We start from the raw sequence: 62,810 nt of genomic DNA, 5'->3' as shown, positions 1-62,810 counted from the left end.
AACTGAAAGATGGAGCCCTAATTTTTACGGTTCTTAGACTACACATTGAACATACTCTAATATAGGGAACTGTAATGTATAACATCATACATGAAAATGAGAGATTTGAATATGACGCAGCATCGAAGCTAAATGACATTTACTATGGCGTAGCGAAGTGGCGCCGCGGTTATAGCTGTGTAATTAGTCTCCCCCTAGACTATCAATTTGTGTCATTGACTTTTAACTATTTTATCGTGTGGGATATCATTATGGTAATCAAATTATTGTAATAGTTACTACAAAATTTTGATTTAGTTATTGCAGATTATTGCAGTGTAAATTTGAGACAGGTTACTATATGCTTTTAAATATTTCAATAGTCTTTGATCCTTTCTCATTTTAGCGAATAGAACTCATACAACTTTAATTAAAATAATCGATTTAAAATCTAAAAGCCTAAATAGGTAGATACAGATTTTTTCAAAAACCTATATGACTCAAACCGAATAACATTTTGTTTAACAAAAAAAGAATTTAAATTCAACTATACATTATTTGCACAGCAGGAAATTTCCTACTCAAAATATGGAGCAGAACGACTGGGGTAGGACCTTGACCTTACAGAAGATCACAGCAAAATAATGCTGCTTTTAAGCAGTGTTGTGTTCCTGTGGTACGTAAGGTGACCAGAGCTCCTGGGGGGGGGGGGGGGGGGGGGGGGTGGGAGGGGTTGGGTCGGCAACGCACCTACGATATTTGTAGTGTTGCAGGTATCTATAGGTTACGATAGTTGCTTACCATCAGGTGAGCCTTGCCTTACGTTTGCTTGCCGAACTAGATGTATAAAAAAAAAACTGTTGGGCATAGGCCTCTTTCTCCATGTAGGAGAAGGATTGAAGCTTAATCCACCACGCCGCTCCACTGCGGGTTGGCGGATAGTTAAAACTTCTTAAGTAATGTACTCGCAAGTTTGTGCCTTATTTATTTTATAATCACAATATATGTCCATATGTTTGTTGCTGTAATTTTATTAGTTTCGATCATTTCTTATCAGAAACAGAATCTCTTTCATAAAAGTTGATTAATTATATTCGTTTACTAAGCTATGTAGTAAGAGTTAACGTTCTCATTCCTTACTCCTAGTATATGCCGAGCGGAGCACTTTTGGTCACCTGCTGATTTACTCGATCTAAGCTTTCTAGATACCATAGCTAGCAATCATGTCTTAGTACAATGAAAAGAATAAAATATTATGGCTATTAATTTTTGTGTCGAGAACTCGAGATCTATTAATAAATATTAACGTATTTAAACAGATTAGTCTATGTCCAGTTTTGGGCAACCATTGGCAACTGAAGAAGTTTATAATCAAAGTAGTAAAAAAAACTTAGCTGACAGAAAGTTTGATGAGGAACATTTTCGTAACACATTGTGTCTTCCTATAGGAAAATAAAGTTAAAAAATAGTGTCTATCGATAAATAAGCAATTTATATTCCGGGCACGTCTCGTTCTTGTCGGGTAAAAGTTCACAAGCGAGTGGGTAGACAATAAAGTAGTATCCATTTGATCAGCTACGCTTCTTTTTGTTACCCATTAAAGATTTTGCTGAAAATACCAGAAGGTTATGTTTTTTTTATATATTCGCGTATATCTATGTCGTTACATTTTTTTTTTTAATTTAAATAGGTATTGCTAACATTTCACTAACGATAATTATGGAATTACAAATTGCGATCGTTGTTTAGCTTTGTGGCTTTTTATAGAACGAAAACAAAAAAAAACAAAAAAACGTGTCAAACACTAGTCTCAATAAACAGTTAGTTTTTACCGAAGGCTGTGAAGGTTAGAATGTGAATGTTAAGACATTCCGTAGCCGGTCATCAACGCGTCCAGACCCAGTACGTTTAACCTCGCTCTATGGATGAAATGTTTTATAAATAAGTGTAGATTGACCAAGGTATTTACATGGGTGTACCCAGACTTTTGTAAGGGTGGGGCAAAAACAAATAGGTATATGTAAAAATCGATAAGTAGTAGAAAATTATATTCATTTTATTTACTGCAACTTTTTATTTAGTTACACTATTTGCACTACTACAATATATGAAAATATTAATCTCTATCTTAATATTGATTTCTAAAAAAATATATATTATTATCTATCGATTTCCTACAATATATTGATTATGTACACACGTAGGACAGGTACATATGTTAATGGCTCACATCTTAAAAACTTACGAAAGAAATAGAATGCCTTATATATGGAGGTAGAACAAAAAAATAGTCCAGCACTTCTTTCAGTTTTAAATTATCTTTCTTTATTTAGTAAAGTTTAATATTAAATTGTTTTTTTAAAATATATGTAATTGTACATCACTACTAATAAAATAAAAACAGAAAAATTATGATCTCTTTGTGCTGTTTAAGCTTAAATCAGTTTGCGACTATGTTGTTTACTCATTTACTTCCTGCTATAGGTACCTATGCAATATCAAAGATAATTTCATAAGACAAATAAATTGTATTTACTAGTTGCTCCCAGCTTCGGTCACGTAAAAATTGATAATATTACTAAAGAGGGGCAAAAGAAGTGTGTAATAATTACATTTATGGTTCACTTTTCGTGCGTTACCAGACTGCTCGCAAAGCTACGAGCTCGGTCACGCTTTATGAAACAGTCGTGCGAAAAACAGTTCCCTTAGGTCTTCACAAGCCATTTTTAGGTAGCAGACTAAACTCCTACTTTAACATACAGAATTTTCATAAGCTCTGGAATACTTTTTTATAGTATACGCAACTAAAAGCCTAAAAATAAAATTTCTTGCTTCTAAAAATTCTACTTTCAGTATGATAGGTAGCCGTATAAGATATATTTGCGATTTTTAGTTATTTTTAGCGGTTTTTTGGAAGTTACTCAAAGTTATGGTGTGGGATCATGGGTGTATCAAACGGAACCCAAATTCGGATTAAGTGCATCGAACTACATAATTCTAAATGGGTCTGGTCAGATACAGAAAACTTTTTTGTTGCGGGTCAGTGTTATTTATCAAAGTTTAATCATATAAAACATATTTCGTATTATATTTAACCCCATTCAGATAAACATTCAAATCACATTGCCAGTTTTTTTTTTGCATTTACTAATTTGTTTTTTAAATTATTGAAGCGCGAAAAAATTTAGCATGTTTTATTTTGCTAAAATGTAGAATCCTGCTTATTAGAAGATTATTTAACTTTTATTTAATTATGCTTTATACTTTTATTTTTAAGTCACAATTATTTTGAAAAAATATCACAATCAACAAATAATATTTATATCTAACGGAGTTTGATGTTTTAAATAAAAGTTAATTATATCTTACATTGTAATGATCAAATTCAAATTATTAAACTGAAACGATTCAATCGATGAACTATTGTTATTTCGCCGACATATCGTACATATATTATGTATGTAGGTACTCGTATAAGCGGAGATATCCCCCTTCTATTGTTTTCAATAAAAAGTAAGTAGGTTCAGAATAAAAAGAATTTAAGTAGACAAATAAAGAATGTTTTCGATTACCATATACACAAGGCGATGTGTACAGTAATATTGTGTTAAACGAGTCACGCAAAAATGTAGTAGCCGTTATTCAATTCGATTTTAGTTTTCATGATGAAAAAATACTAAGAAATATTTCAATATGTTAAATATGTTTTTATATATTATTTACTAGCCTTTCTCGAATGTAAATAATTTAAAAAATCGTGAGATTTATACATGTTTATCGATACACAAGTCTTACAGTTAACTACGAAATTGACTGTATAGTATTTTATTTTTATGCTAGTCACAAGGGAAACAGGCCACATTAGTTAATTTAGAGCCTTAATAATTTTGTTTATAATTACTAAAGTAAATATTAAGTAAGTAGATATATTTCCACAATGCGCCATATAGAAATAGCATTTTAAGTGAATATCTGATTTTCTCTAATAGTGTACAATAAAGAGTATAGTGTACAATAAAGAGTATTATCTATTGTATTGTATTGTATCTGTTGATTTTTGAATAGTACAGAAGTTTGTATTGCTATCAAATAAATAAAGGAAACCAGTCCAGTTACTAGTTAAAGTGAATCAGTAAAACGCGGTCACCTTGGAGAACCATTCTGCATTACATTCAACAACCTGCTCTTCCTGTCTCCGTAAACAAGCCTTATAACTTCTACATTTTTCAAGATGAACTATTTTTTGTTATAAAAATAAACATGAATGAAAGAATGAATGTATTTTAAAATTTAATATTGTAGGTATTATATATCTATTATATTTTTTAACGAAGTTTCCCTTCTTTTTTATCTCAAATTGGATTTCTAGGAAATAATTTAAGTTCTTATCTAAACTATCTCATTAGGTACGTTATGTATTTGTAATGTAAACGTAATGTATGTAACATGTACCTACTTGCATACAGACTAATACGTTATTTTTCCTATTAGCGAAGCAGTCGGTACCATAAATGTTAATCTAGATTACGTGTTTAATTTACGAAGCCATGCGATACCGCGCTCTATACTTTATTTAAAGTAAGATGTAAAAGATATGACAAAAAATGTGTCACCTGTCTTAAATGAAGCAGCATTCTTCTTGATATAACTGCGTATTAAATTAAAATAAAAAAAGTCGCAATGCAATTCCATTTTATGCCGAAAATAGCTTACATCATTTGGAAAAGAACTGATACTTATCAAACTGTTGATTTTTTTGCCAAACATATGTAGGGAACACCGTAAGGCAACTCCTTTTCGTGTAAAAATAGTACATTAAAATCGGTACACCCGTTCGAGAGCTATGATGACATCAACAGACATTGGCAACAATCTTTAACTTTTTAACAGATTTCAAAAAAGGAGGTTCTCATTTCGTTTGTATTTTTTTAGGGCTCCGTACCACAAAAAGAAAAACGGAACCCTTATAGGATCACTTTGTTGTCCGTCTGTCTGTCAAAACCCCTTTTCTCAGGAACAGGTATCAAGCTAAAATTCATATCAAATACCCCTCTCTATATCTACTGTCCCTTGGTGCTGTGAAAAAAATCAAACTTCTAAGTTGCATTTGCAATCAAAAGATACAGCTGTTTATGCTGCAAATTTTTGACACTTGCAAGGGAATCTAAACCTACAGAGTACTTTATATGAAGTAACGTCTTTTAACACAGATAAAGGAAAAATTGCGAAAATCATAAATTTTTATTTACATCATATAATGAAAATATTTTTAATAATTTTGTTCGTACGGAACCCTCGGTGCGCTAGCCCGAGTCGCACTTGGCCGGTTTTTTATGTATCTCAGAACTTTTGACTGAGTGGACCGATTCCGATGATTTTCTTTAAATCGAGAGGTGGTGCCTGTCATGTGGTCCCATTTAAATTTAATTGAGATCTGACAAGTACTTTTCGAGTTATATCTAATATAATGCGTATTTACTTTAGGTACTATTTTTTTTTAATTTCGCACACCTATAGTGCCTCGGAGAGCACGTTAAGCCGTCGGTCCCGGTTGTTATCATGTACACCTGATAGCGATCGTTACTCGTAGTAGGGAATATATCCGGCAACCTGCATTGGAGCAGCGTGGTGGATTAAGCTCTGATCTTTCTCCTTAGGGAATCCATGGGGAAAGATGCCTATGCCCAGTAGTGGGATATTACAGGCTGAAGCGTACACCTATAGTTTATATAGAGAGAAGTAGTGCAGGATGCTAATATCTTTTTTCAATTATGCATAAAAATACACCAAATCAGTAAAAAAATATTACACACACCACCATTTTGTTTATAATTATAGAAGCAGTCTTTGACAACAGAACCTTAACAATGTTCAAACTTATAATTTATATTAGTTATGGTCGAATTTCGACCACTGGGCGACCATTGGGCGTTATTTACGAGAGTAAATATTATTAAATTATGTATTAATATATAAGTAAATAGCATTATTTTTTATTTTTTAAGTTACTAATTCTGTTCATACCTTGATCATATTATTATTTATTATAGTTAGAAGTAGTTGTACATGTATAGATATTAAATAGAATATTTTCTCTACTTGTATGGACCATGTCAAATATTCCAAATAATTATGTAATTAATATTAAGAATGTATTTAAATTTAAAAGGCAATTAAAGCAAAACTTTTGTATAATTATGGTAAACATGTTTATATACTCGTACACAGTAAAAAGAAATAGATTATCTATAGAAATAAATAAAATTGAAGTGTCTGCGTGTAATAATAAAATAACAGCTCTTTTATAAATGCACATTTTCTGTCTGTCTGTCTGTTTGTTCCGGCTAATCTCAGAAACGACTGGACCAATTTTGACGGGACTTTCACTGGCAGATAGCTAATGTACTCGTTATAAGGAGTAACTTAGGCTACATTTATTGTAGAAATTTATTTATTTTATAAATCTGCGAATTGAACAATAACTTTTTGTTAAATTCCACGCGCATGAAGTCGCGGGCACAGGCAGTATATTAATATATAAATATTAAATTTTTGATTCTTATTAATAACTAAACAAAAAACAATTAAATCATTTTATTATAATATTTTAAGATAACAAAAAAATATTCAAATTCAATTATAAGATTAGTATATGATGAATTTAAAAGATATGAAATATAATCTATACAACTAAATAAAATTGGAGTCTCTGTTTGTAATATTAAAATAACCGTTTTTTACTAAATGCACACGGTACATATACCAAAATAACATTTTCTACAATTTTTGTCTGTGTGTCTGTCTGTTTGTTCCGGCTAATCTCCGAAACGTCTGGACCCATTTTGACGGGACTTTCACTGGCAGATAGCTGATGTAATAAGGAGTAACTTGGGCTAGTTTTATTTTCCAAATTTATTTATTTTATAATACTGCGAACTAAACAATAACTTTTTTGCTTAATTCCATGCGGATGAAGTCGCGGGCACAGCTAGTAATAAATAATTTAACTTTTCCTGAATAAAAAAGTCTATATCTATTTATACAAATTATATATCGAATGTTATTGGCATTAGATAAATCATCTCGGGGACTAGCAATTAGACTAACGAAAAATTATTGGAAATACAATAAAAAAATATATATATAATTTGAGCGATATCAAAGTAACAAAATAAGAAAAAAATGCTTTATAAAAAGAATGTATATGTTTATATTTATTATTCTTATTTTATATAGACGTATGAAAATATTTACATACCTATCCGTTTATCAGTTGACGGGGATGAAATCAACACACGCAGCCTAGCCACGGCGGAGGTCCCCGCACACTGAGGACGTCATTCCCGAGCCGCCAGAGGGCGTCCCTCTCCAGCCACCTCAGACCATCGATCCACCCTTCATCAACTCATCCCCAGACAACCCGCCAATCTTATTACTACGAACATAAGAGTCATTTTACACAGACCACATCTCAACGTTTCCCTAAGCGAACACTTGCTGACGTAAAAAGCGTAGCACCGGGCTTAGTGATGCTGATTGCTGAACTTTTTGTTTTTATACAACGCAATACAGTAATGAGTTGAAGTTCCATTACATTATTACATGCTACTAACTGACCTGACTTACGTTGTTCTGTCTTGCAAGCTGTCGATCACATCAAGTTTGCGGACATTTTCTAATTTTCTTTTGTCATTCCTTTTTCCTTACTAACATTCTACAAAGTATTAGAAAATTTAAATAAATAATTCGGCTAAGATTGATCCAGCCATTACCTACCGAGATTCGCGCTTAGTAACAATTCAGTGTTTAATTTTTATTTTTATGAATATTGTTAAATATATACAACGGTCACAGAACTGGTTTGTGGCTGTTCCGGTGGCAGTTGCATGTTTGCGTACATGACAAACATTTGTATTGGCCATACAGATTTCTGCCGTGGTCTGGGTGTTTGTGCAGTCCTTGTGGGCCTCACCACCGTGCCTCGGAGAGCACGATAAGCCGTCGCTCCCGGTTGTTATTGTGTACACCTGATAGCGATTGTTACTCATAGTAGGGAATATATCCAACAACCCGCATTGGAGCAGCGTGGTAGATTAGGCTCTGATCCTTCTCCTACATGGGGAAAGATGCCTATGCTCAGCAGCGGGTTATTACAGGCTGAAGCGATATAATATCATACAAAAAGGTTTTATCGTATGAGGGCAAATAAAAAGAATATTAAACAAACAACATAACTTTATTTTGTATAATACATAATTGATAATTTAATCACAACATGTCTAACGTTCGTTTCCTTATACATTATTTCATTACATTATCGTGTTTCTAAATAATTGACCGAAACGTCAATTTTACGCTGGAAAATCAGAAAATAACATGAGGTCGGGGAAAAACTCTTTTTGTATTTTTTTTAGTAAAAACATGCAATAAAATCTTTTTAGTTGTATTGTAACTGGCTGGTTTAGGTATTATAAAAAAATTTAAAAATTAAATTAAAAAGTAAAAAACTACTTACGTACTTTTTAAATTTTTACTTTAAAAAAGGAAAAAAAAAAGTTTATGGACCTAATGCAGTGTCAGCAAGAGTAGCATGAAATTGGTTTAAGCGTTTTCAGTCAGGAAATTTTGATGTCAAAGTTACGGATAAACGTGACATTTTTGAAAAAGTTGAGTTAGATCGACATTTGAGTAGCTACCATAGAGCTGAAGATCTGAGAATTGACCAAAAGCTTGATTATATGGGTGCCACATGAACTCACTGAAAGAAGCATTAGCCCTTAGCCTTAAGACGTAATGATATCGAAAAAATTTTTAAGACATTGATCACTGCTGACGAAAAGTGGATCACAAACGATAAGAATGTACAAAATTGGTCGTGATCAAAGGTCGGTTAAGCTGCACAGGCAATCGCGCTCCCGGGTGGGTTGACACGCAGTAAAGATGTTGATGTCGAGTGTATGGTGGGATTGGAAGGGCATCATTAATCATGAGCTTTTACTGTCGGGATAAAACCATCGATTCAAATTTCTACTGTCAACAGCTGATGAAACTTAAGCAAGAAATTGAGAATAAGCGGCCAGAATTGATCAACTGAAAAGGCATGGTTTTTCATCACGACAACGCCCGACCGCATACATCTTTAGCCACTCAACAAAAATTGAGAGAGTTTGACTGGGAAGTCTTCGGTGGCTGAAGGGATGATGGAGTGGTGACTGGGAAGTTTTAATGCATCCACCACATAGCCCTGATCTTGCACCATCAGATTTCAGTCTGTTTCGGTCTCTTCAAAATTCTTTAAGTATTGTAGAGTTAACATCAAGAGAGACTGTCAAAACGACTTGTCGTGATATTTTAATGAGAAGTCCCAAATTTTTTACAGCAACGGAAACCTGTCACTACGTACGAGATGACGGCAAATTATTGAAAAAAATGGTACATATATAATTAATGTAAATAAATTTTCAACTTACCTCGAATTTCTATATAAATTACGAAAAACCTTTTTCCCTGACCTAATATTTATAATATCGAAAATCAAAAATTCTATCAACAGTTTGTGAACGTTTTTGACAATATAAAATTTCGAGTACATTTTGGTAATACCTCATTTCATTTTATAGTAATTATTTACTATAAAAAATGTATATATATATAATATTAATATTAATTTTAGCACACACATTTTTGGTTATAAAGAACAAGGTCAAAATTATTATGTCAAGACCCAATTCATTGACCTATACAGTTCATGATAATGGTATACTAGTATAGGTCGGTCCCCAAATTTACAGCATCTAAATTCACTTTTGTGAAATAAACGTGATATGTTTAATCGCATATCGAATTCATTCTATTTTGATTTTCATTAACGTTTCATATTTTTGAAATTTATGATTTATACACAATACACATACAATTGTAAACCATTGATAACGGAAGACATTAAAATTTCTTTACATTTATAAAAAAAAAAAAAACATAACTGGAAACGAATAAGAATTAAAAAATCTAGTTTATCAGTTCATATTAACCAACATTAAAGAAAGTATCGTATACATAAAATAATGATATATAAAAAACAAAAAAACATATCAAAATTAGCAACTACTGAGTCTACGTTCTTGTCGAGATGATCAATATATTTATGTATTCAATAAGTAATATACATCGGTGTCCAGCTTATCAAGGGAATATGTACTATTATTTAAAGTAATAAAGATTTTTAAAAATCAAAGTACTACTGACTGAACATATACACAATAGAATGAACATTTCATATCCAATCTATAATATTTGATCAATAAATATTTAGTAACAAAGTGTGCTCTACATATTTTTGTCACTTTTATAATTTGTATAATATTATCATTAAAATTATAAATACAACAACATCACGTTAACATCTGTCAAGCATTACAATTTTACATCAATAATAAATAAAAATAAATTATCTATTAACTTGGAATCATTTAAAAAATTACGTATTTATAAAAAATAAAAAGTTGTACTTATTTACAGTAATATATATATTTCTTCATATAGCGTACTGTTAAATTATTATCAGAATTAGAACAATTCCTATAAAAAATTCAGGTAAACTATAGTCGTCACAAAATAAGAGGCTCGTTTGGACATTTGACAAATACCCTAGAACGTCCTTACGTTAGGGTATTTGTCAAATGTCCAAACGTCTAGGCGTCCACAAATTACGTGTTTTTTTTTTAAATTTCGCCCCTTTCCCCATTCCACAATCTCACGTGAGATTTTTAAAATGTGGGTTTTTTACGTAAACACGTTTGATTGTTATTGTAAAAAGAAAAAAAAATGCTTCGTGTTTTTATTTACGACTAGTTAAGACTAGTAATCAGAAACAATCAACAAATCAGACAGTCAGTAGATAAATAACGTCGAAGTATGAATGAAATTATTTTCTTTCGAACGAATTAGCGAATGATCTTAATCGTATTACGATTACGCTTAAAATGAAATCTTAAGCATGTACAATCTGGATTAAATGGACCCAAATAGTATAATTTTTTTTTGTTTCAATCAGAAAAAAATTGCGTGATATTTGCCCTGTCTCCAACGTAAGATTAGATGAGATTTGACTCGACCCCTTCCCCCCTTAAACATCTCACGTATTTTATGAACGCACCCTAACTTGGTACGAAACTGTAAGGAACAATAAAATAATAATTAATAACATAAGGTGTTTTTAAAACATACGTACATTTTTGGCGCGTTAAATAATATGATAGAATATATTGGGAGTATTCTTTTCGCGCTTACTTTATAGTAAGCATGCAATTTCTAATTATTAGGAAAAGTCTCAAAAACATTTACGTTCTAAGTCTTTTTTTTAAACAATAGTACTGTAGCTAATTATTTACTGAATTTCGCCAGCTTCATTCGATTTGAATGATAATTAAATGTTGTATCGTGATCTTTACTGAAAAAAAAAAGAGGTTGGCGCTCAGTCGTAAATAAAATTTTGATTTGGCTAATAAGCAATGCATTTTACATTAAATAATCAAATCGATCAATTACTCATGCAAACTTGAAATGATTTATCGTGAGTATCGAATACCGAGTTGTATGGTTACTTCGCTATTTACGTCCCGATGACATATTATGTCCAAACGGGTCTATTATTTTGTGACGAATATAGATATAATACACATTACGTATTTTATAATTAAAATTGAATATATTAATCATCATTAAAGTCATCATCTACGCAATAAAAAGATTCTCTCTTCATTAATTGATTACAATTAATTTAAAGTTTACATTTAAAAAAAGTATGATATCCAATTTCATAACCAAAAAGTTTTTAAATTGGTAAAATAAATTAATTTTGTAAAACACAATTACTAATGATTTAAGATTTTACACTAATAGTGCATGACTGTGAGATCAGCACCAATATGTAGCTACATTTTAATATAAACTATATATACTGTTGTTGGTAAATTAAAAGTTTGGTGCCGACACAATGAAGTATTCATACTAAATAATTTGTACATACTGGTGACAAACTATAAATAATTATCACAAATAATACTTAAAAAAAACTAAACATATACTAAAGTATTATAAATTATTTATACAAATTATAGCCTCATGGAAAACAAATTATACATACTAAAAACACCTAAGGAAAAATTATAAAAAAATCATTATCTATAATGTTTATATTATTTGACAAGGCAACATGTATATATTTATTTTTAATTACTTTATGTAGAATTATAGTCTAAAAAGTCACTATTTAAAAAATGCATCTATATTATGTTAACAAGAATGTTATTGTTATACAATACTGAATTTAGATTACTTGGGTGATTCTAGTATGAATAATTAAACAGGTCAACTATAAAAAATATACACTGCTAAAAAAATGATATCTGTTAGTACTCACATTTTTTTAAATATTTTATTGCAAAAAATAAAAATAAAAATACAATTCCACACGAGACGCATCATGCAAATTATAAACTCATGTACTTTATTTTAGTTCAAATATTTTTATCACATGTTTTATGTATAATGCATTTCACAGCTTCTTCGATCCTTAAAAACTAGTACAACAGCAAGATTTAAAGATAAAGCAAGATTTTCTTTCTAATAATCGGATTCAAAGTGCGGTCCATCTAATATTTTAGTGCATTAAAAAATCGACTGTTTCTTTTAAAACTATAGTTCCAAATGTACGTTATATAGTCTTAGACAGTCTGAAGATAATTCTTGTTAATATATTTTTAACCGGAAACTGTCAGCACCTTTGATGACCGAAGCAGTCGTTTATTAATTTCTCTTAATATAATAAGGAATAGTCGAAAGCACAAAATTCCGAACTGATATCGGGCTATAAGTTCAGAACGTACACAAGTATTTCGCCAGAGCGTTCGTCATAAGGTGCGTGTGGAGCGGGGAAGTGCCGTGAGAGCGCGAAGGGCGCTGAGTGAGCGCTATAAGTCAGTCTCCGTCCACTGCTAGTCGCCGCGCCGTAGCCGCCTCGCCGCTGCAGTATTGTGCCGGTATATCCACACCTGATAAAAGTCACACTTTATATATCGTAATTTACTCATATATTTCTTGTCAATTTTTGTCTACATGTAAATGAAAATCATTTTATAATTTTAATATACGCCTTCTTACGTCATATTTGGGGTCTGTGGAAAAGCTTCTATCCAGCACCCTCCATGTTTCCTGGATCTGATCAAGATACGAGTTATCGAAAACCCTCATACAAATATATTCAAAATAACCGCCATCAGTATTAATATATTTAGACCGAAAGACTCATTATAGACAAAATTAGTTGTTACATGTGTACCTACACGTCAATTTACCAAAGCTGCCACATGCTAGACATTCGAAAATTGGGCGTCTGTGTGGTGTCTGTACATAAGCACGACGAGTCACGAACAATCAATTTCCCGAGCCCTCCTAAATCCTCCACTTCTTTTCACGGCTAGGTCTCAGTACCCGGCCACCCCACCCGGTGACGTTGTCAACGCCGATAGGGCCAACAGCAATTGACAATCCGAAGTAAAAAAGAAAAGAACAATCAGTCTGTCTTTTAAGCGGAATTTTATGAGAGTGATGATATGATAATACAGTGATATATTTTAAATGTCGTCTGTAGTGTATGAAAAAAATTGTATGAAATTGGACTTGCGTTGCGTATACGTGCCAGCTTTCGAAAATCGAATCGATGTTTCGTACCCAAATAAAGTAAAAATAACGATCCAGATCGTGATAGTTAATTTAACCGCTAAAATAGTTTTATTTACTAAGCCATATTTTTTATTATTGTGTATTAAGTATTAAGTTGTAAAATATAAATTGAAATGATTATACACAGGTATTGTCTTGGAAGGTTAAAAAAAAATTGATAAATTATGATTCGAATGTAAGCACTAAATAAATGTAAAATTAAGAATTCAATTAAAAAGGGATTATAAACAATATTACAAAAGCAATAATTTAGTATTTTTTTTTCAATTACCTAATATCACTAGATTATTTTATAATCTATTATCATATTTTTGTGTGAGACAGCTTTCTTATTGATAAGAAGCCATGTTAAGTACTACATGTTAATCTATAAGATAAGCCTCCCTTAAAATTACGTTTAAATCCGTCGAATCATGCGAAAAGTATGTACAGCGCTCTGGTGTAGTGGTGCGTGAAGTTGATTAAACACCGGTGGTTGCGGGTTCGATTCCCGTTTGAAGAGGTATATTTGTTGCCAGTCTACAGACACCCGTCTATCCTTGAAGGTTTTCTCACTATACCTCGATGTGCACGTAAGAATATCTATCAGTCTTACGCCGAGTTGCACGAAACAAAATTAAAATTTAAGTAGAGATTAAACTAATTTAATCACAAGAATTTCATACAATTCTTGCGATTAAATTATTTTAATTTTAATTTCTTTTCGTGCAACTCGGCGTTAGTCGTTATCATAGATGTGTCTACCAACCCGTAGTGGTGCGGCATCGGCAGGTGGATTAAGATTTGACCCTTTTTTATACACGGAGAAAAAAGGTTATGCCAGTATGCCATGTTACGGATTGAATGAATCATTCAAATACTAATAAGTATCGCTTTAGTGGGATGTTATACGAGTAGAACATTTATATTGTATTATAATCGTAATACCTAACCAAAACATGTTACATTACAAAGTACATGTTTGATTTCAACTAATCATATATATCTAATCTTTTCAACATGTATGTGATAATTCGAGTAAAAATATTTTAAAACCACAATGACAGTACTATAAATATACCACATGCTATTAGTAAAAATACTGGCTTGTTTTATTTAGGGTTATAGCTTTGGTCACGGCAAAAAATATCTTTACTTTTATTTACTCGTTTACGCAGCGGTCACAGAACTGACTGTTGCGCTGCCGGTCGCGGGTTCGATCCCGCTCACGACAGATATTTGTATTGGCCATATAGATGTTTGTCGTTATCTGGGCGTTTGTGCATGTGTATTGTGTGTGTTTCCGGACCCCCAACACAGGAGAAAGTCCTACTGGGGGCCGTTGAGTGCGAAACGTTAATTTATTATTTAATTAATTGAAATTAGATATTATAGAAGTTATTCTAAGTTTACTAGACGAGATGTCAGAATATAATTTTGGCTGATTTGCTTTAACTCCTTGTAAAGTAAAAAAGAATTGAGAGATTACGATTCAGCCTGCAATATCCCACAGCTGGGCATAGGCCCCTTTCTCCACGTAGGACAAGGATCAGAGCCAAATTTATAATTTTTTGACTTCAAAAAAAAAAGGAGGAGGTTCTAAATTCGCCTGTATTTTGAGTTACCCTAATAATGCGTATTTAATTGACTGTTTGACCGACTATCTACGTCGTATTATTTATCGATGTAATCGAAGTTTTTTTTTTTTTTTTTTTGCTTGCGAGTAAACAATTATTTTAACCTATAACCTGAATCAATAAGTAGGAAATATTTTTACAACGATCTTTAGTTTTAATATAGGTACGTAATATTTTATGTAAACAGCGTTATCATCAATAAAAAAAAAATATCGTTTTGAAATGAGGTCAAAATCATATAATAATATGAAAAGCGTTTGTAATCTGAGTGATAAAGTTCCTACTACTGCAGTAATTTATTAACCTACAAAGGTCAATGACATATTTATCCTCTTATAGTAAATTATTGTAATGTTTCAATACTCATTAAGTTAAATACTTTTGCTTTACTATATTAGGCACAATAGTAAACTAATATTTATTTGTAATTTTAAAGAAATATAATACATAGCACAGTTATGATCATATTATTATTTCATATATTTTACAATTCAATATTAAAATTGTTATGATGATCAAATAAGTTTTTTTTTTTAAATTACAACCTATGTATGTATAAAATAATGTATATAATGAATATATGTGTACTTTTAGCAGGTAAATATGCTTTTAGATTTTATATGATTTTTTACTTACTTGGAAGAGTATTACTATGTCTAATAAAACTTGTAAGCTTCCGCACACCCAAAACTGTGAGGGAGCCTCTCTAATTACGAAATAGGCAGTCTTGAAGAGGTCACCACACGTCCACATTATGACCATACTCACGCTGAAACGAAAACAGATTTTTTTTGAACTACACTGAAATTTAAACTGCGTTCATTATAAATAATATTTCATGTGTATAATATTAATTATTGTAGACTACTTTTTTATGAACAATAGTAATTAGACGAAAAAATAAAACAACATTAAAGTCATCAATATTCAAACACAGGAACATAGGAAGCACTGTTAACTGAATACATAATGTATTTATTATTAAACATGATTCTTGTTTACAATTAGATTAGAACAATTTATTTTATGAATACAATTTGAATAATACATTAGTTTTAATTTTACATTCTTTATTGGAAATTATATAGTACCTCATTCCTTCTGTACTCTTATTTTGATGATTTTTAGCGATCTGTGGCGCTCCTAGCATAGCTTCGGTAAAAACAGCTAGGAAACCAATCATCTCGACAAATGGTGAGAATTCAATAAGGAGATATGTTATAGCCGCCCCTAGCACCGAGAACACTAACATACAGTCAACATAGCTTTGGAAATCTGTCCACGCCCAGAAATATTTTCTGTCCATATCTGCAAGAATAACGTAAAATGTATGTCAAATTTCCGTTAAAAAAAATTTTTTTTTTTTTTAATTAGAATGTCATCATATAATTTATTTATTATAACTAAAAATTAGTTATGTTATTGAGTAAATACAATGTATAAATTTTGCAATAGTTGGTACTGGAAGTATCATGCAAATTGACATTTGTGGATAAGATATCAAAAACACAAATACCAGTGATTCGGTCATTGCTCCTTGAGATGTGATAATTACTAGAACAATATCCTATATTAATTATAAGATAGCATGCACAGTTAGTAAAAAATTGCAGAATGATAAAAAAATAAACAATGTCAGTTAACACATAAATAAAAATGTTATTTAACAAAATGCATACAAAGTTTGGCAACATTCACATAACAATATATAAAAAAAAGTAAGTTAACCGACACGAAACAAAAAACTGCATTGCTTTTATTTCATGATGATAATGCACCACAACAACCAAAAATGCTATAAAAATAAGCCCAAAGTAGATAGCATGACTGACGTAGCTGCAACAAAAAATAATGACAAATGAAACAGTATAATAAGTAAATATGATAAAACAGTATGCACACATTAAGTATAATATATCACTCACCATAAAAGCGATGCGGTTTCTCTCCACCTACAATGCCGCTACGCTGTCCCAACCAGTGCGCTGTTTCGTCTGGCTGAGCTGAGCCATTTACACAACATAATAGTATATATAACATGAATATTGCACCTAATGTCACCATTCACACCAACCACCAAATAAAACATAAAATAATATTAAAAAATAACAAAGAAATGTAACGTGCGATTAAACGGAAAATAAAATATTTTTGATAAAAGTAAAGCATTAATATATTTGCAGTTAAATAATAAGTAAATAAATATAATATAATGTTTAAATAAAAAATAAAGTAACTGAAATACAGAAATTAATTAGCACTGTCAACTACAAATTAGAATGGTTAACTACTTTCTACACACTCTTCAAAAACACAAATTTCATGGCGTTTAAGAAGTGTAAAAGTTAAAAGTAAATTACTTCTAACAACAATATTTTAGTTCGTGAAAAGAACACACATAGAGTATGACACTCATGCATTACCAGAGTTAAGCTTGTATTTTAACTTACCTGTAAAAATTCTTTCTCTTGCTCTTATTATTTGGTTCTTTTTTCTCACTGTTACACACAGGTGGATCATTGCAAACATTGTTGCATTCATTACAATACTTTGTATTAATAGTGGCAACTCATAGCGTTTGCCAAACCTAAAATTTATATCACTCATTTTAAATATAACACAAATGTCTTTGTTATAATTTACTTCAGTTAAAATGGGAAATGCTCTAGTATATGCAAAAAATAAAAACTGTAAGGAACTTCTAACAAGAATAATAAAAGATTAAAATAATAGTACTAAATGATTTCGTCTTTATTATTACAGTAGTTACCTTTTGTCATTATTTTCCAATGTGATTAAATATTTACACATGCTGTTAAGAGAACAAATATCTTACATAGTTAAATCCTTTTGTTTCTTATTAATAAATACGTTATTAAAAAGATATGTGATGTAATAGTTTAGTATAAGGTAAAATACTATATTAACTTTTTAACGCAATTTTAATATAAAATATCTGTTACTATTGAATAAAAGACTTACCAAAATAAAATACGTAACGTATTGGCTATTAATAGTGTTAGACAAACATAAAGAGAAAATCCCTCAGCATCTTGCGTCTTTTTTATTTGTCTATATTGAGGAATATATGGTGCTACACCGCCCACAATCATCGCAGAAGCTGCACCCCAACCCACCAAGTGTCCCACAGTCAGCCCCAACTCATCAGATATTATCCAATCCATTATGATAAAAGTATTTTCTCATATATATTAAGTATAAATTTGTTTACCTATTTTACGTAATAGACTCAATAGAAAAATTTCCTACATTCATATCTAATTTTAATTCGAAGCACTCCTTTATTTATAATGAATTGATTTCGTACAAGACTACTTGGTGAAACACTATTGAAGAGTGACATATAACTGACAAGTCGTCAAGTGACATAAATGAGTTCATCAATTGACAAGCTTACTTTGCTGTATTAGTGTATTCCCATGGCTGTATTCCTATTGCCATGATAAAGAAGTGAGTTCTATCTATACTTACTTCTTTACTATACTTCTATACCATCTGCTACTCATTATACTAAACCTGTTCAAACCAATTTGGTTCAACAGAAATTTAGATTTATATTATTTATTTATTTTTTGCCTATAGTATAACAATACTTATAGTTATATTATAATAAATAATAGATAAAAAAAATATCAGTAAAATTTTCATAATCGGTCTCGTATAAACATAGACATGATTTTCTTAAACCACAAAACAAGTTTTAAATTAAAACTGTAACTTGTTGTTATAAACGTTCTTCGTAAGCACGGTCCGTAAGTAATCAGCTGATTGGTAATGTCATTTTTATTGACAAAGCGTTTGGAAAATTTTGACAATTGTGGAAAATAATACCCGGTTACAGTTTACGTTTACGAGCATTATTTTTTCTTTAATTAAAACTATGAGTTTTATATCGAAATTAGGACCAGTTATACGAGCTAATAAAACTAAAGATTTAATACCGGTGACTATAGGAATATCTAAATTTAGATTAGTTCGATTTCAGTCGAGCGAAAGAGAAAAAGGGTTAACTCAAAGTCAAGGAAGAGGTGAAAGAACCGATGTATCTACCGACGTACGGCCTCTTGGGGAGAAAATAAAAGAAACAACTAAAACAGTTTCTTACACTGGAATTATCGTAGTCGGAGTCGGAGTAACTGGAATCATATTTTATTATGTCTTCCGTGAATTATTCTCCAGCAATAGTCCGAATAGTATTTACTCAGTGGCTCTAGAAAAATGTAAAAATGTTAGTATACGAAATGTATAATATTTATATATCAAAATCAAAATCAAAAATTATCCAAATAGGCTTCAAAAGCACTTTCGAATAGTCATTTAACAAATTAATATTTTAAACTGATTATTAATTTTAAAAGTGAAGCTACCACCGATTCTTCGATAGTATACATATATAGTTATAAGGGATATTTTCCCCCGTAACTAAATTCGATGATACTTAGTATTTATAATCAATGTTAATATTTTTAAATTAAGAAAAACGATATAGATCATATCTATATATTAATACGTGAAGCAAAAACTGTATGAGGAGTATGAAATTTCGCACATGCTGTGTGGTTACGGCAGTAAAGAATATAGCCAGCCCCTCTCTTCACATGGGTATTGTAAGAGGCGTTAAAGGGATAACATAGATCCACTACCACTTGGAACTTAAAAAGCCAACCGATGGCGGGATAACCCTCCGAAGATACAAAGGCCAAAAACGGGCTGCAGTGACTTTGGTGCGACAAAGATAGCCTTGCGGTCACCAACCCGCCTGCCCAGGGTGGTAACTATGGGCAATACACATGAGTTGGCGCCATTTTTGGCGCGAACTTGTGAAGGCCTATGTCCAGCAGTGGACAGCATAGGCTGAAGTGATAGTTTATATATAGAGGAGTCCAGAATGCTAGTATTTTTTTTAAATTATGCATAAGAAATACATTAAATTTATAAAAAAACCTTACAACACTACCATGTATTTGACACACACACGCATATATACTCTTGTTTATTATTACAGAATTTCTTTGTCAACAGAACCTTAATAATGTTCAAACTTATAATTGAAATTAATTTTGGTCAAATTTCGACCACTGGGCGACCGACCACTAGTAGTAAATATATGGCGTATGCAAAAATATTTTACTAAAACCTGTGTTCCTATTTTATGAGTAGGAATCATCAATGTTAAAACTATGAAAAAATATGTATTATTTCATTTCAGGATCCTAGAGTAGAAGATGCTCTTGGCTCTCCAATAAAGGGCTATGGAGAGGAAACTACAAGGAGAAGAAGGACGCATGTTAGTCATGCTGTGTATGAAAAAGACGGTGTCAAGCATATGAGAATGAGGTTCTACATAAAAGGTGTTAGAAACAAGGGAGTTGTTGAATTGGATATGAAACAGGTACAGATGTTATTATATTGTATTTAATATGATAATGTACATATTTTAGGGTAATTTATGAATAGACTTTAACAGCAGAAAGTAGAATAGGCGATTAGGACCTGTTTCACCAAATGGTCATGAGGAAGGATCAAACCCGTGACAGCCAGCACAACAGCCAGTGTTTTTACTGCTGCGCCAAGCATCGTCAATGTTGAATATGTATAAGCTTTAACCCTTAATTACTCGCATGGGGTCAAAGCATTTTCGGATTAAAAAATGAAGCACTTGGCTCGGCCCGATTTCCCCCGCGCCCTCGCTAGCTTCATAACGCGGGTCTAAGTTTGTATTTTACTAGCGACTAAGACACAGGAGTGAAAGGATGTATCGCTGCACTCTTTAGCGGTGACCCCATGCGAGTAATTACGTTACTTTTTTGGAAGAGGAAAGTTTTTTATTTTAAGTATTTTTTTTGTTTATTATGAATTATATTTGTGTTATTGTATGTTCAGTGAATAAATATTTGTTATAAATATGTTTTTTACATTTTTATACAGTGAAATTATCAAAAAATTCCGTTTTACTACGAGTTTTGTCTTTTTGTCAGAGTTAGTCATGGATAGGAGAGAACAGCGAATTGCGCAATGGTTGGTAGAGGATGAAGAATTCTGATGAAGAAGAAGTTGGAGGGTCAGGTTTCTTATGTGCAAAAACCAAATAAAGCTGTTATGTTGTCGACCCAGCCTCAACTGACAAGCAGAAACCTGAAATAATAACATTTAACACAGCACTAATGGAGGAGTGGACACCAATGATCACTTGTGTGGTACATTCAACGTAGGGAGGTGAACCAAACGATGGCCGTTAGCCATTTCCTTCCACCTGATAAATGTTTCAGGCATAAATGCACTCATTGCACATCGAGTAAATACCGAAAAATCACGTACTCACATGAGGCGTAATTTCTTGCGGCAATTGTCTGTTTAACTTATTCATAATAAACAAAAACGACGACTTGAAGTCAGCAACTCCTAAGAAGGTAAAAAAACGTCTGTTGGAAGTGCATGAGTTGGGAAATCGCGTCCTGCCAACCACTGCAAAACGTGGACGTTGCAACAGCTGCCCGAGGATATGCGATCGCAAAGTACCAACAAAATGCAAGAAATGTACAAGATTTGTGTGCTATGATCATTCTGACATATACTGTCAACAGTGTAACGAGAGTGATTTGAGAGTTCCTAAAAAATACGAGTATTTACTATGATCTCAGTATACCTAAGTACAAATTGTTGATTATTGATAATAATTTTAGATTAACTTGTTTTTGTATAATTAATTAGTAATTCATGTTATAACTTATAGATATTATAAAATAAACAAAGCACTTTAATAATAAAATAGTTTTATTTACTTATATATTTCAAAATATATTAAAAACTACTCATAATATTTGGGGTCATCTGTGACCCCATGCGAGCAGTAATGTAATATTCTTTGTGCGAGTAATTAAGGGTTAAATGTATATTGGTTTTGGATATAGAGCATATTCAATAAAATATTACACAAATATCTTTCGTCAAGTTATTAATTTTTTATTTATAAATTTTCAGAATGAATATGGAAACTATCAATGTAGATATTTGCTGGTTCAACTAGATGACTATAGTGGTAAGACATTTATTATTGAGGACAATCGTGCGGAGCTAGATCACAGCAAATCAGATTTTGGAAGTGCTCTACCAACATTAACACTAACACAATAATCTTAAGGTTTGTTTGATTGCTATAATGTACATTATTTAGATAAGTATGATTGATGTAAATAAAAATAAACTGACCGTTTATTAAAGTTTTATTATTACACTTGAATTTTATTTTGGGTTTTTAAATTTATATCACAAATTGCGTAAAGTAATCGAATTGAAACATATACTGTCTCTAGGCTCTTATTGCTGAAAATGAAAATTATTTCGATGATCTATCTTCTGTCTGACAATTTGAATTCCGAAAAATTTTGCTTATTAGAGCAATTTTAGGATGTTCACACTTCACAACACAATTATCTTTATCAATATAACAATCTCAACCTTGTCAAGTAGATGCCAAGCTTAAAAACAATTTTTTTTTTTTGTTCTTAGGTGTACACACTCTTTACTCCCTTTTCTGCCCCGGTATTATTTTCCATGCCATAAACAAACGCTTGCTAAAGACAAATCGTTTTATCTTTTCTAATAAATAGTAAAAAATAAAAAGAAGTGAGAGGTATTGAGGCCATGCCCATTTCAATTCTTGCAAAAGGCTTGGCAAGTATCTTACTGGTATTTCAGTTATCTTTAAAACAATATTCAAATCCATTGTACCAGTGTGACCAATTTGATTTCTTGAAAAAATTGGTGTAACTATTGTGAAATCTGGTAAAGAAAAATAACATTGATATGACTTTAGACAAATTTAATTTATTACGAATTAGTTGTGTCCGCGACTTTGTCCGCGTGGAATTTAACAAAAAAGTTAAGAAAAAGTTAAGTTTTCAGTTAGCAGAGTTATAAAAATAAATAAATTTCTGAAATAAAAGTAGCCTTAGTTACTTCTTAAGTCCCGTCAAAATCGGTGCAATCGTTTCAGAGATTACCCGAAACAAACAGACAAAAAATTGAAAAAATGTTATTTTGGTATATGTACCGTGTAAACATCCATAATTATGCATTTAGTAAAAAGCGGTTATTTTAATATTACAAAGAGATATTCCAATTTTATTTGTATAGATGTAATATTATGGCTATATATTTTATAGATCTTTTTATCCGACTTCCAAAAAAGGGGGAGTTTCAATTCGATTGTATTTTTTTAATGTCTGTTTCTTACTATAGAACTTTTGACTGGTTGGAGCGATTTCGATGAATTTTGTGTAATCGAAAAGTGTTGCGTGTCATTTGGTCCCATTTCAAATTAATTGAAATCTGACAAGTACTTTTCGAGTTATACCTAATAATGCGTATTTACTTGACTATTTTTTCGTCGACCTACGTCATATTAAACCGTATAAATTTTTACTGGGATTACCGATTCTGATGATTCTTATTTTAATCGAAAGCAGATGATTGTCTTGTGGTTCCATTTAAATTTGATCGCGATCTGATGATTACTTTTTGAGTAATTTCTGATAGCGCGTATTTACTTGACAATTTTTCATCTTGACGGTTTTTTTCGTTTGCGAGCAAACACAATTGCTTATTTATATAGTTACTTAGGGCCGGTTTCAGCAATTGTAGATAAAATTTATACTGCAAATCATTTACGACAAGACTTTTACAACAGTTGTAGGTAGGTTGGTACTAATGGGCATTAGTAATTGTTTCGCCTCAATTACAAGTTTAATAAATTAAATTTATATTTGCGAATAAAAATATCTCATAAATACAGCGAAATTCGATGATTTAAAAGATTAATACGTCAATAACTTATCTGTTGGATACCGTCATTCGTCAAATAGCGTTATCCACAAGTGGTGAAACAGGGCCTTAACATAACGAAAAATAAATTAGGCTAGGTATAAAATACTTATTTTAACATTATTTTATGATACCAGGGAATAAATTACAATAAAAATTATTAGTAGAATTTACCTTCTCTACTAAAATATTCATCCAAAATAAAATCAATTGCGTTTTTATTTTCGGTACTCAGAGCAAAACTGGAATGATTATATTTGGTATCGACCGTGTTTTGCAAACAAGGAAGATGAATACTTTGATACATTTGTATATCTCCATAAAACTTGAGTCCATGTGGCGGAATACTAAATTCTTTATTTATAATAGCCAAACCTTGCATTTGTAAAGGACATGTCTTCTAAAAAATGTATATATTTATTAATAAGATATGTCAAATAAGTAAAAACAAATTGATTTTGAAAACTGTAAAATCGCTTGATCAAATAACAATTTAACAATAAATATATAATATAGAGACTGACCATTAGTTGAAAATCGAGGCCTAATATCAACATTATTGAAGTAATAGTTCGTTCATTTGGAATTATGAGATGAATCTTAAACTCAAGAATATCATTCTTTCCATTTCGGTCAAAATCTTTTTCTTGTATCTGTAAGAAATAAAGTTGTATATGACACAAATAAAATAATAAATACATATCTTTGACGTACACACACGATCGTCTGTTCCTAAAGTAAGCAACTTAATGCTTGTGTTATAGGTAACAGCCGACTTGTGTAGCTATATTTTTTTTTTTTGATAAACTTATTTATATGCTACGCTACGCTTCAGCATGTAATATCCCACTGCTGGGCATAGGCCTTTTTCCTCATGTATAGGGGAGGGATCAGAGCTTAATCCACTACGCTGTTCCAATGCGGGTTGGCGGATATATTTCCTACTATGATTAACGATCGCTATCAGGTGTACGTGACAACAACTGGGACCGACGGCTTAACGTGCTCTGCGAGGCAAGGTTGGGAGACCTGCACTGACCTGCTGAAAACTGCACAAACACCCAGACCACGGCAAACATCTGTATGGCCAATACAAATGTTTGTTATGTGCGGGGATTGAACCCACAACTGCCAGCGTAACAGCTACAAACCAGTGTTCTGACTGTTGCGCAAAAGCAGAGCCAACTTACCTCTTTATAAACAACGTACTTATAAATAATACAATAATACATATTTTAGACCCAGAGTTGGGAATACAACCCACAACCCACGGCGCTGAAAGCAAGATTACACATTGCACTATCGGGCTAGTCGAAAGACTATCCATGGGCGTACTACCTACGGTAGGGCAAAGGGCACCACACTGATTCGAAGCTAATAATTGATATTTTAGATTTTAATGAGGCAATTTTTGGCAGATTTAATCAAAACCTCCAAAAAATGTTATTAAAGTAGTCTAGATAGTGGAAGTAAATGAAAAGTTGACGTAAATAAAAATATTTTTAATTTTCTACTTCTAATCGAGTTTTACATTTAATTTTGCCCCATCTTTGCAAAATTCTGTGTATGCTCATGACTTAATGTATTATTTTTATTAAAAAAAAAGAGAAAATATTAAAGTACTTGGGTTTCCACACAGTTTTCTTCATATTTATTTATTTCGTTATGTAATGTATTTATTTCACCACACACAATATTAACACTAGGATCATCAGTTTCGGCTACGAGCAAATAGTCATACGTAGATCGTATTAAAGGTTGTTCATAAAAATAATGCGATTGTAACCAAAATCCTGAAAAAAAAACAACGAAAAAAAGAAATGCTTAGGTCACAGAAAATTAGAATTTATTAAGTAACACAAGTATGTTTTAACTGTATTTACCTTTACTTTTAAATGCGATCACGAATGGTAGCATAATATTTATCACGGCAATTAAAACTGTAAATAATGTCGCTTTCGATAATAAATAGCTTTTGTACTGGATCTCCACATTTTGGCTAAATAATTTATATAACGCCATTTGTGTTAAAGGATAGAATTTTATGACATATCTACACTTTCGGCACACAACGTAAACAGTCGCGTCTGATTACGAAAATTTTAAATTGCTGACAGTTAATGTACCTTTTTCCTTTTCATTATCATTTCAATAACACATAGCACACATAAATCACCTTAAAAGCAAACATTTGGAAATAATTAAAAATGTTTGTTTTTTCTTTATTTCGAGCTAAAATTACGTGTTGGCAATTACATGTAAGTGTTGTTGTTTTATGGTTGCTGTAGCAACCGTTTTTATTAATGAAAATATTTCTATCTTTTATGAATGAAATGAAAATATATTATGATGTAGAAGTGAGACTGCTAATATTAAAACATTTCGATTACTATTTTACTGTCCATATTAAGAATGTTAGGTATAGACCACGAGTTATTACGCCATGATTCACAGAATTGTGACCATAAATGTCAACGTGAGTTAGGTATTTGTCGTGGATGATACATGAGGTACATTATTTGTAATAGGTAGCTAAGTTAATAACATTGTCACGATCGATTGTTATAAGTGATCAAGTTATTTGTTATTGTTATGTAATTACACAGGCCTCCACAATTACGCGCCGAAAATGGCGTGAACTCATGTGTCATTTCATGGACTGGCTTTGTCGCACCGAAGACGTTGCTGCCCGTCTTCGGTCTTTGTATTTCAAAGCCAGCAGTTGGATGGTTATCCCGTCGTCGATCGGCTTTTTAAGTTCGCAGGGTTGTGGTGGAACTGTGTTATGCCTTAGTCGCCTCTTACGACACCCACAGGAAGAAAGGGGGTGGCTATATTCTTTATTGCCATAACCACACAGCGTATGATTTACATTACATTACATCTTATGATATAAAAATGAGTCGCTGAATGTGTTGCTAAGCGCAAAACTCGAGAACGGTTGGACCGATTTCGCTAATTCTTTTTTAAAAATATTCCTTGAAGTACGAGGATGGTTCTTACGGAGAGAAAAATTCTAAAAAAAAAAAATTTAAAATTTGCTGAAAAAGTCTAAAAACAACACTTTTCTATACTCCCATACAAAAGATTTGTGATAATACTTAAAAGTCAATTTGAACTTTAATACCATACGATAAAGTTTGTGTTAGGCGATACGAAGTTCACCGGGTCAGCTAGTAAATAATAAAATTGTGATACCCGTAGTTATATATATATTGTATATTGTATGAAATATCTTAGATTTAGATTCCCGTTCGGGGCAAATATTTGTATTTGCATGTAAGATATCAATTAAGTTTAGCATAATTTTGGTCGGTGGACTCACGTCTGCATAAGGGATACTAAGATAGAATAATTAGTTCTCTTAATGTAAGCTGCAGTAGTGTACCAAGTAAACGATCACTAACAAAATCGGAATAACAAAATCACGGGCACTATAAGCCTGTGGACGTAACTTTATATATATATATAAAATATATTTGTATTTGTACTAGTATTTGTTTATGTGGTCTGGATGTATGGGCTAGTAAATTTCCCCACCGTGCCTCGGAGAGCACGTAAAGAAGGTCCCGTATAACAACCAGATGGGGGTATGAGCTGCACGAGCTCATACCCCCATTTCCTTTCTTCCATCACGTACCGCAGGCTTTCATCCCTACCTGATTGATATACCTTTCATACGTACAAAGCGCTTCGAATCATCTTTTTTAATGCGCACAGCCAAGGAATGGAATTCCCTGCGGGCGTCTGTATTTCCGAGTTCATACAACCCGAACATGTTTAAAGCGCGAGTGAACAGGCTTCTTCTGGGCGAACTCGCTCCATCTTCGACCTCGTCTGTGCTCTAGAGCTAGACTGAGGTCAAGAGTAAGCCCATAACATAATTAAAAAAAAAAAACTCTTCACCTACATATATAGTATTTATAGGATGAGTTCACGTAAATTAAACTATAGCTAGTTTTTGTAAAAGGCTCTTACCATGAACTCATTATAGGAATAAAAAAAAAAAAAATGTGAGAGCAAAGTCGACAGAAAAAGAATTTGTATTAAATAAAATGATCGTTGCGGTTTCGCATTCCGTGTTTTGTATAGAACAAAGGACTGCTGTATTTGATAGGACTTGCTTACTATGACAAAGAACAAGCATTTAATACTACATTAAAATGTTATAATATTCTTTTAGTAAAATTTATAAGTTTTGCTTTATGAAGTTGAACGAACAATTTTTTGTTTAATAAGGAGAACGAACCAATGTAAAGTCATGTACCGATAGAGTCACAAAGTCTTTGAAGTAAAATTTCTTTACGCACGATTTGACTTGAAGAGTAAGCTGGTGTATGCGTAACGATAGCGTCACGAAAAGCGTGATCGGGTGAGGCGAATGGAAGTTGAGAGGGAGATAGAAATTAAATGGAGCTAAAGATGTTTTACTTCAGTCGTGTGTCTGAAGCACACTCATTTTTTTAGAGTTACTCATTTTTTTGTAGTTAGGTAGGTATTAGGTACTTATTGGTTAAATGTTATGTTAATAGTATTTTATTATAATCTTGTATCGCAGATCGAAAATGACCCAAATAGAAAAGTAAAAACCAAAATATCTATGATGTCGAAGCCGTGATAGCTATCGTTACAGTTAGTTGCTGTATAACCACTGTAAGAGTCTGCCTTCAAGCTCTCTTGACTTATATCTGATAAAAAACTATCATTCGGATGGAGCACAAAATAATAAAATTTACGCTTCAACCTGTAATATCCCACTACTGGGCATAGGCCACTTTCTCCATGTAGGAGAATGATCAGAGCTTAATCCACCACGCTGCTCCAATGCGGGTTGGCGGATATATTCTCTAGTATGAGTAACGATCGCTATCAGGTGTACGTGATAACAACCGGGACCGACGGCTTAAAGTGCTCTCCGAGGCACCGTGGGTAGACCCACAAGGACTGCACAAACACCCAGACCACGGCAAACACCTGAATGGCCAATACAAATGTTTGTCATGTGCGGGGATCGAACCCGCAACCGCCAGCGCAACAGGTACAATCCATGGCTGTGACCATAAATAATAATAAAATTTAACACTAGTGAATCTGCGTCAGACGTAAAATTAGAAGAATGTATAAAACACGTACACACAAATAAGAAAATCGTGGTATAAAGTTATACCCCATAGGTGTTTTGTCGGAAAAACACACAATTCACAAGCACAAACGCCTAGACCACGATAAACACTTGTTTGGCCTAGTCGTAAACAAATGCGTGCAACGAGCTGGAATTAAAACCGTGATCGCCATCGCAACAGCAATGCTAGGGGACCATGCGTCAACGCAATGTCCATGATTAAAAATGGAGAACAAGATCCCTGCGTGTAACGTTCAAACATTAACAGTAAAATCGTGTTATTCGATCATTTTCTCTTGTTTTTATTCAATTTATCTTAAAACAAAAAAAAGTAAAGTCAGATTTTTCCAAATGAATTGTAATAATATTTCTCATGAGAAGTATATTTTGTAAGGCAGAAGACACACGAGTACTGAGACACCTTTATATTAGTTAGCACTTGTTTTACATTATTTATAAACGATTTTTAATTACTCGGTAATCAGTTTGAAATATTGTTTCTAGATGTACATATGTAGGTGCCTATTTATTATTTTATTTATTGAGTTGACCAGACTGTGCATAGAGACTGCATGATTATAGCAAGTACTCGTATTAATGTACTGTTGTGTACTGGGTTTTATTTTAAACCGTAATTAGCCTAGTATGTTTGCCAGTATACAGCATAAAAGCCCAGATTACTAAATAGTTATGATAAAAGTTACAGTAAATCTATAATAAATTTTTAAAGGATAATTGATTAAAATTACATTGTTTTTCATTACAGACATGTTTCGTAACACCAATAGAGATAAATAGTCCTAGTGTAAGATCAAATAATGTTAAGTGTGATTCAATTCAATTCGGCATTTTTTTTTTGACTCGCGGTTAAGATAGAGTAAGACAGATGAATTGTCAGACTTAATAACACACAGAAAAAAATGATCCTAAACTTTTATCAATGTAGCTTCAATATATAGAAATGGACTTGTTTAACTTTATACGTATCTATAGATTTGATTATAAACTATATGAATACCTAGCTGGTTAAGACTTTTTTTAGTAAAGGAACATGCTGGTTACACTTAACCCTTATATGGAAATAGTATATGGGAATAGGTATAAATCTATAATTAAAACATATAAAAATAATAACTACATTTTTGTATCTATAATATAAAATTGTTTTCTCTTGTAAGTATGTGTTAAAATAAATTGTTGTCTTCATGTGAATCGTTGTTATTTCAACTGTGAATTCGTATTCTCTTTTACGACACAACTCAGTGAATGTGAACAAAAGCTAGCTTTCAAACAGGGCACTTATGTTAACAACGGACATCTGACACCTTAGCGGTGAATGATCCTGTATACGGGTACTTGTATAAATAGGTCCTGAGAGCGTTAGTGCCCACCATTCGCTCTGGTTTTATTTCGGACAGCAGTACAATTTCGAGACTGGAGGAAATAAAATATTTTTATTTTATTATACGTGATATCCATAGTCCGCGAGTCAAGTATGGATAGAATGTCTTCAAGCATGACATCCAGCGTGACTGGCATGGGACTTGGAGGGATCACTGGATTAACAACTGGAATAAGTACTCTTACCTGCATGAGAGAACCGCAGGTTACAATTGGAGGCATGCCTACCAATTATGTACCAGGATTGTCTGCCAATTACAATATTTCGAGTTTTTGTCAACGTCCAGGGCAAAGTCGTCGTTGGCCAACGGCTAGAGCTGGTCCTACAGCTCAGCATATACCTGGCCGTTCTCATAGCGCTGGTGCTTTACATCGGCTAAAGCATTCGTCGAGAAATAGCCCGAATACACAATATGCTCATAACCTTATCTGTAAACTTGCTGATCAAAATGAACGTCGACGTCGTCAAGACACATTGGAGCTAATTCCCCAAAGTTACTATTCCCAGCAACCGCTTAAAGTCGAACTCACTGAATTTTATTCCCGAGATAATGGCAAAGACCACCATACAGATCAATATGAGTTAGTCAATGATACCGTCCTTCCTAATCCAGTTCTAAGGAGAGGTCAGAATTTTTTTTTTGCAGTTCGTTTTGATAGGATCTGTGACAAACAACAGGATGCTATTCGTATAGTTTTCTGCCTAGGTAGGTAGTTTTTATTTTTTTAAATCATAGAGGTTATCTTCATTTAATGATAATTTATCGGCGCGTTATGCACATTTGTAGGTCCTAAGCCGAGCGTTACGAAAGGAACTCGTGTTGTGTTACCTGTTAATTGGAACACTCAACAAGGCGCTCTTCAACACTCTCGAGATGTTATAGGATTGGCTCGTTTGCAAGATACTAGTACAACTACTACACCAATGCCTCCTATATCAACAGTAGCTACGGTGGGACCTATTACCAGCATTCGTGAAACTACTACTTATGGCGTTCGTCGTAGCTCTTTTAGTAACGATGCATTACCATTACAGCATAGTCCACTGAGCCCACATGGAGCCTGTGAGAGGCCTGTTATAGAACGTTATGTCGCAACTACACAACATTCTACATTAGGACGCACTTATGGATCTCGACCTGCATCTATGCAAAACCTGGCGTCCATAGCTAATGAAATGGATAAATGGGATATCAGTGTTCAACGCCAGGATGGAGATACTATTACATTTCAAGTACACATACCAGCATCTGCTCCCGTTGGAGTATGGAATTGCTGGATACAAACGCAACGGGTTGGACAGCGTGATAACCGCCACGACTATAAATGTGATGAAGACATATATATCCTTTTTAACCCTTGGTGCCGCGAAGATACAGTTTTTATGGACAACGATGCTTTACGGAAGGAATATATACTTAACGAACAAGGAAAAATTTGGTGTGGCACATGGCGGCAACCTAAAGGACGTAAATGGATTTTTGGTCAATTCGATGATGTTGTATTACCAGCTTGCATTTATTTACTAGAACGCAGTGGTCTGGAACATTCAGAACGCGGCAATCCTATTCGTGTTACAAGAGCTATTTCTGCAATGGTAAGTTGTCCTGAATTAAAAAACAAATACTTTTTAAATGCCCCAATAATATCAAAATATTTTTTTACAACAGATTAATGCAAATAATGACGACGACGGTTTAATGGTTGGTCGATATGATGGTGAATATAAGGATGGTGTTGCACCTCACGCATGGACCGGATCTGTTGCTATTCTGGAGCGTTATTTGATGGATGGCGGTCGACCTGTTGAGTACGGACAATGCTGGGTATTTTCAGGCCTAGTCGTAACTATTTGTAGAGCACTAGGTACTTTTTAATTATATATTTTTGGCATAACTGTGTATTATTTACAAATAATAAATAGCAATGTAATTTTGTCAGGTATTCCATGTCGATCAGTCACGAATTATGTATCAGCGCACGATACAAGTGGAACATTCACGGTTGATAAGTTCTTTGATAAAGATGGAAATGAAGTACCAAATGGCCCTGACGAAGATTGCTATGATTCCTGCTGGAACTTCCATGTTTGGAATGATGTGTGGATGCAAAGACCTGACTTACCGCAAGGTTTAAATACTTTATCTCGATTCATTCATTGAGATTGTTTGTACTTACCAACATTAACTTTAAATTGTATAATTTTAGGTTACGGTGGTTGGCAGATAATAGACTCTACACCTCAAGAAGCAGCTGAGTCTGTGTACAAATGTGGTCCAGCGAGTGTTGAAGCCGTGCGTCGTGGTGAGGTTGGATTTCAATACGATACACCTTTTGTATACTCGCAACTTAACGCAGAACTGTGCCACTTCCAAGAAGAAGAAAATTCTGAATGGGGCTTTATTAGAATGGCATCAAATCAATATCAGTAAGTGAATTAAAAATAAACCTAAATATAATTAATTATTCTTGTATTTTATTGGTGGTATTTCAATAATGTTGTATATTTTAAGGGTTGGACGTAAAATTTTAACCAAGAACCCGAATCGCGATGATGACGAAAGTGACAGCGATTTGTTAGAAATTACCCAAGAATACAAAGCCGTCGAAAGCCCATCCCCTGACCGTCTTACTGTTATCGCTTCATGTCGTGGATATCAACGTCTGCAACAATATTACGAATTTCCGGATCGCAATTTTGAAGATGTTGTCTTTGATCTGATGGATATTGATATTGTACCTTACGGCCAACCTTTCGATTGCACAATGAATATTCAGGTAAACTATAAACGATGTTATGGTTTTTTAATAGAATGATGTGCTATAACTAGCTGTGCTCGCGACTTCGTCTCCGTGGAATAGTGACTTTACATGTACAACGTGATTCTTTAAATTAACTTTTTCATTTATGAATCGATGGACAAGAAACAAACACTAAATGTTAAGCTAAGCTTGCCACAAGATATTAGTAAAAACCACATCTAAATCGGATAAGCCGTTTTTGAGATGAGCGTGCACAAACGCATAGACAAACAGACAAACACATAAAAATTCTGAAATCATTGTTTTGGATGCTATTTGCATTGCACAACAAAACATTGATAAAGGTCCCATAACATTTTATCTCATATATCTTAAATGTACAGACAGCGACCCATTACATTTTTATTATATGTATTGATAACCTATCTTAATATATATAAATCTCGTGTCACAATGTTTGTCCTCAATGGATTCCTAAACTACTTAACCGATTTTAATCAAATTTGAACACCGTGTGCAGTTTGATCCAACTTAAAAGATAGGCTATATTTTATTTTGATATATTATGTGATTATTCAGAAAAGAATAAGGTGATACGAAGTTCGCCAGGTCAGCTAGTATACTATATATACTGAATTGCAACTGAGGTACGGCACAGCAGGAAATTTCCTGCTCAAAATACGGAGCAGCCCGACTGAGGTCATCGGTGTTTTAGGTGACGATTTCCGCTCGGAATGGATATTTGTATTTGTACAAATATTTCTTTCCGGTTGCCTGTCCATGTGGGTCTCCCCACCGTGCCTCGCAGAGCACGTTAAGCCGTCGGTCCCGGTTGTTATCATAAATACTTAATAGCGATCGTTACTAATAGTAGAGAATATATCCGCCAACCCGCAGTGAAGCAGCATGGTGGATTAAGCTCCAACCCTTCTCCTACATGGAGAAAGAGGCTCAACGGTGGGATGCTATCGGCTGAATGCTATAATAAATAGAATTAATGTTTAAACATTATTTTACAGAACAAATCACCCGAAGATCGTACAATTTGGTGTGTACTAACAGCGTCCTCATGCTACTACACTGGTGCCATTGCATCCCGATTGCGTAGGTCTCAAGGAGAGTTCATTGTCCGAGCTGGTCAACGGGAAGTGTTAAAATTGCACGTCACACCTCAGGAATATATGGATAAATTAGTAGACCATTCAATAGTAAAGGTGCACGCTATGGCTTATGTTAAACAAACTCGACAGGCATGGTCGGACGAGGACGATTTCCCATTACAAAAACCACGATTGCAGATCCAGGTGAGCGATAATATTCTAAACACTTACCTAATTGTATTAGTTTTGTTTTTGAAACTGTATTATTCAGACATTTTATATATTCCTCTATCAGGTGAGGAGTCAGCCAACCGTAGGTCAGGACTGTGCAGTAACGTTTAGCTTCCAGAATCCGTTGAATGTACATCTAACGGACTGCTATTTCACTTTCGAAGGACCTGGTATACAGAGACCCCGACAGGTGAGTATCAACATACTACATAATAATTTACTCAAATTGACATATTTGTCAAATTTGTGGTAAAACAAAAAAAAAAAATTTTCATGTGTTTGTGTCACAACACTGTTACAGATTCGATTCCGCGACGTAAAGCCCGGTGAGCTCGTGAATTATCAAGATAAATTTGTAGCCCATCTTCAGGGAGAACGTCGGATTGTGGTTACATTTTCCTCGAGGCAGATCGATGAGATCTTTGGTTCTGTCAACGTAACAGTGCGTGGCTAGCTAGCCCCCCGGCCCCAGGAGCCCCTTACGCGCTCTTCGGGGCCGCCGTCACCTCATACACTACAAATTGACCACATGTACCTCTCCATCGCCCCCGAGCAACACTTATTTGTTCAAGAAGAGGAAGTCCTCATTTTAAAAACTACGTAAACATCCTCTTACGCGGTGTACTAACGATTGCATATTTGACTTATTCATGGACTTTGAAGACCCGGCTTAGTTGAAGGTTTTATTATTTTTTCACATTAGCACGACTCATATTAATAAAATACAAAAAAAAAACATACAAACAAAACACAAAGCACCGAGTGTATAGTTGTAAGGATCTAAAAGTAAACCGTTGCTTCGAGTGCCATTATTGTTTTGATATAATTGTTGTTTTTTATATAAGTTTTTTAATTATGACATATAATAAATAAGCTTAAGTTTAATATTAACTTTACTTAATATATTTTTATTATTTAATTTTTAAATCATGAAAAATAACAAAAAAAACTGCACTGTTTGTGTTTTTGGGATCTCAAAAATAATAAAGCAGTCACTGCTAACACTGTCTTTTATTTAAATTCCCGTCAATATACAATTATAAATATTATAATAATAAAAAATAGAACTAAACGCGACTTACGGATTTGTCCGCATTCCAGGTGCATTTTTTAAATAACAATTCATTTTGCTAATTATTATGATAAGATTAATTCTTGTCCAAGTTTAGAATTATAAAACAATATAACCTATATATTACCTTCACATACTCAATACAAATGAGAATAAAGTTATTATAAATAGGTTATGTACCTAATATTTGTGATGAATGACACAAAATTTTTATTACTCATCGGTACTTATTAGTCTTGTTACTATGTTGACCGATCATTATCAACATGTCGTTCTGTCATACAAAAGTCTTTTGTTTGTTGTTGCAATTTCGTAATACTTTATACAAAAACTTTACTTGAAGTTATACGAATACTCAATTGTAGCAATTTAACTTTAGTTGTTGGTACCCTACGTTTTACATACAATGTTACATGTGTGCTACTTAATATGTACCTACTACATAAATATGTTTAGTATAAACACACAGTCGTCTGTTCCTAAGATAGGTAACTTTTTTCGGTCACGCGGCGGCTGATATATGTGCAAAAGAGAACATACAATTACACACAGAGTCGGAGCAAGAATCGAACCCGCAACACGTGGAGGAGAAAGCAGTTTCACTACAAACTGTGCCAAAGGGCTAGTCGAGATTTTGTGTGTTCGTAAATTGTCTATCCACCATACAAATAATATATATAGGGGCCGATTCTCAGATCTACCCGATATGCACACAAAATTTCATAAAAATCGGTCCAGCCGTTTCGGAGGATTATTGTAACTAGCATTGTGACACGAGAATTTTATGTATAAGATAAAACCAAACGATGTAAATTTTTAATTATGCTATCTTTTATTTTCTGTATTAATTATATTTTTTATTAAAATACCAGAATTAAAGTCTACAATTTGAATGTTATCGTTTATTTATACGGATACATTTATTACATTTATTTATACGGATATAACTTAAAAATAAATAAAAAGGTAAAATTCACAAATATGGAATTATTCTTTTTAATATTTTTAAAATAAATAAAAAGATTATTAGCATTAAATTGTTTTATCATTAAATCGTTTTTATATTTGATTCTATGTATTTTTTAGCAAATTTTTAGCTTTATTATACTCAGACATAGTTTGTGATAAAAAAATCATATTTGTCGATAATAAATAGATATTGCAGAATTCTGACTAATTAATGTCTAATTAGATAAAATCGTAACTGTACTTTTTATACAGTAATTTTTAACTAATGACGAATCAACGTCCTTCGGAAAATCTCCTAAACAGTTTTCAATTATTTTAGTCATAATATATTTAGGATTAAATCCAACCTGCAGGAGAGAAGAGTGAAGGAAAAATTTCCCTTCTCCTACATGGAAAAGAGGCCTATGCCCAGCAGTGGGATAACAAGAAAAGATTGTCATATCGGAGACAGTTAACACTATTGTTTGACATGATTAAACAATATGATTTGTCAAAAAAATAATATTTATTTGTTTAGTGCTGTATACATCTTAAAGTGTATTTATATTGGGTAAAAACTTGTATTAGGACTTTGGAAAAGGTATTGTCTGTTAAGAAGTTTAATAGTTAGATTATACTTAAGCTAATATGTCTTAAGTGGGTTTTTAACCAGATCATTTACAGTTTTTTTCTTGCTTGATCAGTAATTATACAATAGTAGATAATATAACAGGGGATTTTAATAATGTGGTGACTGTAAGTGGCTGTTGCGTCTGTTATTTTATTGGTATATGGCACATACGTTTGTTACACAGAGGCGTATTGTTGCGTGTGTTTCTGGACACCCAACTCAAAATGTTATCCGAAAAATTGAGGATCCGTTGCTACGACATGTTTATTTAATTAAAAACGTATTTACAGTAGGTGATATGTTGTAGGTGTTATTTTTACCGCTAATTATCTTTATGCATATTCCACGCTAATCTAGTTTTTAATTATTCCGCGTATTGTGTTCCGTATGTGCTTTAACTAACTTTATTTTTATATATTTTTTTCTATGAAATGTCAGATTTATGTTTCAAGATCATTTTAAAAGTAAGGTTAGAATTTTAGGTTATATAGATAAAATAAATAAAAAAATATAAAATATATCTTTAAAGTCATGCTAAAGGAATGATGATCTTTTTCGACTGGGGTACGTATTCGATTTCCGCTTTAAGCGGATATATTTATTTGGTCTAGGTATTTGTTTTTGCGTGTCTTTTCTTACACATCATCCATCACCTTGGAGAATACTCGTCAATCCTGGTTGTTTTATAAACATTTTTTTATAGAGAAATTATCACTGGAAAAGCGGGGAAGAGTGGCCTCCAACTTTTGTCGTATGTGAGAAAAGAGGTTTTAATTTATTTATTCTTCATGTACACCGAAATAAACATGTAAAGAGAGATATAATACAAGATGTACAAAGGCGATCTTATCGCTAAAGAGCGATTTCTTCCAGATAACCTTTGGGCACAGGACACGATACAGTAGCAGCGGTTAGAAGTGTGCACATATTGAGGAGGAAAAAAATCAATAATAAGTAACGTTAAACAAATTGGGTACATATTTAATAATAAAAATAGTGGTACATATTTAATAGTAAATGTGTAGTGGGACATTGCATGAAAAAAACGAAAGTAATTTACAAAACTTTAAAAAAAAATCCATGTAACTGCAAAACCGAAATTATTAGTAACATCTAATTTGGAATATTTATAAATAATGCTGATTTTATAAGTGAATTGATTAAAATTTATCAACGCTTCATATTTAACGGCCCCAAGTAGGATGTTTTCCTGTGTGTGTGTACGTAATACATAAGCACAAACGGCCAGACCACGACAAACATCTGTATGGTCAATACAAATATTTGTCGTGAACGGAGATCGAGTCCGCAACGACTTTTGCAACAGCCATAAGCCAATATATAGCACTCCTAGGCCAACGCGTCGCCAAATTTCTTCGTCACTTTATCAAAATTTAAAATAAAAAGTAGTAGAAAGTCTATATATTGAATTGATTTACAAAGATGCTTTTACGCGCGAAGGCTTTTCAAGCACATTTTTTTTGCGTTAAAACCAGAATTAAAAAACATTAAAATGTTTACATTTTTCTGCTATGTTTACGTAATCTTAAGCCAAGAGTTTCTCATGTATACTAAGACTTCGTTATTGTGAAGCTCTGAAATAACACGAGAAACGTGCTCAAACTAAGGTTATCCAGAAATAAACCGTCTCGAATATAATACGTTCTAATTGCCTTAATGTTCCATAAAAAAATCAACTTTTTTGTTTGGTGTGTCTAATGCTTTTGGCCCAATCGGCCTTGACAGCGTCACCGACTGGGGTGGCCGGGTACTGAGAACCAGTCGTGGAGTTGAATGTTTTTAGACCCAGTTTATAATAAACCAGTTAGGAGTGGTTAACCGTTTGATAGTACCTACGGTAGCGCGGCACAACATAATAGTAACTACCAATCAGTCACTCACTCACTTTAGCCTATCGCAGTCCACTCTGGACATAGGCCTCTCCAAGTTTGCGCCAAAAATGGCTAACTCATGTGTTTTACCCATAGTCACCACGCTGGGCAGGCGGGTTGGTGACCGAAGGGCTGGCTTTATTGCACCGAAAACGCTGCTGCCCATCTTCGGCCTGTGAATTTGAAAGCCAGCAGTGAGATATTTATCCCGCCACTGCTCAATTTTTTAAGTTCCAAGGTGGTAGTGGAACTGTGTTATTCTTTCGTCGCCTCTTACGACACCCACAGGAAGAGAGGGGGTGGCTATATTCTTTACTGCCGTAACCACACAGCAACTACCAATGTTAATACTTAATATAATTGTTCGAACGAAGTTTCTTACGACAGGCTTGACATTTAGCTGGGCGACCTGAAAAAAATGTGATACTAAAACCGTAAGAAAAATATATAACGGAAGTGACGTAATATCAGTTACACGACTGTATCATATAATTTTTGTAAAACTAAAATATTACTAGTAAACTTTTTTTAAAATTATTTCTGTATTTTTATACTGTCGACAAAAATAAAAATAGACACATGTTTTTTATTTCACTTAATAGTTTGAATTATTATTATTTTGTTTGATTTATTTTATTTTACGTTATTTGTTATTTTCTAAAATACAAAATTTCCTAAATACTGTTATGTACTTAATTAAAAACCAATCAACAAAATTAAAAAAAAATCAAGAACTAGAAAATATATATAATATATATTGAATTTTAATTCAACATTTGTCCCATGACACCACATAATTTTTCTATAATATGCGCTCGTATTTTTAACACCTTAAAGATACTTATTTACTCGATCAAAATTAATCACATTTATGTCACTTAATTATAATTTATAGTGTGGACGTTTTTTTCTCAGTTGCACAAAAAATAACATAGAAACTGAAATTGATACTAGACTGAAGCAATGTGTCACAATTTTGTGCGATAAGGCACATACTCGTATCAATGGCACCATAATTATGTGACTTAGCACCCAGACACAGGCGTATGCACGTAATTCTTAGAAATTTTATATTAGTCTTTAAGATATATTGCTTCTTAAACAGGCAGTTGTTTTATAGTTCATATAAAAAACTGACATAAAATGTAATATATAAATAAACATGACACAGTAAAATAAAAATGGAAATTGATAATCAATCACCATATCTAGATTTTTCCATTATGGATATATAATTTTAATATTTTTAATGTACGTATAATTTTTTATTAATTATATATATTTTTTAAGCAGACAAAAAGTATTAAAAGTAAGACTTAAAATAAGTAAATATTTGGATATGTTTTGATAAAAATTTAAAGTAAGATTCTTCCTCATACGATTTTCACAGTGTGTGATTAAACAGTTATGTTGTCTATAAAAATATAATTGAATTAAATTAAAGTCAGTTTTTATATAGGTACTTATCTCAAATAGTGGCTTCGGCAAACTCCGTGTCGCCATTTTTTTTTTCGTATATTAAATCAATTTTTTTAAACTTTATTTTATAAACACATTGCTTTAATAATAATTATAAAAAAGAATTAATTATCAAATTTGTTACATTACTCGTTTTTCGGCTATTCATTTTTATTTATATAGATAAGAAATTTGAAGTTTCTTGTATGACTATTTGTTTACTTGTCCGCTTGTTTATTGCACTACTTCTTGGACTGATTGAAGTTCGAGTTATTACTACTGGACTTTAACTAGCAGATAGCTAATGTAATATGATAAAACTAAGACTTGCTATACCCACGCGTGCTAAGTGTCAGCTAGAAACTGTTCTAATACATAGAAACATACAAGTTATGCAAAAGATTATTTAGACTTTTCTGTTTTTTAATTGAGTTTCATTAACTTTTAGATTTGTCAGCCTGACTGTCTTGACCGTCTGATAACTTGTAATTTTGACAGGACTTTCACAACAACAATTTAAGCAATTTTTTTGTAGAAAATTACTAATAAGAATTGGACTGAGTTCTTGAAATAACATAATTTCTGAAATATGAATAAATATTTTCTGCAATGTGTAAGACGTTGATTCAATAATTAAATTATAAGAAACAGTTAGCACTCTACTTTGACGCAAAATCGAGGAAAAAAAAATCCAAATGTGGTCCAAGGGCTTGTTCTGAAATCCAGGAAAATACGCAAGTATAATGTTTATGGAATTTCATTAATGATTGATCAGTGTGACAAATTGCCACTGACTCTATGTTGACATCATAGCGAGTACGCGACTCGAGACACGGTGGGTGACGTCAGCTGTTGTATATTATGTATATTAACATAATCCCGAGTTTGTTATATCACATATTTTCCGCGTTATCTAATTTACTATCTACAATATAATACGGCCTTCTTTAATCTTACTCTTAATATGTTTTAGGAGTCAAAAAGAGATATTTTTTTTATTGCACTAAACGGCACTGAATAACTAAATAGCCTTGAAATATCAATTTTACTTTTTCTACATAACTTATAAACTTTCTAACGTTAAAGAAATATTTTATCTGCACTTATATTGTGAACTACATTGCTGTAAAATATTTAAAGAATTTGCTATAAATAGAGCAGAAACAGAAGTCTAATGTAAAACTAAAATTGCAGCCTGTGCCTAGAATCAATTAACGTCGAAGATCAGAGTGATATAATATGATCAATGATGTATACCTTGGTAGTCACACCACATCCTTGACATACAAAGGGCCCCCGTCCATACACCCACTCATATCTACATAAAATGACTAATTAACAGTATGTGACTCAATGTTTTAGTAGTATTTTGTTGACCCATCCCCGAGCGGGCATCCCAGGCTTCTTCACTGATAAGAGGTCAAGCACGTATGAATATTATTAAGTATTAAGGATAGCCTTCGACAGATGAATTGAATCCGGCGATCGGAGCGCACGCGTCGATCGTTTTGATCAAAATTATACTCTTAATTGGATATTAATACACTTTCAAGTGGTTTACACAGGTCGAGGAACGTTGAACCCTAATTTAGGTTTTGTTTACACTGTGGCAAACTGTTTAAGCGTTGCGTTTTATGAGTGCTCCAAGTGGTGATCTAAGCGTGGTTCTTGTGGAATTCGGTTAATTAGCGCTGAAGTGATCTCTAGATAAGCATTTATATCGTCGATCTATGAATTTCAATACATTCACACAATGGGTGCAGTGAAAAGCAAGTTAGCCAGTGCTTGTCCGGCCAGGTGCGAATGCTGCGGACTCGTAAGATCAGACTCTTACGATCTCAGAGAACTACCCCGACCGCCACAATTGGACACATCAAATGGTAAATATAATTTTTTATATATGTGAAATAATGTTACATAAAAATAAATATGTACTCATATGCAAATGAGAAGCAAGTGTCGCTGATGACGTTATTTGTTTGTAGTATACGACAGTTTATTTATCTTATTCAAAGATAAATATTTTAATTTCATTACTGTATGGTAAATTCTATGGATTATTTAAATTAAGGGCAGAATTAACAAAATTAATGATTAAAAAATTAACAAAAGTAATTATTAAAAAAAATGGTTGCTACGATGTTTATTTGACGATTACATACTAGTCAGATCGACAGTCAGTCAGTTAAAACATGCTATTTTCTAAGTATAGTTTAAAAAAATAAAATAACAATAATATTTAACATTTTACCGAGAGCAGGTTTTGAGTCATTATTTTGTTTATAATCAAAGGTTTCCAATATTTATTCAACTTTGACTCAAGGTCTAGTTTCTTACTTATTTGTCATCGATTTACATATAAATTTTTTTGTATACGACTAGGTCAACAAACAAGCGTACAGCTCACCTGATGGTAAGCGATTACCGTAGCTTATAGACGCCTACAAGAATTCTGGTGTTCATCGCAAGCGTGTTGCCGATCCTACTTCCAACCCCCCCCCCCCCGTCCCAGGAGCTCTGGTCACCTTACTTACCACAGGAACACAGGACTGCTTCAAAGTAGTATTATTTAGCTGTGATTTTCTGTAAGGTCGAGGTACTTCCCCAGTTGGGCTGCTTTAAATTTAGACCAGGATGTATTCTGTTGTTCCCTACCTCAAGTTATTCACATTTGAATATACGCTTATATTGACGATGATATTTCTGACATGAAACGTAACAAGAACGTTAATCTGTACTAAAAGCTTGCAATGTCGCTTTAAGATTTCTTAGTAACTGTTTTAAAATTACTAGACATCATCAGCGGTATGTAATTTACACAATAACATTTATAAGAATTAATAAGAATTAATAAACTCTTTACACTCAACGTATTCCCCCAGTAGGATTTTCTCCTGTGTTGGGGGTCCGGAAACACATAAAATACACAAACATAACGCCCAGACCACGACTAACATCTATATACAAATGTCTGTCGTGAGCGGGAATCGAACCCGCGACCGCCAGCGCAACAGCCAGTGCTATTACCGCTGCGCTAACGCGTCGTTATACACATTCATAAGATAAATAAAGTAGCGTATAAGAAAAAATAGAAATGGTCTGTTACGCTATAAATCGTTTTTTTATAATCCTCTTTTATATTCTTTAATCTTAAAACGACAGTCAAAATATAGGTCGAGTAAAGATAATAAAGTACGAACCATTGTCGTTTGATGTCGGTTAAAAATAAATCACTCACATTTTAGACGTTTCCGTAGATATATCAATGATGCGGCCGTCAAGTTTGATTTAGTTCTTAACGAATTCAGTTTATTACAATTCCCACAGTTATTTCACACTCTCTTTTTCTATATTTACTAGCTGTGCCCCGAAGTTGCACAAGCGTTAATTTGTGGAAAAAATAGCCTATAGCCTTTCTCGGTAAATAGACTATCCAACACAAAAATAATTTTTCAATTCGAACCAGTAGTTCTTGAGCTTAACGCGCTTAAACAAACAAACAAACTCTTCAGCTTTATGATATTAATATAGATATATATACTTATATTGTATTTGTATTGCATTTTCAATCCTTAAGATAATCTTTTTATTCATCTACTAAAGTCAACCACTTTGGTGTAGTGGTGCATGTGCCGGGTGTGCCTAAACACCGGCGGTTACGGGTTCGATGCACGCTTGGGATGCATATTTGTATTTGTACACATTTTCCTTTCCGGCCTGGGTATCTGTTCTTGTAGGTCCCACCACCGTGCCTCGAAAAATGCGTTAAGCTGTCGGTCCCGGTTGTTATCATAGCCATCGTTATCCTGATAGCGCTCATTACCCATAGTATAACCACCACCCAGCAATGGCGTGATGGATAAAGCCCCTTGTTCTTCATGATAGAAGATGCCTATACCCAGTAGTGGGGTGGCCAGGCTAAATCAATCTCGACATTACTACATCTTAAGTTACAAACTTTTAAGTCCTATTCTTAATCGAATTTTCTAAATTAGAATAATTGAGATAATGATTCATAAAATGTTCTACATTTGGAACTTCCATTACGTTATTACTGTAATCTTATGATTTACGACTGTTATTGTTGATGAGCTATTTTTACTCATCTTTATTTTGTGATAAAAACGAAATGTTTGTATTATAAACTCACAATCAAAGAGAAATTATTATGATATCACCGTAATAAAGCATTGGTTACTGACAGATAATGCATAAAAAGTAAGAACTATATTCTAATTATAACAATATTAGGTACCTAGGTATATAATTTGGTATTCAAGGGTTCAAGATTATAATTTAATGAAGTAGTAGGTACATAGACAACCTCAACTTTTTAAGAAATTAAAAATCATTTAGAGCTGCCATCCAGATCATTAGCCAGCGAGGAACTTTCATAGGGAATATCTCGTCAAAAATAATGCGTCTTCGTTTTATGTTCAACTTAAATTACTTAATAGAATAAAATGCGTTGAGCGCATGTCGTTCAAGGTGAACTAGTGCAGGCGGCCGACCTACGTATCGCCTACCTTAAAATGGTAGTTTAAATCTTATAACCATACATGTAAAATTGAAATTCCTTTAGTACAGTTCACCTGATACCAAATATACCCATAGTTAATCAGTAGCCAAGATATGACAGGTTAATTTTAACATGTGAGTTTTATGAGGATTTACCTATCCGCATATTTTGTTATTTTTAGACTTAAGTAAAATTGTATTTGATTTGTGATACCTTTATTGTACCGATATTATCCTTAGTTTTTATTACAAAGAATCTTAATCATTATAAACAATTATTAATAATTATTCATTCTTTTTTTAAACCGATTGAGGATTTCTGAGATAAAAAACTGTTAATTTTTGGTTTCAATTCTTATACCTATTACAAATTATCGTGCGAAGTATTTGCACGACCTTCTCGTTCTCAACTCTTAAATCAACATGATTGTTTATGCGTATTTACGTTCCTGTGCTATGCTCCTTTCGACGTCGTCGCTTACAGTAAGCGACTTGTAGAAGGTCTTACATAAATAGTGTTGCAAAATCGTGGCCACGCCTGTTAATTTAGGTACCGGATATGCTAATTTTAATTTTTTTAATTCCTACTAAGTATTGCTTTTAGTCCATTAATAAATCAATGTAAATAATATAATTGTTTTTATATGTCCACTCAAGTTCAAATACATACATACTCGTAGATAATTATGTTAAACTTGTACTTGATGACAGTTGTTGTTAATTGGTAGTTTTTTAAAGATTCATCATTACAGCCTATACAGTCCACTGCTGGACATAGGCCTCCACAAGTTTACGCCAAAAATAACGTGAACTCATGTGTTTTGCCCATAGTCACCACGCTGGGCATGCGGGTTGGTGACCGCAGTACTGGCTTTGTCGCACCGAAGACGCTGCTGCCCGTATTCGGCCTGTGTATTTCAAAGCCAGCAGTTGGATGAAGTTCCAAGGTTGTTGTGGAACCTTGTTATCCCTTAGTCGCCTCTTACGACACCCACGGGAAGAGAGGGGGTGGCTAAATTCTTTAGTGCCGTAGCCACACAGCAGATTCATTTATCGATTAAATGATTAATTTTAGTTTTATATGGGAGAATGACCTACTCGTAAGTAGGAATTGCCTTTAATTTTTTTCCTTTTTTTATTTTACTTTTTACATACCTACTAGGTAGTTATTAGAAGTTAATTTACCCATAAAAGAGTTATTGAATAAATTTATACCATAGTAATATAGATAGATGGTTATGTTAACTAAATAGGAATACGTGTAAAATGAATGAAATACGTGTTTTAATAATCTTGAATGAAGTTTGAAGTTTGAATGATGAATGAAGTTCAAGGTCTTCAAAACATTAACGCTTTCTCAAATATTTAAATATCATCTTATCAAAAGTATCTACCTATTATGTTGTTAGCATTATTATGTTGTGATGATGTTATCTCTCTCAGCTGAAACCTACGCGTGCGTGGGAAAACTAACGCAGGCCTTGACTGGAGAGTTTAGCCATCCAGATATAGAGTTTTTCACCCACACTTGTAATTAATAATCTTATAGAAACATTTAATTTGCTAACCCATTAAAAAAGAAATATATTATCAATTTGAGTTAATTTTTTGTGTTAATGAAGCAAGTAAACGTCACTTTTTTAGCGACGTCTAACGGCCCTTCGCCAATTTGCTATAACCGCAGGCATCACCCCATTGTTGCTATGTAATAATGGAAACGGCAAAGGATATGCAATTATTTTTATTTACAGATTACTCGACAAAGGAATTACTTTTTAAATTACTATTTATTTAACTCTCGCTCTTGTGATTCTATTACTGTTACAGCATTTTATGTAATAGTCCAAATAAATTAGATAATTTTGCTATCCGTTAATTCTGGTTACAGACTCAAAATTAGTTGGCGTAAGTGAATCGCTTGCGATTACGAGTACTACAACATAGAATCGCATTTTATAGGTATTAAATACAATTCTTTACGAAAAATATTTTATTTTTTATTTTATTTTTTTTTTTACTTCAAGGAAGGACTGTTGAATTCAAGTTTATAATCATGAATAATATTTTTTTATACAATTTTTTGGTCTGTTAATTCTTCGATGCCTTTATTGAAATACTATTACCGCGTAGGAGTAATTGACCTGTAATTACAAGGGTCATGCGTTAATTGTTGGCTAGGACAAATCTGATTGTCTTATACATAGAGGCGAAGCAATTAAAACTTTATAAATCCAAATGTTCTCATTGTTATTTATTATGAAAATTACCTTCGATTAATAGATATGCAAATATATATATCTGGATACTCAAAACTACTTACAATTATTATCAGTCATAAGAAATTACTACAAACTATGTATCAACGAATTAATTTACTTAGTTATTTACTTTGCGTGACTCTTGATTTTTACATACATTTTTTTGCATTAGTTTGATGAATGATAGTAACGATGAGTAACAGAATCTCAGTTCCGTAAATGAATGGCTTTAAGACTATTTCATTGTAGCCACTTTGAGCTATGCACACTCCGTGACATCACCGGCTGTAGGAGTTTTATACAAGGAGTCTAGAGCGGGAACTGAACAGTCAATGACGGTATTCAAAAGGAACTGGTCGTTTGTATAATCAATTAGTAAATATTAAACTCGAATTGTTCGGTTAAACCGAGTCTCAGTATTCGTTTGCCGATGTATCTAATAGAGGTTGTGTTAGGCGGCCTTTATGTGTGTGAAGCTTAATTAAGAAGTGTATGATTGACTTGACGTAATGGAGTACCTTAAGAACCTGTGGAGGTACTACTTCGGAAGGCGTCAGAAGTACATTATTATACCGTTTCAGCCAGGTAAACATTGCGTATTAATAATTAACGACGCTGAAGTAGAAACACTTTTGTGATTTTTTCATAATCGCCCGTAATATCTTGTTTAGGTTGGTCCGAAGTGTTTATAAATTAAACAACATGAAACATTGGTAAAATTTATATTATTGTTACTGAATAAATGGTTTGGCTCCAACCCAAGCGTGAGGCGCGAAAATTTTAAACGATGACGAATACTATTGGCTCTCAATATACGATTGATGCTAATTCGATATCAACTTATTTTCAAATATAGTTAATAGCAAAAATATTGTCAATCAAAACCTATACGAGAATATAATTATATACAATGATGCAATTTACAAATATTTGAGTACAATAAAAGATACAATAGCTAAATTAAGGATTTACATTTTTTATAAATGTAATATTTTTTTATCATATTGCGTATTTGTACTAATATTTACGGCATGTTAATTATATTATGTGTCAACGATACAATATTGTGTGACTATATTTTTAAATGAGATAATATCATGTTTATTCAGATGTCATCGACGGAACGAGACATGGCGTCCTCGCAGTGCAAGGCATCGACTTTTGCATCGAAACAAATGGAGAAAATCATCACACACACAAATTCCATCTCATGTCGAAAGATGTTGACAAATGTCTCGTCATACGACGAGGTCAGGCCTTCAAACTTGATATTCTTTTAAACCGGCCATATGACGCTCGCAGAGACGCGGTTTCCTTTATATTTTACGTGGCAGGTTAGTAGGAAATGGTCGCTGATTTTATATTTGTCGAATAGCATTAGATCATCTTTTATTTTGGGATGATAAATCTTAAACTGAATGATGGTTGTAAACAGATGTCGAAAGGCGTGGGCCGTCAGGAGATACATCTGCGTCTGTTCCGATGCTGGAGAAAGGGTCGGAAACCTTAGGAGGATGGAACGCAGTGTATGAAGGTCAAATGGATTCCCATCTAATGGTCGCAGTCACACCAGCAGCTGATTGCATCGTTGCTGCCTGGCGCATGGACATTGACACCAAAATGAGTGGAGGCAGTTCTCTAAGTTATACACATCCACTCCCCATATACGTGCTTTTTAACCCTTGGTGCTTAAATGACAGTGTTTACATGCCAGGTTAGGATATTAATAATATATATACACATTTATATTTAAAATGAAGTTAAACTAACTGAACGCTGTAACATTCATAATTATTTCTAATATAGGACATAGCCATAGAGAGGAATACGTACAAGACGACAGTGGTCTGATGTACAGAGGTGTCTACAACGTAACAAAGCCAGTTCCATGGTTTTACGGGCAGTACGAGAAGGATATTCTGGAATGTGCTTTGTATCTAGTCAGAGAACTTGGAAAGGTACGTAAATGGGTGCCTTTAGTGCTAGTGGACGTAATTAGCCATTTAGTTATTTATAACTGGTATTATTGTCAAATGTTATCATTATTAATTTTTGTTCAAAAATCTACAGATGTAAGTATTACGTAATGCATGCTAAACAATAATGCAAGGGTAAAAATTTTATCAGGCTGGTGTGTACTGAGAAATTACATAATTGAGTCTCATGTTTAGTGACCAGCTGTGCCCCGCGGTCTCACCCGCGTTAATTTGAGAAAAAAATAGCTCATAGTCTTCCTTGATAAATGGACTATACAACACAAAAACAATTATTCGAACCAGAACTCACTGAAATTACCGCGCTTAAATTAACGAAGAAACTTTAAAGTTTTATAATATTAGTTATATGTGCATAGATTTGCTAAAAAATTATGGTATTTGATAAACGTTTGGTTATTTTATGTCTATCTGGACGGTAGGTACTCGCGCGTGGTAAATGCTGTTTGTATCGCGTAAATCTCGATATTACGATAATTCCAGGATAAAAAGTAGCCTATATGTTGCTCCGTAGGATCCCATATCTTCTACTGAGAGCCTTATAAGAATAGGTTCAGCTGTTCCGAAGATTAGCCCGGACAAACAGAAAGACAGACAGACAGGGATTTTTTTTAAATTGTTTGTTTATGTTTTAGTATCGTATAAATAGCTAATTATGTGCACTTAAAAAAACGCAGTTATTTTGAAATCCAGACAGACAATTCAATTATTATACGAATACGTACAGATTTGTTTGACAATTATTTTAAAATTTTGCTTTAAACATGTTCTTAATTTAGGTTGTTAAAATTTATTTATTGCAAAATATATCAAAAAATAAATATGCATATCTATATTATACATATTTCTTTTTGCTAAATTTAAATTTAAATTAGATAAAAATTTATATTTTTCCGTATATAATACGGAAATAAATTATATTTCTTACATTCCGTATAATATTTCTCATTTTTAATAGAAACAATGTAAATTTAAAATATAATTAATGTTAAATTGCTTTTTCAGCTCAAGGGACGTGCAAGAGGAGATCCTATCAGAACGGTTCGTGCTCTGTCCGCGGCGGTCAATGTTCAAGATGACAATGGAGTCTTGTTTGGTAACTGGGCCACCGACTTAAGGGACTACAGCGGAGGCACACATCCTCTAAAATGGGCGGGATCATTGACCATATTACAGAAGTATTACGATAAAAAAAAACCGGTCAAGTACGCACAATGTTGGGTCTTTGCTGGTGTTTTAACAACAAGTAAGTGTCCTTTTTTATTTTGATTACATTGAAAGAATAATTGTGTTTGCTCGCAAATGAAAAAAAAAACTGACTTCAATAACATCGACGAGTAATACAACGTAGATCGACGAAAAAATAGTCAAGTAACTACGCGTTATCAAAGATTACTCAAAAAGTAGTTATCAGATCTCGATAAAATTTAAATGTGACTACATGATAAACATCAGCTTTCGATTAAATTAAAAATTATCAAAATCGGTACACCCAGTAAAAGGTTATTGTGGATTTTCGAGAGTTTCCCTCGATTTCTCTAAGACTCCATCATCAGATCCTTTTTTCCTTATTTCCTTATCATGATACCAAACTAGGCATATCTCCTTTCCAACAAAAAAAGAATTATCAAAATCGGTACATCCAGTAGAAAGTTATGCGGTATAACACAACGTAGGTCGACGAAAAAAGCTTCAAGTAAAAACGCATTATTATATATAACTCGAAAAGTAGTTGTTAGATCTCAAATAAATTTAAATGGGACCAATTGACATACACCACCTTTCGATTAAAAAAAGAAATTGTCGAAATCGGTCCACCCGGTCAAAAGTTCTGATGTAACATACATTAAAAAAAAAAAAAATACAATCGAATTGAGAACCTCCTCCTTTTTGGAAGTCGGTTAAAAATGATGAAATGAATATGAAAATATAACCCAATTTTGCCTACTATAAATTACAGTACCTATTTTAACATATTTGTTTAATATTTCCACAATGTAATTTGTTATACTTTTTTGTGTTAAACAAAAAATTATAGTTTGCAGAGCGCTAGGAATACCCTGCAGACCGGTGACGGGTTACGATGCAGCTCACGACAGTCAGGGCAGCCTCACCATCGACATAATCAAAGACGAACAAGGCAACACGCTCGAGGAATTCACAAGTGATTCAGTATGGAACTATCACGTTTGGAATGAGGTAAGATATTTATAAAGTTTACTAGAGATAGGTTACGATTGTAACTCTACGAAACAGTTTCGCAAGAAAATTAAGAGGTTTCGGTTTTATCTGTTTAAATTTAACATCTGTTTTTAAATGTTTGATCGATATCTGTTTACGAAATATTGTTTTTGTCCTTAAAATATATATTATAGGACAGATAAATCTAGTAATTTGTGCAGTTTGTCATAATTTTATTATTTTTACTTACGAAGCACATAAAAATAAATAAACACATTAATTATAAAAGCTCGTGCTGATGTTCAGGCAAGCAAGTTCAATTTTATGAGTATCTACCAATAATTATTTAAGATACATATCTCGAATCTATATATCATAAAATGAAAAAAAAAAACCGGCTAAAATTTACACAATAAAATACTATTATTACGAATTTAGCGCGTTGATTCCATTAGCTCCAAAAATGATGGAACTGTCATATTGACTTTAATTTCATGTTCGCGAACAGCTTCGACAATTGGGGCATGGTGTTGATAAATTCGTCAGTATTCCAGTCAAAACATTATTTATAAGTAGAGATTAATTGATATTAAAGTGTAAACTAAAATTATTTTCATAATGTTTGACTGTATACTATTGCAAAAATATAATCACACATGTTTGTATTTTCATTTGTACAATAAACCTTAAATTAATTGTCTCTACCTATCCTAGGTTTGGATGGACCGACCAGACTTGGGAACTGAGTACGGAGGCTGGCAAGTTATCGACTCGACGCCACAAGAAACGTCAGAGGATATTTATCGATGTGGTCCTGCTTCTTTACGAGCGGTACGAGACGGCGAGATACAGAGACCTTATGATTCTTCATACGTTTTCGCGCAAGTTAACGCTGACAAGGTGAAATGTTTATAGAATACTTATTACTATAGAATACTTTATGTTAATATATACTTATTCATTATAAGGAAATTTAGTTAATTGAAGGCGCTACATGAAATTCATTATTTACTAACTGATTAATAATAGCAATGACACTTAGCTGGCAATGATGTCTACAGTAATTTGATAAACGTATACCCATATTTGTTTGATTCATAAATCGCATTCAAACATTTACCGATGAATTTCTATCTTGTACCTACTGTTGATAGCCAAAGTATTAAATTACATAATTATAAGTGTTTGGTTAATTTAAAGGCGATATAAATAAGTCTAAAATATGCACACAAAATGTGCTTACTAAATAAAGTCGTATTCATTGAAATTAAACTGGCTATGAACGTACATTTCACGAATAAATATTACCTATGGTTTTTCAGGTGTTATGGAAATATTCCGGCGAAATTCAACCGTTGAAATTTTTAGCACGTGATACAGTTTCAATTGGACAACATATTTCCACCAAAGCGGTTGGCCGGATGGAGCGTGAGGTATATTTTATAGTAACGTATTTTTAAATGCAAATTACTACATAGTATAAAACAAAGTCGCAGCCCGCTGCCTATAGGTATGCTTAGATCTTTAAAACTACGCGACGGAATCTGATGCGGTTTTCTTTAATAATTAGACTGATTCCAGAGGGAGGTTTATATGTACAATACAAGCATAATATAGTAGAGGAACACTGATAATTTTAGATGATTCTAATGTGATGTCGTAAATAAACCCATTTTTTTGCTCTTACATTGCAAACGCTGGCTAAATATTATATATTATATTTATTTTATTTTAGTTATTTTGTTTTTTTTATTTAGTAATTAGCCTTGCACCTGTGCGAAGCTGGGGCGGGTCGCTAGTATTTTTATAAACACTTGGATTTATAACAAAGCGCCTGATCATAAATTAGTAGCAATCTAATCTTTCAGTCTTTGCTTCATTTTAGTATAAGGAGTATTTTTTTAGAATTCTTTTTTTTTTCTTTAAAATGGCTCTTTGATTTAAAAACATAATCACAATAATAATAAATGTATTGTCATAGGATATTACTGAACTCTACAAATACCCAGAATGGACGCGAGAGGAGCGTGATACAATGGAAAAAGCTTTACGCAAGTCAGAAAGTATTTTCGCGCGATACTACCTCAACGATGTCTTTAACGATGTTGTTTTTGATTTCGAACTTAGAGACGACATTGTAATTGGGCAAGAATTTAACGTGGTAAGTATTTAATGCATTACACAAATCTGCTTAATCACACTTTCGAACGAAATTTATTTAATAGTGTATTTGTATGTATCTATGTACATATTTTAGTGTATGATATGAGTAAATGTAAGTTTTTGTGTAATGCGAAGTTTTGTAAAAGATTGTCATTAGAGTAAGATTAATAAGATAAGATTAAGATTATTAAGATTTATTTATATTATTTATTTATTTACTATTAAGATTCATCTACGTAAAATTGCCAGTTTCGGCTGGATGAGGATTGCGGAAAACCGGGATGTCTGGCGCGAGTATGGGGAGGCCAATGTCCAGCAGTGAACTGCAATAGGCTGAACTGATGAATTGATGTCAGTAATATGTTACTTTGTAGACTCCTTTTTTACTAGATTACTTTTAAATTTTAGGTCTTAAATATCAGAAATCGTTCTACAACTGACGAGCACCATGTAAAAGGAGTGATACGGGTGGACACGGTCACTTATAGAGGAGTGACAGGAAACGGTGTAAAGAGACAGGACTTCGACATGGTGATGAAGCCGGAAGCGAAAGAAAAGATTACATTACTAGTCACTTTTGATGATTATTTCAAAAAAATAGTGGACCAGGTACGTTTGACCAAGTTTATAACATGCTCTTTCTTCGCTCAATATCAATACATAAATATAAAACTAGTAAAATTAATATTAATGATATTACCTTAAGCCATAAAAATAAATTTTAAAAAGTAAAAAAAAAAAGTAAAATAGGTTCAGGGTAGCTGACTTTAGCAATGTAGTTCGTAAGTCCTCTAGTTTTTCAAGGTAGTATTCAAAATCTTACTAAATATTATTTTAGCCCGTGAATAATTACATGTTATTATTTTACAGGCATCGTTCAATATAGCTTGCATAGCCACCATAGTTGATAGAAGTTTCGACTATTTTGCACAAGATGACTTCAGAGTCAGAAATCCGGACATTAAAATATCGTACGAGGGTAAACCAACATCAAGACAAGAATTTTTAGTGATTGTGAAATTGGAAAATCCTTTGCCGGTTCCTTTGAGGAATGGAAAGTTCTATATTCAAGGACCAGGTCTCGACGAACAGCTTAAGATTGAGCTGAGCGAGGTAATTGTTACCTATTTAATACTTTATTAGACTTATTAAAAGTACTGCAAGGTAATACCGAGTGAGAGTCTTGTCTCCCAGCATAGGCTACTGCTCCTGGATTTAACTCTGAGAGTTCAGAGTTTAAATAAGAGCCCGAAGCCCCCAGTTAGAACGAAATGGTACAGACTGGATGATAGGAAGATGGCTGCAGAATTCCGGGAAAGAGTGATTGGTAAACTGATAGAGATGGGAGATATGGTGGGGATGGGAGTAAACGAGTGCTGGAGTGAGATGGCAACGTGGGTGCGAAGTGTAGCAAGGGATGTCCTAGGGGAAACGAAAGGGAAAAGAAAGATAGAGAGGGATACATGGTGGTGGAATGAGGAAGTACAGACGATTTTGAAAGAAAAGAAGAATGCTTTCAAAGAATGGAAAAGAGTGGAAGATGGAAATGACAGAGAAAAGAAAATAAAAAGATTGGAATATCAAAATAGTAAAAAGAAGGCTAAGAAAGCAGTCGCAATCGCAAGGGCCAAGGTTCAAGATAAGTTGTATGATTCTTTAGAGAGCCCACAAGGTCAAAAAAATCTTTTTAGAATAGCGAGAGAGAGAGAGATGAATGCAAGAGATGTAAACCATATGAAATGTATAAAAGACGAAGCGGGGAAGATCTTGACGGACAATGAGGAAATAAAAGAACGCTGGAAGAGATACTTTAATAATTTGATGAACGAAGAAAATGAATGGAGCGGAGTGTTAGAAAATGTACGAAGTAATGAAGGAATGGTGAAAGAGGTAAGTATAGAGGAAGTGAAGATGGCAGTGCAGAGTATGAAGAATGGAAAAGCAGTTGGGCCAGATGGTATACCAGCGGAAGTGTGGAAGTTTTTGAATGCGGATGGATGGAAGTGGCTGACTTTATTTTTCAATAAGTTGCTGCAAGAAGAGGTTATACCCGAGGAATGGTGCTACAGTTCACTGGTGCCCATTTTTAAAAATAAAGGTGACATACAGGACTGCAGCAGCTATCGGGGAATAAAGCTCATGTCACATAGCATGAAGATATGGGAGAAAGTGATAGCGCGACGAATGAGAGAAGAATGTGAGGTCACACAGAACCAATTTGGATTTATGCCGGGCCGGGGAACTACGGACGCCATATTTGCACTCCGCCAACTCTGCGAAAAATATCGACTCGCACAAAAAGACTTGCATATGGTGTTCGTGGATCTGGAAAAGGCATACGATAGGGTCCCCCGTAAGGTTCTGTGGTGGGCTATGAAAAGGAAAGGAGTGCCAGAGAAGTATGTACGACTTGTTCAGGCGATGTATGATAGAGCTAGCACCCACGTCCGGTCCGAAGCCGGGGTAACTGACAAGTTCAGTGTGGCTGTAGGTTTGCACCAGGGGTCGGCTTTAAGCCCGTATCTATTCCTTCTGGTAATGGATGTTCTAACATCAGACATACAGGAGGAAGCACCCTGGTGTATGCTGTTTGCTGACGACGTTGTTCTTGTCGGAGATAATGTCCTTGAGGTACAGAGCAGACTGGGAAAATGGCAGGAAAGACTGGAGGGCACGGGATTGAGGATAAGTAGGTCTAAAACCGAGCACTTGTTCTGCGATTTCAGCGGTTCGTCCGGTTTTTCCCATATTGCCTTGGATGGTGTATCCCTACCAGTCTGCTCCGACTTCCGCTACCTTGGGTCATTAATACAAAATGACGGCAACATAGACCGTGACGTGAAAAATAGAATAAATGCGGGATGGATGAAATGGCGACAGGTCTCTGGAACAGCTTGTGATCCACGAATGCCCCTTAAACTTAAGGGGAAAATCTATAAAACGATCATAAGACCTGTCGTAATGTATGGATCAGAATGTTGGGCAACAAAAGTGACGGATGAAAGAAGAGTGCACGCAGCCGAGATGAGAATGCTAAGATGGATGTGTGGAGTAACGAGGAAAGATCGGATTAGAAATGAGTATATAAGGGGAAGTTTGAAAGTAGCACCTGTGACAGAGAAAATAAGGAGTAATAGGTTAGCGTGGTATGGGCATGTAATGAGGAGGGATGACCGCTATGTCGGTAAAAGAATGTTAGGGATGAATGTCGAAGGACGAAGAGCGATCGGCAGACCGAAAAAGCGATGGATGGATTGTGTGAGTGAGGATATGAGAAAGAAAGGAGTAAGCACTGAAGTGACGAAAAATAGAGAGGAATGGAAGAGAAAAACATGTTGTGCCGACCCTACATAAGTGGGATAAGGGCAGGAAGATGATGATTAGACTTATTAAAAGTACATGCTAAAAGTACAAGTTAAAAAGTATAAAATACATAAAATTAACAGAGTATTCATACATTACGTAGATACACGATAGTAGTAAAATGTGACAAATTTTAAAATTAAGTATTAGTCTAGTCACTTAGCAGTATAAAGTTTGACCCACTGAACGTCGTTCTGCCATACGGATAGGGACAAAATCATTTAAGGTTATAAAATAGCCAACGACCAATTCTAAGACCTACGAAATATACTCAAAAATTTCATAAAAACAGTCCAGCACTTTTGGAGGAATTTAATAATAAGCACTGTTACAAAGGATTCTTGTATATTTGATATGTCCTATAATCTCAACGCCTATTATTATCAATTTATTAAATGAGGTAAAGTAAAATTGCTACAGTATCTATGAAGGAGGTAATGTGTGTGGAGTTAAAACATAGAAAAGCACTGGTACAAAGCTTAACTTTACACATTCTTTTTCCGGCGACTAAAGAAGGATAAAGTTATAAATTATTACTAATTTAATGTATAATCTAAACATTAAATTATATCAATTTATTGACAAATGTTTAATAAAAAAATGGAATACTAATATGAATATAAATAAATATCTATTAAGTATATTATGTTTATAAAAAATCGAAATATCGTTATAAATTGACATTACATTATTATTATATTTATTTACATTGTGTTACAGAACGTAGCTCCCGGTGCTACAGCCACCGCGCAATTCAAACTGACACCGCCGTGGGCCGGTCGACATCAAATATCAGTCAAGTTCTCCTCTAAGGAACTGCGCGACGTAGACGGTTTCCTCTCATTGATGGTTTCGATGCCAGAGACCAATGGAATCCCTTTAATTGATTCAAACGAAACATATAGAGAGATATAATTCTTGAAACTTTTGCGTTAAAAACTTCTTCAATACTCACAAATTAAGTTGAGAAATTGACTATTAGCAGTATTCAATGTCTGGCTTTTGTTTGCAGATACGACATGAATGTAACAAGCTTTATGATAAAATGTTAGTTATGTATTAACTTTAAATTATATTTATTTATAACTTAACACATAAGTCTACCGCGTTAAGTATTTTTTGTTAAAAAAAGTATAATAACTATTAAAGTACATATATTTCCTGAAAAGTGATATAAGAAAAATATCAAGGAATAAAACCAATAATTTCTATAGACTTACCACCACACAATGAATCGGTAAACGTAGCCAATAGCAACCCGATAATAATATATGTGTATAATAGATTATTTTGCCCTTTTTATACTAATAAACTTCTAGCATTTTTTGTCGTGAAAGTCATTTTCATAAAAAAAGAGATAGAAGAATAGAAATTTGGATGTTTTTTCGTAAAACATTTTTGAGTCTAAAAATATTTTTATAAGGTAGCTATTACAAGATGCAATTTAAAAGTTGTTATGGATGTGTCTACGCTCACTTTTGATAATTAAAATACATTTATTTATTTTATTATAAATTATAAAATCAGAAATATACATAATACGAGCGTAATGTATAGTATTATTGTAATTTTTTACTCTATACATAGAATTACGTGCTATGACTAATTGTTTTTTTTTTTTATGTAAGTAGGTTTAAGTATAATTCGACTACATGTTTTGATTAAATAAAATACCAAATACTCCATTTTGTTTATTTCCTGAATATTCTACATTTTATTGTTGTTACATGGGTCATTAGAAACAACTATTAAGTTTAGATTTTTTTAATGAGGGTTACTGTTTTACGTTAAGAACAATAAGCAGAAGACTGTTAGACGAAAACGTAATTTAAATAAGATCGGGGACTTCAGGATTATCAACAAATTCAGGGCTTGGCTTTTTTTCGGTTAGTATTAATCTTGGATCAATATAATACGGTTTTTGATTCGACTGAGTTATTTTTGTGAAATCGAGAATATCATCAGATGGTCCTATTTCTAAAAATTCTCTTTTCGATGACGTCATTCCCATTTCTTTATTAACATTCGGTTTTTGTTTTGTTGAGACCAACGATTCTTTATATTTTAAAGGCTTTTTCAGTGTAAAGTTTGATTTAGGCATTGTGACTACTAAATGTCCAGTAATTTGTGACCTTTGAGCCTTTGAATTAGTTATATCTATCTCTTGGGGTAGATGAAGTTGAAATATTTTCCCTTTTATAATAACTCTTACATAATTTGACTGAATATCAATATCAAGTAAATTAGTATCCAAGTGTTTATAAATGGCTAGATCTAAAACATATAAGTTTAAATCTTCCTCATCAGAAAATTTAAAATCAATTTTTGGCTGGTTAATATTGAATGGTCTTCCATCCGATGTAAATAGTCTGATTTCTCTCTTTTCTTCCTTTTTATCTTCGGACTCATAGCTTTTAAGTTTCAATTGTCGCATACGTTCAATTTCGTATCTGACTTCTGGCGCATGTTCAGTTTTCTCGGCCCAAAACTTTTTATTCCTTTCATCAATATCCATATTACTATACTCAGTGTCCCATTTTTCTTTAATAGTATTTTCTAAACGAGATTTTTGAGCTTTCCTTTGATATTTGTAATTTTTTTGTTCAAATAATATATCTGATCTGATCATGGGAAGATTTTGTAAAGCTTTTATACGGTCGGATCTTTCAATATCTATTCCATCAAGTGCTGATAGTTGCGGGAGAGTTCCAATAACGAAGTCTCTGTAATTATCAAAGTCGGTACACGGGTTTCCTGTCAAATATAAGTTTGCTAAGTTATAATTACCCACCAAAGATTCAACACTCACAATTTCACCAATAAAATTCAGCGTTAAGTCTAACTTCTCCAGTGATTCACATCTATCCAAATTTTCAACGACTTCTATGTTGTTTAATGCTAAGTTCAGGTATGTAAGATGTTTTAGCCTGTTTAAATTTTCTATCTTGGCTATTAAATTGCTTTGCATTAAAAGAATTTTAAGCTTAGGGCACCAGTCTTGGATAAATTCTATCTTCTCAATATTTTCCTGATGTAATGCTATCTCTTCTAACGGAGCTAGTAATCGGTCATGGTGTTCTGCCTTATTCCGAACCATCTCTACTGTTATTCTGACCATAGTTTCCAAATTGTAAATTATTTTAAAAATAACAATATGAATAGAGAGCTAATAATAAGCTAAGTAACATAACAACCGTTGCTAAGTAAATACGTCAAACGCTTGCTGTCACATATTTCGTATTTATCGCTTTTTGAACAAAATATTTTTCTTTCAGAATCGATGCTTTGTTTGTTTTGTATTTTTTATACACCTAGTTTTAGAATTACTTGACCACAATAAGTAGCAACCAACTAGTATTTAACCAAGTTTCAAAAAAACATTATGAATAAACGTCTCACACTTAAAATTTTAGACGAAGTTTCCTTTTGCACATGCATTTAAATAATAGTAATGTACTCAATATGAATGTAATATATCAAACTTTCTCTGCATTTTACAAATATTATACAGTACATATATTTACAAAAACATCTTCTAGATCTCTTTCATTAAAATTTTCTTGAAATACTTTTTTAAAATCATCATCTCGACATAGGTTATACTTAGGACAAGTTCACGCCAAAAATGGCGTGAACTCATGTGTTGTGCTCATAGTCACCACGCTGGGCAGGCGGGATGGTGACCGCAGGCCTGGCTTTGTCGCACTGAAGACGCAGCTCTTCTATAGAGCTTAGATTTTAGAAATATTTTCTTAAAATACAAATTTCTTGAAATGATCAGATAAATACCTAGATAGTGAAAACCGTAACAACGGTTAACGTTACGGCATATATAATATTTTATTATGCATAAAAAATACATTAATTCAATAACAAAAAAAACATTACACACACTACCACGTATCTGACACACACACGCATATAAACAAAAGAGTATATATACTCTTTTGTTTATTATTATAGAAGTATTGTCTTTGGCAACATAACAGGGATTTTGGTAACAGCAATGCGCTTGCGATGCTTCCGGTGTTGCAGTTGTCTATAAGCTGCGGGAACCACTTACCATCAGGTGAAACGTACGCTTGTTGTGCAAAATAAAATAAGTATTTTTAGATCTTAAATTTTTTTTTATTTTATTACCCTTTTTATACACAAGTAAGCAAGTATATATAGAAAGAGAAAAAGCTGGAGCAATAAGAGTAACGAAGGGGAGTGATAGAATCGGCGAGATAAGTGGTTATCTTTCGATCTCAGCGGTCGGTAATCCGTCATTTAACATTCCTGCAGTGGCACCCAGCCTGCTCAACTCAAGCGTACTAAATTAATATCGCCGTGATATACAAGGTATTAAAATATTTTTAACGATGCCATTTATAACGTGACGTTCAGATATCAAGTCGCAAGAGCATAACATATTTTATTCCACGAAACTGCCAAAAGACAATGAGGATGAAGGATTACTATCATCAGAGTCTCGTTTTATTGTTATTGTTTGAGGTTAAGAGAAAAAAAACGGAGACATTGAAAAAACGAGAGACATTCGAATGAAATAAGGCATGACAGAGGGAAAGACTGTGTTATTAGTATAAGGCGCGGGTAGAGTGCGGCGCCCCGCGGTCTGTGTGTTTTTAGGGGCCTGGCGCAGCGGGGCACCTCGCCGCCTCGAATCTTAGTGTATGCAAGGCACTCACGATCTTCTACTTCTCGTTAAATTTGTACAAGCGAATTTGTTCCTTCTCAATTCGTAATAAAAGAATACATTCTGTTTTGGTAAGATTAACTAAATAAATATAGCTGCATTTGTATAATTGCACGATATGCCTAGTTATTGAAAACAGACAATTTAACATTTTGTTGTTTAAACAAACATTTAGTTGCTGTCTAGGAAATATTGAAATTAAGGGAGTTATTTATGGCGTTGAATCAATATCTAACACTCACGGAAACGTGTTATAAGATTCGAAACTACAATAAAATTAATAGCGCTGTAGAGATCAGTTGGAAACGTAAGTGTTATTAATTGTCAAAAGATGTCGCTACTTGTGTGTAACAGATCGCGCTTAATGCAATATTTGTTGCTTGATTTGTACTTAAGTGTTTGTTTTGTCTTAAATATTTGCACTCCATTATCAAATAATTTAATCCATTTCAATATTTATAATAGATTTTTTGAGACCTTACGTCGTTAAAAGAGTTTGTTGTCGTAAATATGGACAACATTTTTTCTTGTTTTTTTTTCGTGTTTCTCAATCAGTAATTAATGCAATATTATTATGATATATTTAAATTGACTCCTCTAAGTGCTCATTAGATTATTTTGTTAAACTCTAAAATATCTTCCATGCAGAGAATACATAGCAACCTATACCTAGTAAAACATCGATTAGTTTAATAATTATTTATTATATTATTAATTTCTCATATTTTATGGTTTCTTCGTTTACCATTTATCACGTCAATATATAATTTATTATAATGTAATTTTACGTCAATTATTTTCCCAGTACGAACTTGATTTTTGAATAAAGTAAGT

General features: G+C 33.1%; 6 protein-coding genes across 6 annotated transcripts; 3 read left to right on the top strand and 3 right to left on the bottom strand.

The window, feature by feature from the left end:
* Positions 1-15,846: 15,846 nt before the first annotated feature.
* LOC123669535 (solute carrier family 66 member 2) lies at positions 15,847-18,705 on the bottom strand. Its single transcript, XM_045603136.1, has 5 exons — positions 18,321-18,705; positions 17,789-17,925; positions 17,264-17,389; positions 16,430-16,646; positions 15,847-16,107 (listed from the first exon to the last, which is right to left on the bottom strand). Exons 1-5 carry the CDS (start codon positions 18,521-18,523, stop codon positions 15,948-15,950), a joined length of 843 nt encoding a protein of 280 aa, XP_045459092.1. The 5' UTR covers positions 18,524-18,705; the 3' UTR covers positions 15,847-15,947.
* Positions 18,706-19,115: 410 nt separating this feature from the next.
* Positions 19,116-22,591, top strand: LOC123669534 (mitochondrial import inner membrane translocase subunit Tim21). Its single transcript, XM_045603135.1, has 3 exons — positions 19,116-19,587; positions 20,569-20,751; positions 22,341-22,591. Exons 1-3 carry the CDS (start codon positions 19,240-19,242, stop codon positions 22,491-22,493), a joined length of 684 nt encoding a protein of 227 aa, XP_045459091.1. The 5' UTR covers positions 19,116-19,239; the 3' UTR covers positions 22,494-22,591.
* On the bottom strand, positions 22,565-26,377 carry LOC123669533 (transmembrane protein 231-like). The gene is made up of 5 exons (XM_045603134.1): positions 26,066-26,377; positions 25,806-25,975; positions 24,707-24,835; positions 24,357-24,582; positions 22,565-23,141 (listed from the first exon to the last, which is right to left on the bottom strand). Exons 1-5 carry the CDS (start codon positions 26,202-26,204, stop codon positions 22,882-22,884), a joined length of 924 nt encoding a protein of 307 aa, XP_045459090.1. The 5' UTR covers positions 26,205-26,377; the 3' UTR covers positions 22,565-22,881.
* A 4,404-nt stretch (positions 26,378-30,781) lies between these two features.
* On the top strand, positions 30,782-35,685 carry LOC123669198 (hemocyte protein-glutamine gamma-glutamyltransferase-like). Its single transcript, XM_045602822.1, has 9 exons — positions 30,782-31,412; positions 31,494-32,302; positions 32,376-32,571; positions 32,647-32,835; positions 32,914-33,133; positions 33,219-33,483; positions 34,488-34,772; positions 34,864-34,989; positions 35,101-35,685. Exons 1-9 carry the CDS (start codon positions 30,800-30,802, stop codon positions 35,251-35,253), a joined length of 2,856 nt encoding a protein of 951 aa, XP_045458778.1. The 5' UTR covers positions 30,782-30,799; the 3' UTR covers positions 35,254-35,685.
* A 6,868-nt stretch (positions 35,686-42,553) lies between these two features.
* On the top strand, positions 42,554-58,962 carry LOC123669532 (annulin-like). The gene is made up of 12 exons (XM_045603133.1): positions 42,554-42,680; positions 48,686-48,910; positions 49,012-49,290; positions 49,383-49,534; positions 50,576-50,816; positions 51,609-51,769; positions 52,466-52,651; positions 53,074-53,184; positions 53,733-53,912; positions 54,323-54,523; positions 54,785-55,027; positions 57,998-58,962. The coding sequence occupies exons 1-12, from the start codon at positions 42,554-42,556 to the stop codon at positions 58,190-58,192; spliced, it is 2,301 nt and encodes a 766-aa protein (XP_045459089.1). The 3' UTR covers positions 58,193-58,962.
* On the bottom strand, positions 58,956-60,395 carry LOC123669531 (protein tilB). The gene has a single exon (XM_045603132.1). The coding sequence runs from the start codon at positions 60,393-60,395 to the stop codon at positions 59,106-59,108; it is 1,290 nt and encodes a 429-aa protein (XP_045459088.1). The 3' UTR covers positions 58,956-59,105.
* Positions 60,396-62,810: the final 2,415 nt, after the last annotated feature.

Source organism: Melitaea cinxia, chromosome 3, assembly GCF_905220565.1.
Source record: "Melitaea cinxia chromosome 3, ilMelCinx1.1, whole genome shotgun sequence".
Lineage (NCBI taxonomy): Eukaryota > Metazoa > Arthropoda > Insecta > Lepidoptera > Nymphalidae > Melitaea > Melitaea cinxia.
This window is presented reverse-complemented; position numbering and strand designations above follow the sequence as displayed.

What these genes read in the sequence shown, in the direction of transcription:
- LOC123669534 (XM_045603135.1), top strand. Translation starts at nt 19,240, where the DNA reads ATGAGTTTTATATCGAAATTAGGACCAGTTATACGAGCTAATAAAACT. An exon ending in CTCTAGAAAAATGTAAAAAT is followed by an intron (nt 19,588 to 20,568) that starts GTTAGTATACGA and finishes ATTTCATTTCAG; the next exon opens with GATCCTAGAGTAGAAGATGC. An exon ending in TTGAATTGGATATGAAACAG is followed by an intron (nt 20,752 to 22,340) that starts GTACAGATGTTA and finishes ATAAATTTTCAG; the next exon opens with AATGAATATGGAAACTATCA.
- LOC123669532 (XM_045603133.1), top strand. Translation starts at nt 42,554, where the DNA reads ATGGGTGCAGTGAAAAGCAAGTTAGCCAGTGCTTGTCCGGCCAGGTGC. An exon ending in TGACAGTGTTTACATGCCAG is followed by an intron (nt 49,291 to 49,382) that starts GTTAGGATATTA and finishes TTTCTAATATAG; the next exon opens with GACATAGCCATAGAGAGGAA. An exon ending in TTGGGCAAGAATTTAACGTG is followed by an intron (nt 53,913 to 54,322) that starts GTAAGTATTTAA and finishes TTTAAATTTTAG; the next exon opens with GTCTTAAATATCAGAAATCG.
- LOC123669198 (XM_045602822.1), top strand. Translation starts at nt 30,800, where the DNA reads ATGGATAGAATGTCTTCAAGCATGACATCCAGCGTGACTGGCATGGGA. An exon ending in AACTATTTGTAGAGCACTAG is followed by an intron (nt 32,572 to 32,646) that starts GTACTTTTTAAT and finishes TAATTTTGTCAG; the next exon opens with GTATTCCATGTCGATCAGTC. An exon ending in ATGGCATCAAATCAATATCA is followed by an intron (nt 33,134 to 33,218) that starts GTAAGTGAATTA and finishes GTATATTTTAAG; the next exon opens with GGTTGGACGTAAAATTTTAA.
- LOC123669535 (XM_045603136.1), bottom strand. Translation starts at nt 18,523, where the DNA reads ATGGATTGGATAATATCTGATGAGTTGGGGCTGACTGTGGGACACTTG. An exon ending in ACGTTACGTATTTTATTTTG is followed by an intron (nt 17,926 to 18,320) that starts GTAAGTCTTTTA and finishes TATAAATTTTAG; the next exon opens with GTTTGGCAAACGCTATGAGT. An exon ending in AAGAGTACAGAAGGAATGAG is followed by an intron (nt 16,108 to 16,429) that starts GTACTATATAAT and finishes TTTTCGTTTCAG; the next exon opens with CGTGAGTATGGTCATAATGT.
- LOC123669533 (XM_045603134.1), bottom strand. Translation starts at nt 26,204, where the DNA reads ATGGCGTTATATAAATTATTTAGCCAAAATGTGGAGATCCAGTACAAA. An exon ending in GCCTCGATTTTCAACTAATG is followed by an intron (nt 24,583 to 24,706) that starts GTCAGTCTCTAT and finishes TACATTTTTTAG; the next exon opens with AAGACATGTCCTTTACAAAT. An exon ending in TGAATATTTTAGTAGAGAAG is followed by an intron (nt 23,142 to 24,356) that starts GTAAATTCTACT and finishes TTTCTTTACCAG; the next exon opens with ATTTCACAATAGTTACACCA.
- LOC123669531 (XM_045603132.1), bottom strand. Translation starts at nt 60,395, where the DNA reads ATGGTCAGAATAACAGTAGAGATGGTTCGGAATAAGGCAGAACACCAT.